We start from the raw sequence: 72,089 nt of genomic DNA on the forward strand, positions 1-72,089 counted from the left end.
GTGTTCAACCCAGACAGGCTTAATTAAATAGCTGTTGTGCACAAATGAATGGAAACCCCAGGGAAGAGGAACTGTTCACACAAGGGAGCCCTGGAACGTTGGGAAAAGGTGGATTGCACATGCCCCAAACATGAAAAGACGGGGTTTCAGTTACAGGCACCACACAAACTGCTTTTACACGAAATCTTTATGCCAGGGTTTTGCCAGCTGCAGGAGATGTTTCTGACTGAAATATTTGTCCTGACCAGACGTATGGCTGCCCCTAACTCATAGGGCATTGTTGAAAATTAGACAGTATGCTGGCAGACTTTTTAAAGAGATGATGAAAGGAGTTAAGCAACCGACTATTTATCAAGCACCTCTTTGGAATCTGGAACCATGTTATATATATGGTGGATAATTAAAAATACACATGGCACCCCCTCCATGATCTCAAGTTTACTGCCTAATTGGTAAATTGAAACCAACTCAGGATAGAATAACACCAAGAAGTTACTAAATATTGACCTGAGGCTAAGGGCATGTGTAAGTACTTTGAGGGTTAGGAGAGGAAGAATTCACTATGGGTGAAGAAATTTGATTCTGGGGAAGCTGAAGACAGGATTGAACAGATTGGAATCAGCCCTTACTTTTTTCAGGGCAAGAGCCTGGGAGTGAGGGAAAGAGATGTGAGACAGCTGCTTTGTGTGCCTCCTTAAGGTTTCAGCAGGCATCTCAGGCCAGTGCAGAACCAAGCACACGTGGACGTAAATGTTCTGATGATGGGTCCATAAAGGTGGCTGGGACTTTTGGGGATTGAAGTTGCCTTCTTTAAGTACAAAGCAGGGATTTTCAGGGTATGGGGTTATAATTCAATATTCACCTCTCAACTGTAGAGTGTCATTCTCAAGGATCCAAAGTTTAAACAGCAGAGAAAAGCATTTTAAAATTGACATCTTATGCAGCACTGCCATCTGCTGGAATTAGCAAGAACACTTCCCAGGAGTAGGGGATCTCCAATTGTTCAACTCCCCAAGGCCTGCCTTAGCACAAACATTAAACTTTGTTATTGTTTCCTCCTCTTCCAACTCCCCCTTGCTGGTTACCCATCCCACATTTATCCTGTTCCTCTTGCAAGTATAAATACGAGGATAAAGATGCTGTGTTGCAGTTTTCAGCTTTTGGTTACCTATATCAGTTCTGCAACATGGAGTATCAAAGTTAATATGAATGACAATTTTGACTGGCTTGACTAGGGATAGCCATTGGTAAAACATAATGTTAAAAAAGTTTGGAGTCCTTTGCCTTTCTCAGGAACCCAGATTGTCAGCCTTCTCCCATTCTTGTTCCCACTGTGACCCCTACTAATGTGTTAATTAATTTGTTGTGAGTTGATAAAGGAGTTAAAGTGTGAGACACAGAATCTCAAACATATATCAGAAGCCAAATGTTAGAAAATGTTGAAACCAAATGATATAGAAGGATGGATTCCATGTGGATTTGAAAACATCAAATATCAGATTATACTGTACAGCAATAATGACAAAGTTAGTGATTAAATTTACTTTAAATGTGTAGTGCATGTGAAATTATGTGGGGATGCTATTTATTTATAAGTGAAATTGCTTTCAAAGGAGAACGGATTATGTTACAATGAAAGTTCTTATGTAGAACTAAGCAACTCAATGAATTTGGTTACTCCTCGGTGGATTTGTGACTGAGTATTGAGGATAAGAGGACAGAGCTGCTCTGTTTAAGCAAAATGGAAGAAAGGTTTTGAACGGAAAAGAGGAGACACAGGGAAAGAGGCAAAGCTCAGAATAATGGAAAGAGGCAGGAATATCAATAAATGGTTGGGGATCTTTCCTTCTTTTCTTCTTTCTTTGCTCTCTCCATTCTTTTTTGTTTCCTTTCTCTCTCCCCTCTCCCAATATCCCACCCTCTCACTTCTCTTCCTTTTTCTTCCTGAAAAATAGAGATTACCTAATATTAACTTTAAAGTTGTAGATTTTTCTGTCTCCTCAGATCTTCTCAATAAAGGATTTTTATATAGAAATGACCTGTAAGTGATTTGAGTTTTGGTGTTTGTTCAGTTTTTATATTTGTTGTTTGTTTGCTTTGGTGAGATTTGCTGGAGTTGATGGGGTATAGAAAGGAAAAGCATGTGAAGAGAGATGAAGTTACTCTTGAACCAAATTAATATTTAATAGAATTAGGGACTCACAGCCACGTTCCAAAGTCCATGGCCTGGAGGCTCAAGGCAAACTCAGGGGATGTTAAAGCGCAGGTGACTCTAGCCCTAGTTGTTACATGTGTTCCAGCACCCTCCACCCCTCCTGATCCCCCACCCCTTCCCTTTCCTTTTTAAACTGATAAATAAAAATTGTATATATTTATCATGTACAACATGTTTTAAAATATGTATACATTGTGGAATGGCCAAATCCAACTATCTCCTTGCCTTCTTACTTTGCTCTCCACACTGGGTGAGGGTCTGATGCTGATTGGTCTTTGCACAAGGGATATATCTTTCCTTCCAAGGATGAAGGACTGGGTACGTATTCTGGCTTCTGATTGTTTACTGGTTCTTCAATCTTCCAAAATACATGGCTTCTCTTTGTGAGGAATTTATTCCAAATCTTTGAATTCCAAAATCCAGTTCTGGAAACAAAACATCGCTTAGATCTGTATCTTTTCAGTCTCTATTCTTCTGCTATGGTTTGAATGTTTTTGTTTCCTCCCAATTCATGGATTGGAAGCTTCATCTCCAATGCAACAGTATTGAGAGGTGAGGCCTGAGGAGAGATGTTCCTGAGGGCTCGGCCCACATGACTAGACTAATGCCCTTATCAAAAGGGCTTGCAGGAGTGGGTTCTTGCTCTCTTCGGCTTTTCTGCCATGTGAGGAACAGAGTTCCTCCCTTCCAGAGGATGCAGCATTCAAGGTGACATCTTGGAAGCAGAGACCAGGCCCTCACCAGACACCAAACCTGCCAGCTCCTTGATCTTGAACTTCCAGTCTCCAGAACTGTGAGAAATAAATTTCTGATTGTTAAAATTACTCAGACTCAGGTATTCTATTATAGCAGCAGAACAGAAACTAAGACCATTTCCCTTACCTCTCTTCCCCCTTCTCTTTTCCAAATCAAATATTATAACATTGGAAAGATACATTTATCTATCTATCTATTTATTTATTTATTTATTTATTTGACAGAGTCTCACTCTGTCACCCAGGCTGGAGGAGTGCAGTGATGTGATCTTGGCTCACTGCAACCTCTGCCTCTTGGGTTCAAATGATTCTTGTGCCTCAGCCTCCCAAGTAGCTGGGGTTACAGGTATGTGCCACCATGCCCAGCTAATTTTTGTAATTTTAGTAGAGATGGGGTTTTGCCATGTTGGCCAGACTGGTCTTGAACTCCTGGCCTCAAGCAACCTGTCTGCCTTAGCCTCACAAAGTGCTGGGATTATAGGCATGAGTCACCACACCCAGCCATGTTTTGTTCTTTAGTCATAATTACTGATCCAAAAAGTTGAAGAACAATAAATGACATTTATATTATGTAAACATTATTTACCTACAGCCAATTAGAGTCCTCTAATTACATTTCTTTCACTAGATGTGTCAGTTTGATCTAATATGGGATGTTGAACGTGCAAGAAATGTATTCGGGGAAACACCTCTGAGAAAAAACAGGAAGAGAGCAGACAGAGGCTGGGAGAGCCATCCAACTGTAAGGCAGGTCTGACCCCATATGTAGGAGACACAGAAGGAAGAAAAGTTGGGTAAAAACATCTTAGATTACAGTATTGTTTTAAGGAACATTTGGCAAGGCTGGTGGGGAGTCCTTGAGCTGAAATTGCTCATCAGAGAAGTACTGCATCTCTCAGGAGAGGGCATGACTTAGTATCCTTGCCACACTGGGAAGCATGGCCTCAGTGTAAATGTAGTGATAGATTTCAATGTGTAGAGATGGGACCTTCAGACAATTATAATCCCTGTAGCTAGAGATCTGAGAGCTGCTTCTCATTGCTACCACATTAGGGTTACAATGTTATTACACTTGAACTACTCAAAGGAGACTGTTCTAATTGTCAAGGCCAAATGGATTTTCACTTCTTGTAATTTGTCAATTATATAAAAACTTGCCACATTGTTTTATAGTTCCATCATGTTCTTTAATCTCAGTAATGAACATATTCCATAAAAGGACTCTCCTTGGGCCTGCCTGTGTTATAGTTGATGTCACGTAAGCATAGTCATATCATGGCCAGATAAACTCTGTCAATTGATGTTTAGCCTACAACCAATGATTCCCAGTAGAAACTATAAAATGGGCGTAAGTGCTACTGAACCAGCAGCCAGGAGAAAGAAATTATGGTCCACAAATTAGTTGTGAAACCTTAAGTCATATCACCAGTCCTGGTCTCAATTTTCATATCAATAAAGTTGGTTGGAGTAGGGATTTTCTCAAGGTTCTCCTGATTTTAAGGTTCTGTGTTGTCTACAAGGTTGTTCCTGAACTGAAGTAATCTGCATCGTTGACTCAATCTAGAAAGGAATAGTGACAGTTTATGTTGCTTTTGAAACTCTGGCTGATAGCACGTGATCAACTGCTAAGACTATTTGTGCACCCAGAGAGGAGAGCAAATATCTTTAAGAGCTCCATGACTAGGAAGTCAGTTTTTCTGCCAGCTGATTTGTCATTTGTTGAAAGGGCTTTTCTCAGCTTTTATGAGTCAGGGAGCGTACCTTTAGTGCTGAATGAAATAGTTTCCAAGAGCACCTTCAAGATTTGGAGAGGAGGCACTTCTTTTCCGGAAGGGCCAAATTACCCTGAAGAGCAATCACAGCCACTTTTCTGGGCATATTTATAAGTTTGTCTAATAGGCAAGAAAATAACTTGGGCCTGGAATTATAGGATTCTTATCAGGCTTGACAGGATGAGTTCATCTAACTAAGTAGAATTTGGACCCATTTCAGAGACTTTGAGTCAGTTGGTAAGGGCAGCTTTCAGAGGTAGGTGTAGGACAATATACAATTCAACTCAGGCAGCTTTTATTAGAGTATTATATACCAAGTACAAGATAAGGAGTCCAAATGCAAACTGGATATTCAAGGAACTTAGGATTTCCTGGTTTAAGCCTATTAGCCTAATTAATTTTATTCCATTTATACTTACTTTTCACATTGTAGATCAGTAGCTCCCAAACTTTGCTGTACAAGTTCCAACTGGGAAATCTAAAAATCATGATGCCTGGACTGCACCCCATGCCAAGTAAGTCATTCTCTATGGGGTGGGACCCAGACATCCATGTTTTGTTTTAACTTTTTAGGTGATTCCAATATGTAGCCAAGTTTGAGGAACAATGTTGTAGACATTACTACTCAAAATGTAATTAGAAAAACAGCAGCAGCATCCTCACCTGGTAGTTTGTTTAAAGGGCAGAAATCTCAGGCCCCTTCTGTGTATGAACACAGCTCTGATTTATAAAAACAAGTTAAATGATGAAGCAAATAATCTTTTCTATGATTAACTGTCTGAGTAACCCCTGAATGTGAGTTTTTTGAATTATGTGGCAAGCGATGGAAGTTATGTACTTTCAGGTGGGAGAAATGCCCTGCTTTGCTAGAATATCCTAATATATTTCCAAGGGACAAATGTGTCTACTGATAGGTCAGGACTTCAGTGCTGACTTTCTGAAATTCTTGAGAAAAGATCATTCCCTTCCTTGTTCTTCCTTAATAGCTCAAACATAATAATACACAGAATTAAGTAAAACAAAAGATTAAAAAAATTAATACATGAGATACACTGTAGTATATATGTATGTCTGACTACGTATAGAAAAAAGATCTGGAAGGATACATATCAAATTGTTGTAAGTTTACCTTGAGGGTGTGAAACCGTGGTAGGGTAAGGGGACTGCTCTCATTTTTAAATTCACATATTTTTGTAAATTTTTTTTTTGAAATTTACAATGAGAATTCATTATTTTTATAATAATCAAACCATAATAGAAATTTTAAAGATAATAAAAAACAAAAAGTAAAACACACACTTATATAATAATTCTTTTTTTTTTTTTTTGAGACGGAGTCTCGCTCTGTCACCCAAGCTGGAGTGCAGTGGCCGGATCTCAGCTCACTGCAAGCTCCGCCTCCCGGGTTTACGCCATTCTCCTGCCTCAGCCTCCCGAGTAGCTGGGACTACAGGCACGCGCCACCTCGCCTGGCTAGTTTTTTGTATTTTTTAGTAGAGACGGGGTTTCACCGGGTTAGCCAGGATAGTCTTGATCTCCTGACCTCGTGATCGTTTCACCGGGTTAGCCAGGATAGTCTTGATCTCCTGACCTCGTGATCTGCCCGTCTCGGCCTCCCAAAGTGCTGGGATTACAGGCTTGAGCCACCGCGCCCGGCCCCTCACTTACATAATAATTTTAAGAGTTACATTGGAGGAATGGAGAATTAAATCACATGGTACGTTTCCACTAATACTGTGATGGTACATAATTGTGTAGTCTATAATCAAAGAAACTACATTAGATAAGCCACATTAAGTAACATCCGAATTAAAAAGTCTCCTGGGATAAAAGCCCTCAAGCAGTAACCCCTCAAGGTGGATATTAAAACTGAAAGCCTCGCTTAACTCTTCCTGGAGTAACTACATGAAAAAAACAACACTCTGAAAATTTCACATTAAAAAAAAAAAAGCTTCATAGAAGTCACTTTGAAATGCTACAATAGCCAAAGGCCAGAAATTGAGGGTATAAAAACGCTATTCAGAACAGATTCAAAACTAGTACAGTGAAATATTGGTAATCTATGGGGGTAGGTTAGGGACATCTTCTTTTTCCATTTGTTTATCATTTCTCCCAATTTCCCAATGGCTGCTTTATATCTCAGTAATTTTAACCTAAAAATATTGTAATTTTAGCTGGAAGTAATAAAATTAATTGCATATAGATTCATTGTAGATTTTTTTTTTATTTAAAAAAACAATTTGAGACTCACTATTTTCCATTATTTATTGTTTTCCCACATAATTATTTCTAACTACTTAATAGACATTTGGGGATTGAATTCCTGAAGTTACATATTTAAAATTTGAGGAAATCTTTTTTCTTCTCTTCTAGTGTTTTCATTTTATTGAAGTCACTAGAGATGACAAACTTTTTTATTATAAACTTTTTTCCAACAAAAAAGATATTTTAGGTGACTATTAGATTGATAGCTAAATATCCTCATCAAAGTCAAAACATCTAACTAAAAAGTGTAACTTTTAACTAACATGTAACTAAAAAGTGCTGTCTTTTGCAAACTACATAGTTAAGAGCTTAACTATTAATAATGTAATTTTGTACTCCTGGAAGAGTATTCCTGATCTAGGTATCAAAGGTTTACATAGGAATATATTTACTACATAATATGAGAAATTTGCCAAAATGTAATCTGCAAAGTGTTATAAAGAGCAGAGATAAAAAGCTCAGATCTAATGGCCATACGATTTTTAAAAGTTACAATAGCTAGAATATTGCTATTTCTCAACGGATTATAGTATTTTAATTAAAAAGAAAAAAGAAAGAAAACTACACAAGATTCATCATAATGCCATAATGCATATAAAGTATTTAGCACAATGCTTGGTACACAATAACTATTCAATAAATATTAGTTCTATAATAAACAATGGATTAAAACAAAACAAAACAAAACAAAAAAAAAACAGAAGAACCCAAAATGGAGGGAAAAACTTAGAGCTAATTTCCTAGAGTGTGTATTTAAATGGCAAGTCGGAGATCACAGAGCGCAGTAAGGAATTCTGCATTTTCTGGATCTATCTTTTGTGCCTTCTCATAGTACTCAGCAGCTTGCCTCTTTTCTCCTTCCAGCTTGTAAACAAATCCTAGGGCACTTAAACTCTGCACATCCAAAGCATTGTGACAAAGCCTCTTGGTAGCCAATTTCTTCAGAGCACTTGTCAGTTTGGTGCGAAGGGGTGATCTGTCTTTGACCTTTAAGGCTTCTAAATAATGATGGATGGCAGTATTTTCTGATTTACGGTGAAATTCCTGAAAGCGGCCATAGTGGTAATGGATCTGATGTTTGTGATCATCGGTTATGTTCTCCAGATGAAGAGCTTTCTGGAAAATGTCCTCAGCATTGCTATACTGGCCTCCTTCAGCATACATGTTGGCCAGGTCTGTGTAGGCAAATGCAAACATAGAGTCTCGTTCCATGGCTGCTTTGAAATGAAATATAGCAGATGAAATCAGCTCATCAACCTTTAGTTTATCCTTTCCTTTAGGTCTGTTGTGTGTGGCCTTCTTGATTTGGATCATTTGTGCCCTGTAGCAAAGTCCCATCTGGTGATGCAGGAAAGAAGAAGTTGGTGTCACCTCCAAGGCCTTTTTTAAAAGTTCGAGAGCTTTGTTCCAGGAATTTTTTCTCCTGTAGAATTTGGCTGCATAACGAAGGACATAAGGCTGGGATGATATCTGGTCCAGGATTTCTTCAATATACTTTTCCCCTTCAGCTTCTGCATGTACATCTTGAAGCTTCAGTGCCAGAAAAACCTTAATGTAGCTGTTATCTGGGTTCAGGGTAACAGCCTTTCTCAAAGGCCCCAGAGAAAAGCTCTTTACAGATCCCTCTCTATCAGAATCATCCAGCCGATACACTGTGATAGCATAGCCGATGTTAAATTCTGGATTGTCAGGTTCCACTTCCAGAGCCTTCTCAAAAGCCGCTTTAGCCTTTTGATAATACTTTCCTCCAAATTTCAAGAGTGCCCACCCTTTCTCACAGTCAATCTCAGGACACTCCAACTTGTAGTCAGAAGGACTGGACAATTTCTTGCAGACGTTCCCTATCTTACCTGTATACTTCTGAGCTTCCTCAAGCTGGTTCATGTGATAATAGACCCAGGCATAGTTTCCCCAAGTGACCAGGCTTCGTACTTCTTCTTTGTCTGAGTGTTCTCGCTGGATTATTTCTTCTGCTTCTTCCAAGCACTCAAGGGCGTCTTTATTTTGGCCTTTTAGGTGTTTCACATAGGCCAATAGGTTATAAAGTGCAAGTCTAGATTTTGTGGTAAGAAATTCAAGCTGTTGTCCAATTGTATCTTCCACCTCAAACAGATCAATGTCTTCCTTAAGTAAATTCCATGTAAAATGACATTCTAACTCCAACAGAATGGCCTTCAAGGGGTCCTTAGGAATTTCACTGTCAAAGATAAAATACTTTTTAATTTTTGAAGAAATACAAGAAATAATTTTCTAAACCTTAAATATTGTTCTTTGCATAACAACTAATTTTATCCCTATTTGATCTTACAGTTAAAGCATTAGGTTCCCATAACTTTATACTAGAGTTTCTTCTATGTACAGTTATGTCCTAGAAATATTTCATTTAAATTCTCACTATTTATTGCAAAAACAGTTCTGGAGAGATGACAGAGCTTTCTGTATTACATGCATCTATTTCCTTTTGGCAATCACTAAACCGCTGAAAATTAGGAATAAAGATATACATATTCAATAATTAATATGAAAATTCCATTTCTGTATTGAGTACTGATTCTGACTAGGAAACCTGGTAAAATTGTTCCTTGGCAATTGTTCCTTTCTCTAGTGTAACTGTACCAAAAACATGGGCAAGACATGCCATGTCCTTACAGCCTGCTCAAATCCACAACAATATTGCTTTACCAGCCCTCTGCCTAAAACAAACGCTTGTTTTGAAGGTCTCTACCAGCCCAGTCCAAGGAGGATGAGGAGGGCTGCTCAGGTATTATGAATGTGGTTGTAAGATCTCAAAGGGACATTCAATCAGGTACTGAAGTGGTTTGTCCAGGCTCTGGAATTTATGCACAACTGGACACCATGAGAATTTTTACTGTTTAAACTTTGTCTACTTAATTTTGTAACTCTGTCTCTGGGAAGCTGATAAGAGAGAAGCTATTGCATCAGAAGAGGGTATCTTTCAGTAATTCTGTTCTTCTGCTAGGAAGAAGCAGTCTTTCATTGTCCTTGGGAGACAGTCTCCAATGGGGCCGAGCCCTTTTCCTCCCCATCCTGCGTATGTACGGTGCACACCACCCTCTTTTTTTTTTAAAGCCCCTTCCTGATAGCACTCTCTTTTCTTAAAAATGTTGGATGTGGCCAGGCACAGTGGCTCACGCCTATAATCCCAACACTTTGGGAGGCTGAGACCGGCAGATCACGAGGTCAGGAATTCCAGACCAGCCTGGTCAACATGGTGAAACCCCCGTGTCTACTAAAGATACAAAAAATTAGCCATGAGTGGTGGCGCACGCCTGTAATCCCAGCTACAAGGGAAACTGAGGCAGGAGGCTTGCTTGAACCCGGGAGGCGGAGGTTGCAGTGAATCCGAGATTGAGCCACTGCACTCCAGCCTGGGTGACAGGGCGAGACTCCGTCTCAAAAAAAAGTTAGATGTGTGGGTGGCACTTAAAATTTTTTTTAACTTATAATAATGAGAATAGTTAACATTTATTGTGCAAGTATTATGTGCTAAGCAGTCAATTGCTAGGATTTATTATTGTCCTTTTCCACAGCCCCAAGAGATGGTCACCATTAATTTTTACAGATAAGGAACAGACTCACAGAGTTTGAGAAACTTTGGGGTCACTCAACTAGTAGGAGCTCCAGTCAGGATTTAGAACAAGGGACTATCTGCTTTTAGAGTCCAAGACCTTAACCTTAACCTCTTATTCCTCAACTCATTAAATGCGGAAGGTTCACTAACTACGTGCAGGGCAGGGTACTAGCCCCTGGGGATACAAAATGATTAAGAAAAGGACGCCATCATACTGAATCAGTAAACGAGTCAGATAAAGAAATCCTCCGCCGGGCGTGGTGGCTCAAGCCTGTAATCCCAGCACTTTGGGAGGCCGAGACGGGGGGATCACGCGGTCAGGAGATCGAGACCATCCTGGCTAACACGGTGAAACCCCGTCTCTACTAACAATACAAAAAACTAGCCGGGCGAGGTGGCGGGCGCCTGTGGTCCCAGCTACTCGGGAGGCTGAGGCAGGAGAATGGCGTGAACCCGGGAGGCGGAGCTTGCAGTGAGCTGAGATCCGGCCACTGCACTCCAGCCTGGGTAACAGAGCGAGACTCCGTCTCAAAAACAAAAACAAACAAAAAAAAAAGAAATCCTCATAAAATAGCTGATTGGGTGGGATGATAACAATCTGTGCTTGGTACAGAGGTAGCTCCCCGAAGGGAAGAACTCAGACCCAGAAATCGGAAAGGCAAAATGGCAGTGGCAGGCGAATGTGACGCCTGGAGGGCTGCGGCGAAACCGCGTATGCCACACCGAGGGAATGGCAGCTGGAAAGAGAGGCACGTGACAGGCCTAAGGAGACCCTGCATGTAGCAGCTGCCCCCGGAACGGCCCCGGGGGGCTCTGCAGGCTCTGACCAGTTTCCCGGAGGCGGCGTCCGCGTGCCCAGCACGGTCACCGTCGCCGCTTCCGAGAAAAGCCGTCGGGTCGCGCGGGGTGGACAGGCCTCCTGGGGGAGCGTCGCCCGGCACACGCCCTGACAGTCCCGACGTAGACGCCAGGGATGGGGCAGGCTGCCGGGGAGCATCTCCTGTTCCTCCTCCCTGACCGGCCTCCTCAGGCGCTCGGGAGGGACCGGACTCCGGAGAAGCGTCCACTCGGCCACCCTCCCCGATAGGCCCGACTTCAGACGCCGCGCGCCGGGACAGAGCGCCTGGGGAGGGTCCCCAACGCAGACGCCTGGCTGCCGGGCGCGAGGGGCTTGGCCCCTGAAAAGGCCGCAGAATTGCGCTGGAAATGAATAAAAGATGCCCGGTTTGAAACAAAGGCCAACCCGGGGCTTGGGAGGAGAGGCAGAGGAAAACCCTTACCTCATGATGGCAACGCTCTGCAGGCCGTCAGGGCGGCGCAGGCCCTCACGCGCTCTCTCCTCAGCACCTGGGACCGAGGGCAGCCGCGCAGTGGGCCGGCGGATGCGCGTGCGCGCGCGCCCGCCACGCCGCTGCAACCCTGGGACTCGGCCGCGCGGCGCGTCTTTGTTGAAGGAGGGACCCCAGCCCCAGCTAGAACATGAAACTGGAAATTGAATCTGATGCCCGAGCTCTCAGAAACCGAAACTTAAGAAATGGAAACGTAACCAAGCCTCAGAAACCGAAACTTAATAGAAGAGCTCAAGAGCCGCGGCCAGACGTTTGCGGAGTCCAGGGATTTTCGGAGTTGAATTTGCAGCTGGGCTCCTGCACTTTGGTCTCGGCTCTTATCTGCCTCTCTGAGTCCGCTGAGTTCGCGTGCTGTCCGTTTAACTGTTTGTTTATTTGAGACAGGGTCTCACTGTGTCACTCAGTCGTGATCTCAAGCGATGCGCCCGCCTTTGCCTCCCAAGGTGCTGGGATTACAGGCGGAAACTGAAGTCCCTACTTCCACTCCAGTCTTTTGATTCAACAAGCAACACGGCAATGCTATACATCTATGCTGTTATTTCTGTTGGGTGTAAACTAGAGACATTTGGAGCTAAAATCTATATATACATTTTAAGTTTTGACGGATATTGCCAAATAGCTTTAAAAATCCACTCCTACCCGCAATTGTAGGAGAGTGCTTCTCTTCCATACCTTCACCAATGGTGCTTTGTGTAATGAGTACCCAATAAAGACGAGAGTGGTATTGGGATCTAGGCAGAAAATGTCAAACACCCACCCATTCCTTAAACATTTTGTCCCCTCTGAATTCATTCGGCAGATATTGACAAACAACTGTAAGAGCCAGACTTTGTTCAAAGTACTGTCAATATAACAATAAAGAAAACAGACACAGGCCTTACCCTTACTGAGTTAATGTCTGTATTCAAAACCTCAATATCCTGTCCATAATTCACCTTTTGCATTGATTTTGATTTTTTTTTTTTTTTTTTTTTGAAACAGTATCTCACTCTGTCGCTCAGGTTGGAGTGCAATGGTGAGATCACAGCTCACTGCCGCCTCAACCTTCAGGGCTTATGCGATCCTCCCACCTCAGCCTCCTGAGTGGCTGGGACTGCAGGTGTCCACCACCATGTCGGGCTCATTATTTTATTTTTTGTAGAGGTGGGGTTTTGCCATGTTGCCCACGCTGGTCTCCACCACCTGGGCTTGAACATTTTTCTAATCCTTAAACATTGTTCCACCCACCTTGGCCTCCCAAAGTGCTGGGATTACAGGCATGAGCCACCATCCCTGGCCTGATTTTGAATTTTTAAAAACATATTGCATTGAAATATTGTCTACCTTGATCACCGAGCTTCTGGCACCCCACTCCCTAAGACTTAGTGCCTGAAGCTAGTGCCTCATTTAAGGCAATCGCTTCTAACAGTTGTACTGTCTTATACAGAAACTGCTGGTCACATGTGGCTATTAAAGACCTGATTTTTAATTTAATATAAATTTAAAAACTGATAATCAAGTTAATAGAAAACTTTAAAGAATATTTGGAAAAACTTAGGTACACAAATCTACTTTTTTTAAGTTGCAAATTTTATGAAATCTAAATACACAGCAAGTATTTCCGATGATTATCCTCAGCAAACTAATGCAGGAACAGAAAACCAAACATTGCATGTTCTCACTTATAAGTGGGAGCTGAATGATGAGAACACATGGACACGGGGGGAACAACACACACTGGGGCCTGTTGGAGGTGGGGTTGGTGGGAGGGAGAGCTTCAGGAAGTACAGCTAAGGGATGCTGGGCTTAATATCTAGGTGATGGGATGATATGTTGGTGATGGGATGATCTGTTCAGCAAACCACCATGACACACGTTTACCTATGTAACAAACCTGAACCTCCTGAACATATACCTCTGAATTTAAAATAAAAGTTGAAGCAAAAAATGTACTTCCAGTGAAAATTTAGCATTTAATTTGAGATGTGCCATAATCTCTGTCAGGACAATGGATGAAATCAGTATCTACTGGAAGGAGTAACAATATTAAATAATTGAAGCAAAATGGATTGGAAGCCCAAAATTTGGAGATTTTCTTGGGGTGCTCTGTGAACCAAATCTCCAGAACCTGTGAACATGTTACTTTACATAGCAAAAGGGAATTTGCAGATGTTATTAAATCAAGGATTTGGGGATGGGGCGATGATCCTGGATTATCCAGGTGGACCTGGTGGGTCCTTAGAAGAAAGAGGCAAAAGAGTCAGAGGAGAGAAGGAGATGTGAAGAAGGAAGCAGAGAGAGAGAGATGTGAAGCTACTACAGTGTAGGTTTTGAAGATGGGTGAAATAATTCAGGCAGCCTCTGGAAGCTGGAAAAGGCCTAGAGCCTCTGGAGGAGTTTGGCTGTGTCAATACCTTGACTTTGGCTCATTGAAACCCATTTCAGGCTTCTGACCTCCAGAACTGTAAGATAATAAATCTGTGAAATTTTAAGTCACCAAATTTGTGGTAATTTGTTACAGCCACTACAGGAAACTAATATATTCTCCCCTAAAACATATACAAGAATGAAAGCTCAAAAACATTGCTTCTTTATTTTTTCCTTCTTATAATATTATGTGTTGTGCATTGCCTTTCAATAAAATGTGATTATTCATAATCAAAGGTGATTGTTACCAATGATCTCTGATTATTTAGCAACCTTTCTTGTAATATTTCTTGATTTAACTAGATTAATGTCAGCAAATGACTTAGTAAATAGTGCTTCAAATAAAATGGCATAAAACAAGATAAACTCCTTGAAACACTTTCACATTGAATTAAACCTAAAACATCTTCATGGAGAAAGCTAACCTTTAATTGACTGTGTACTGCTATCTGTGTTTCTCACTAGATTGTAAACAGCATGAGGTTTGGGAAGAATATTTGCCTGTTTATTACAGTACTTTTGGTTTCTTGCACTGAAAGCTATTTGTTGATGATGTTGACATAAAATCACAAGCAGTATACTTTTGGAGAAAACTTTTTTTTTTTTTTTTTTTTTTTGAGACACAGTCTCGTTCTATCACCCAGAATGGATTGCAGTGGCAAGACTCACTGCAGCCTCAAACTCCCCGGCTCCAGCAATCCGCTCACCTCAGCCTCCTGAGTAGCTGGAACTGGAGTTACAGTTGCACGCCACCACACCCAGCTAAGTTTTTGCATTTTTTTGTAGAGATGGTTGGTTTTGCCGTTGCCCAGGCTGCTCCTGAATTCCTGGGTTCGTGTGATCTCCTGCCTTATCCCCTCAAAGTGCTGGGATTACAGGCATGAGCCACTGCAGCCTCCTCTCTCACAACCTGCAGCCTGGGAAACAGAGCCTACGACAGCAACCAGAAGCAGGCTCTTGGAGTGAGGGAGGGTATTACAGAAGTTTTATGCTTGGTAGATTGGCTAGACACACATATTTAACAGGTTATGGGGGGCTATGAATATTCATGAGGAGCAGTCATAGAAGAGTGGTACACAAACATGTATGTTACAAGCATTCTGTGTTCACTTTGTGGTGGAGACTTAACATTAAAATGCAGCAAAATTAGGCTTCATATGTCAAAAGGTGAAACAAAGGACATTGAGGCACCCTGTGTGCAGCCTCCATGGACTGGCCAGAACCAGTCTGTGGGCGGTGGTCACTTATCAGGAGGGAAGGCTGATCAGTTGTCATGTGGAACCCGCAAGAGGGGAAGGGAGACTGGCCGTGGTGCTAGGTGGAGTGAGCTAGGTGAAGTCAGCCAAGGAGTGAGTCTTCTATTTGTTTTCCATGGGTTTCTGTTTAACTCAGTGGAAAAAGTCCAATGGCAGTTAGCAAGGGAGGGGATATAATGAAGTGTGAATGATCTCTCATCTTGCCATGGTTGGGAAACTTAGTTTTTAAGGTTTCTGGGGTCTCCTTGGCCAAAAGGGTCGGTTCAGTTGGTGGAGGAGCTAAGGATTTTATTTTTATTTCACAAGAAAATGAATGAATTAAACATTTAGTGTAAGTCCAATATTTTATTTCCTACAAAGTTACCTAACATTTTTTTCTCAACTACATAGCACTCATACAAATGATTTCTCTTTCTTACATGCACACACACATTGTTTCACTAATTGTTGACTGCAACTAATATTTTAGCAGATGTAATTATTCAAGAATGACATCATTACAGTGAATTATAATGTTTCTGAAAACAGTAAGCAGAAAAGATGATTAGTACATGTTAGCATAAAATGAAATGAAATGTGAAAGTGGCTGACATCTGGGTGCCTAAGGACCTTGTCTCACAGAGTTCTCAAAGTCAGCAGCCAGTCTCAGGGCCTGCTCATAGTACTCCAGAGCTTCATTCATATTTCCTTTCAATTTGTAGACAAACCCAAGGAGGCTCAAGCTTTCCAGATCTAATGAATTTCTCTGAAGTTTCCTTAAAACCAATTTCTTCAAAGAATCGATACTTTTATCCCTTATGAATGATGCCTGTTCTATTTTTATGGCTTTTAAATAATGGATAATTGCATTGATTTCTGATTTCTTTTGGAATTCCTGAAACCGACCATACTGGAAATGTATGTCTTGCATTGTTTCTTCTACCACTGGTTTCATGCATAACAGTTTTTGAAAAGTTTCTTCAGCTTTTCTGTGATTGCCTGCTTCTATATACATTCTTGCCAGGTCTAGATGAGCCACCTCAAATGTGGGCTTTTTTTCCACTGCAGATTCAAAATGAAATATGGCTGATCTTACCATTTTGTCTATCTTTTCTCTATTCTGCCATCTAGGCTGCCCTTTTGTAGCCTCCTTGATTTGAATCATTTGTGCCTTATAGCAAAGCCCTATCTGGTGATGCAGTAAGACAGAAGTGGGTGTTTCCTGCAAGGCCTTTTTTAGTAACTCAAGAGCTTTATCCACAGAGCCTTTTCTTCGGTAAAACTTGGCTGCATATCGAAAGACGTAGGTCTGTGAGGACATGTTGGCCAGAGCTTCTTCAAGGTACTTTTCTCCTTCAGCTTCCTGTCCATTATCCTGAAGCTTCAGGGCAAGGAGAACCTTCATATATCCATTGTCTGGATTTAGACTGACAGCCTGCCTTAGGGGAAGCAAAGAAAACGGCCTGTAACCCTTTGCGGCTAATTTAAAGCCGTCCAGACGATAGGCAGAGATCGCATACCCAGCGCTGAATTCAGGGTTTTCAGGGTCCACTTCAAGCGCCTTTTCAAAGCAGGCCTTGGCCCGTTCATAATTCTTTCCTCCACACTTCAGCAAGGCCCATCCTTCTTCACAGTCTATTTCTGGACACTCCATTCTATAGCGGAAAGGATTTGAAGGCTTCTTACAAATGTTCTCCACCTTGTCCAGGTAAGCCTGGGCTTCTGCCAGTCTGCCCATGTGGTAATACACCCAGGCAAAGTTGCTCCAAGTCACCAGACTCCTCACACTTGCTTGGTAGGCATGTTCTTTCTGCATTAAGTCTTCAGCTTCTTTTAAGCTCTTCAGGGCTTCCTCATTCTGGCCTTTCAGGTGTTTCACATAGGCTAGTAGGTTGTGTATTCCCACATTGTATTTGGTGTCTAGGAATTCAATCTGGTCCAAGACTCTATTTTCTAAATCAAGCATTTCACTATCTTCAATGAATAACTCCCATGTAAAGTGACATCTCAATTGCTCCAGACTATCCTTGAGCTGATGATTATCACCATTTGTACTGTAAAAACAAAAACAGATTTTCTTTGTTAGGTGAGGAACTGCCAGAAGAAAAACATCAGATAAGACACCTTGTATTTTAGTGCTTATCCTTGAAAGGATCTCACTTACTTAGATTTCATTAAAGTTAATGTATTTTTAAGTTATTCATGGACTGTTGATAGTGATATTGTTTGCTTGGCTTCATATGCTAGCTAGAGCAATTTCCAGCCAAGTAACTATTCTGTACTTAAGAGTCCTATTTGTAGAATGGAGATAATGATGGTATTTATCACACTCGGTTTGGTGAGGATTAATAAACTTACACATGTAAAACACTGAGAGCATATGATATGCCATATAAGAGTTTCTTATCTTAATATTAAGATAACTAGGACAGAGGTCAGTTAGAAATGCAGAACCTTAGGAAACATTGACTTTAGGACCTTACTCTGCATGGAATGCAACAAATTAAGACCACATGAAAGAGAGAATATTTGACCAGGGTTTTAATTTTTTTTTTCATTTTTTTTACTTGGAAATAATTATAGATTCACAGAAAGTTGCAAAGACAGTACAGAGATCCAGTGTATCCTTCACCCAATTTCTCCAATGATTCTATCTTACACAACTATAATACAATAGTTCAAAACTAGAAAATTGACATTGGTACAACAATGCTTTTGTATAGTGCTATGTCATTTTTTTCACGTGAGTAAACCTATGAGACCACCACTTTGACAAAGAAATGAAACTACTCTTCACTACCACATCTCCCTCATATTACCCCTTTATGGTCACATCTGTCACCTCCTCACCTTTACTCCCCTAATCCTTGGTAACCACTAATTTGTTCTTCGTCTCTGTAATTTTGTCATTTCAAGAATGTCATATAGACTGGTTGCGGTGGCTCATGCCTGTAATCTCAACACTTTGGGAGGCCGAGGCAGGCAGATCACTTGAGGTCAGGAGTTTGAGACCAGCTGACCAGCATGGTGAAACCCCGTCTCTACTCAAAATACAAAAAAAAAAAAAAAAGTCATCTAAATGGAGACTTTCATATAAAAGGATAGTTCAATATACAAAAATTAATCAATGTAATATATCACATTAACAGAATGAAGGGAAAAAATACATGACCATCTCAATTGATGCAGAAAAAGCATCTGACAAAATTCAACACCCTTTGTGAAAAAAACACTCAACAGACTACAGACTACTAATAGAGGAGAATGATCTCAGCACAATTAAAGCCATATATGAAAAACCCACAGTTAGTATCATATTCAATGGTGAAAAAACGAAAGCTTTTCCTCCACTATCAGGAATGAGGGAAGATGCTGCTTTCACCACTTCTATTCAACATAGTACTGGAAGTTCTAGTCAGAGCAATTAGGAATGAAAAGGAAACACAAGACATCCAAGTTTGGAAAGGAAGGAAGAAGTAAGATTATCTCTGTTCACAAATGGCATAATTTTATATAGAGAAAATTCTAAGGATTCTACATATTAACAAATAAATTCAGCAAAACTGCAGGGTACAAAATCTACATGAAAAATCAGTCATATTTCTCTACAGTAACAATTAAAAAATCCCAGAAGGAAATTAAGAAAACAATCCCATTTACAATGGCATCAAAAATAAGATAATACTTAGCAATAAACTTAACCAAGGAGGCAAAAGACTTGTACACTGGAAACTATAAGACTGCTGAAAGAAATTAAAGAAGCTATGAATAAATGGAAAGACATCCTCTGTTCTTTAGAAGATTAGAAGACATTTAGTGGATTAGAAGACATAATATTAAGGTGTCAATACTACCCAATACTACCCAAAGTGATCTACAAATTCAATGCAATCTTTATAAAAATCCCAATGATGTTTTTTGCAGAAATAGAAAAATTCAACATGAAATTCATATGAAATCTCAGGGGATCTCAAATAGCCAAAGCAATCTTGAAAAAGAACAAAGTTGGATGTCTCACACTTTCTGATTTCAAAACTTACTACAAAGCTACAGTAATCAGAACATTACAGCATTGACATAAAGACAGATATATAGACCAGTGAAATAGAATAGAAAGCCCTGAAAAAAACCCTTACTTATCTGGCTGTATTAGTTAGCTCAGACTGTCATAACTCAATATAACAGAGTGGATGTCTTAAACAACAGAAATTTATTTTCTTATAGTTCTGGAGGCTAGAAGTCCTAGACGAAGGTGACAACCAGTTTGGTTGCTGGCAAGGAATATCTTCCTGGATTGCAGATGGCTACTTCTTGCTGCATCCTAAAGTGGCCTTTCCTCGGTGGCAGAGAGAGAGAGAGAGTGAGCTTTGGTGTCTAAGGACACCAGCTCTGTTGGATTAAGGCCTTGCTCTTGCGATTTTATTTGACCTTTATTACCTCTTTTTAGATTCTATCTCCAAATAACAGTTCAACATAAGGGTTAAGGCTTCAACGTAAGAATTTGGGGTAGGGGTGGGTTGGGAGTGCACAATTCAGTCCATAACAATGGCGGAATGATTTTCAGTAAGAATGTCAAGACCTTCTAATGGGAAAAGGTCAGTTTTTTCAATAAACAATGTGGGAAAGCTGGATATACAGATGTAAAAGGGTAAAGATGGACCCTTACTTTATGCCATATATAACAATTAACTCAAAATGGATGAAAGACCTAAATGTAAGACCTAAAATTATAAAACTCAGAAGAAAACTTAAGGAAAAATCTTCACAACATTGTATTTGGCAATTGGCAATGATTCGTTAGATATGATACCAAAATCACAAGCAATAACAGTAAAAATAGTTAAGCTGGACTTCACCAAAATTAAAAACTTTTATGCATGGAAGGATACTATCAACAGAGTGGTAAGACAAATCACAGAATGAAAAAAAATATTTGCAAATCGTGTATCTGATAAGGAATTAATATACAGAATAGATAAAGAAACTCTACAACTTAGCAACAAAAAACAACGATAAAAAAATGTGCAAAGGACTTAAATAGACATTTCCCCAAAGAAAATATAGAAATGGCCAATAAGCATATGCAAAGATGCTCAATATCACTAATCATTAGTGAAATGCAAATAAAAACCACAATGAGATACCACTTCATGTCTGTTAGGTTAGCTATTATTTAAAAAAAAAAAAAAAAAACAGGAAATAACAAATATCGGTGAGAATCTAGAGAAATGGAAACACTTGTGCACTGCTAGTAGGAATGTAAAAGGGGGCAAGTGCTGTGAAAAATGGTATGGTAATTCCTCAAAAAAATTAGCCATATAATTACCATTTGATCCAGCAATTCCACTTTTGGTTTTATAACCAAAAAGAAGTGAAAGCAGGGACTCAAGCAGATATTTATTTGTCCATATTCATAGCAGCATTATTCACACAGCAAAAGGTAGGAGCAACTTAAGTGTCCATTGATGGATGAATGGATAAACAAAATGTGGTATATACATACAATGGAATATTCAGCCTTGAAAAAGAAAAGACATTCTGATACATGTTACAACATGGATAAACTTTGAAGGTGTTATGTTAAGTGAAATAAGCCAGTCACAAAAGGACAATATTATGTGATTCAATTTATATAAGGTACCTACAGTGGTCACATTCATAAAGACAGAAAGTAGAACAGTGATTAACAGGGTCTGTCCCGCAGACCCTGACTGACGGATGAAATGAGTACTCAGACACAGGTATGCAGTGTAAAAGCAGTGAGGTGACTGCCTGGCTCTAATGGCCAGAGAACATCTCCGGGCAGCTGGAGATGCTTACTTTTATTCAGAGCAGGCACAATGCCAAAAACTTGGGGCCAACACAACCTGTAGGTAATTAACATCTATAAGTAAACAAGCCTGTTTAAGATAAATTCCCCCACACTCCCTTGTACCTACTCCTTGCCCTCTGCCTCAGGGTTATAGAACAGCTGCCTTCAGCTCTTCTCCTCCAGGGCTCTGCAGAACCTTCTGAACTTTCAGAAGGTTTGCATTCTTTCCCATCACTCTGACTGATCCTCCACACTGCGGGAGGAGGGAATAGGAAATTATTGTTTAATGAGTACAGAGTTTCAGTTTAGGAAGATGAAAATTTTCTGGAGATGGATGGTGGTCATGGCTGCACAATAAAGTGAATGTATTTAATGTCATAGAACTGTACACTTAAAAATGGTTAAAATTATGAATTTTATGTTATATATGTTTTACCATAATGAAACAATTTATGATTTATTTATGGCAAAGGTGCTCTAAACAAAGTAAAGAGAAAAACAATAAAAATATGGAAAATGTTTTTAATATGGAGAAGATTCTCATTTGTAATATATAAAGTGTTTTGCAAATTGGTATTGTTCAACAGACCACTGGAAATCTATATGAATAGAAAATTTGTAGAAGAGCAAATATAAATGGCCAATAAATACGAAAAAAAAAAATGCTCTGGATCAGGACAATGACTCATGCCTATAATCCTAGCACTTTGGGAGGCCAAGGCAGGAGATTTGCATGAGGTCAGAAGTTTAAGATCAGTCCGGGCAACACAGTAAGACCCTGTCTCTATAAAAAGAAAAAAGATGCCCTAAGCCTCTAGTCATTAGAGAAATGCAAATTAAAGAAGCCATAATTTATAACTTTATTCCACTCAGATTGGCAAGAGTTTAAATGGATGAGGACACAATTTCTGAAGCCATGAATTATTATGGCCTTCAAGATCAATCTGATGATAGTCATGAAAATTTAAAGTAATTAAAATTAAAATTTTAATATTAAAATCAAAATTTTAATATTAAAATCAAAATTTTAATATTAAAATCAAAATTTTAATTTTAAAATCAAAATTAAAATTAATGATGGTCATTAAAATTACATTTCCTTCAACAAAGTAATTCCACTCCTCAGAATCTATCTCCCAGAAAAAAATCACTAGTACATAAGGATGTATGCTCAAGAATATTCATTACCAACACTGTATATATTAGCAACAAAATGGATATATTAATAGGGAATGGTTAAATTAATTAAGTATATCTATACCATAGAATATTAAGTAGCCACTAGACTACATGAATTAGATCAAAACTAGTTGAGTTTGATGGACTTTCATAATATACAGTTAATCAAGAAAAGTGAATTGTAAAGAAGTGTCCAAAACACTACCCTATTTTTTGTTTTATAAAGAACCAAATCCTTTTATATTTGTTTGTGTGTCATCACTCATGTATGGAGAAATATATGTAAGTATACTTACAGCTCATCAACAAGAAGACAAGCAACCCAATTTAAAAATGAGCAAAGGACTTCAGTAGACAATTCTCCAAAGAATAATCACAAAGGACTAGCAAACACATGAAAAGACTCTCAACATCATTAGCCACTAGAAAAATGCTAACCAAAACCATGAGGTATCACTTCTCACCCAGTAAGTTGGCTACAATAATAATTTTAAAAAAGGAGAATAGGTGAACAAGTATTGACAAGTGCTATGGTTTTGGTATAGTTTGACTGTCCCCACCAAATCTCCTACTGACATTTGATCTCTAGTGTCACAATTTTGGAGGTAGGGCCTAGTGGGATGTGTTTGGATCATAGAGGTAGGTCTCTCATGAATGACCTGGTGCCATTCTAGTAGCAGTGAGTGAATTCTCATTCTCATGAGACTGGATTGGTTCTTGGGGGAATGAATTAATCCTTTGAGAATGGGTTGTTATAATGTCAGGATGCTCCCTGGGTTTAGACCCTCTTTGTATGTGCTTCCCCTTTGACCTTCTCCAGTGTGTTTTGACACAGCACCAAAGCCCTCAACAGAAGCTGAGAAGATGCCAGCACCATACTTCTTGTACAACCTGTGGAACTATAAGCTAAATAAACCTTTTTTCTTTAGAAATTGCCCAGCTTCAGGTATTCTTCTATAGCAACACAAAAAGGACTAAGACAATAAGGATGTGGAGAAATTGAAACCCTCATACATTGCTGGTGGAAATGTAAAATGATGCAGCTGCTGTGGAAAACAATGTGGTGGTACCTCAATAAGTTAAACATAATATTTACCATATGACACATTCCTGGATGTTCCACATCTGGATATATACTTAAGATAATTAAAAACAGGTGTTCAAATAAAAACTTGCACACAGATGTTCATAGCAGTATTATTCATAATGGCGAAAAAATGGAAACAACCCACATGTTCACCAACCCATGGATAGAAAAATGTTAATATATCCCTAAAGTGGAATATTATGTAGCCACAAAAAGGAATGAAGTACTGATGCATGACACAACAGGGATAAACCTTGACAGCACTACACTAAATGAAAAAAACTGATCCAAAAGGTCACTGTTGTATTTTTTTTTTTTTTTCCTAATTTGGTCTTGAGGTCTCTCTCATGAGAGTGGCTACAATCTATAGCCCTGCCTTGAAAGAGCTCCAGGGTATTTGGTCATGGATATTTACAATGTGCCTTTCTTGGGGTATTTCTTTATTTTGATGAATAGCCTAATGTCTAAAGGCACATTTACAATGTGTCTTTCCTGGGATGTTTCTTTATTTTGATGAACAGCCTAATGCCTAAGTGTCTGATCTATGTGTAGGTGTCCCCTTTTATAGGAAACTTGTTCATACTGGGCAGATGCCCTTGTGGTTCTTGCCTGACATGTGTTTAGTTTATTTCTGCCGAGATAGCCACTCTCTCGGAAAGCCATGATCAGTGAAGAAGTTGGGTTTGAGTGTGTTGGTCAGGTGAGATACAAAGGAGGCAACTGAAAAAAAAAAGTATGTGAAATAACACAAGCAGCTTATTACTTACAGATCCAGAAAGAAGAGGGCAATATGCCTTGCAGGGCCAATGGGAGAGGGGGAACCATTGAGGACATGCATGCTCAACCAGCGAGTGGGGAATGTAGGCCCAAGCCTTTATGGGAGGCCAGGGTGTTACCTAGGTGGGTTTCCTGCGGAGAGTTCTATTTGGTGGGTTTAGAGTAAGCAGGTGCAAGTTTTGCCAAGGGGTCATGCTGTGACCGAGAGGTGGTCACTGCAGCGCATCTACCTGGTCCATATGGGGGGGTGAGGTCAGTTGGGGCAAGTCCAATAGGTCATACCCTGCTATGCTATAGGAAAGTGGTCACCAGGAGGTAGTTATATAAAGCAGATATCTGGATCGATCACATTGAGGAACTGGAAAAAGGTGAAGAACTAGAAACTGTGTCAAGGGTGACTGAGCCCCGCTTCTGGAATGAGAAAGTCCAACTTAATATTCAAAAAGGGACGCTTAGGAAATATAAAATTATAAAAATCCAGTATAACCACATAGCATGTGTTTCCATTTATATGAAACATCCACAATAGGCAAATCCATAGAGACAGAAAGCAGATTAACAGTTGCTGGCGCCTGGGGAAAGGGGCAAGTAGGGAGTGACTGCTTAATGGCTATGGAGTTTCTCCACATAGTGAGAAAAATGTTCTTGAACTAGATAGTGATGATGACTGAACAGTAGTATCATGAATATACTAAATACTACTAAATTGTATACTTCAAAGTAATTAAAATGATAAATTTTATTTTACATGTATGTTATCACAATAAAAAATTACATTGCTAAACTGAATAAAATTCAACAAAGTATATATACATATATATACATTTTTTTTCTGTAGTACATGTTGACATAAACATAAAAGCAGGAAAACATAAAAGCAAACGAGTTTGCCATCTGAAAAAAATCTCATGAGCCCCCACTGGCGCCCTTTGAGAAACATTGATTTAAAGGTTTAATGAAATATCATTGAATGTAGAGATCCTGGTCCATATCTCAAAGCTACCACTTATTGTCTATGTGATCTTAACATTTCTAAATCTAACATTCTTTATTGTAAAATCAGGATGATACAGCCATGCACTGCATAATGATATTTTAGTCCACAAAGAACCACATATTTGGTGGTGGTCCTATAAGATTTTAATGCCACACTTTTGCTGTACCATTTCTATGTTTAAATATGTTTAGATAAACAAATACTTGCCATTGTGTTGCAGTTGCCTACAGTATTCAGTACAGTAACATGCTGCACAGGTTTATAGCCTAGGTGTGTAGTAGGCTATACCATCTAGGTTTGATGTTTGCACAATGATGAAATTGCCTAACAGCTAAATTTCTCAGCGTGTATCCTCATTGTTACATGATGCATGACTGTGTAAGTACCTGCCTCGTAAGTATCTTTTGAGAATTAAATGGAATAATTTACATAACACTTTTAGAAGCCAGGCTGGCACTTAATAAGAATTCAGAAAGTGATAACTACCTTTAGAACATTTAATATTATTATGATTTAATTATCAGCACCCACTCCATCTGTTTACAGAGGAGGGTTCATCATAGGCCTGTAATGTGCATTTTCTGGAATTTTTACCCCTTCAAAATTTTGACCACTGGAGCACTGAGGGGAAAATTTACAAATCAGTATTAACTAATGGTGTTTTGTTTTGTTTTGTTTTGTTGAGACGGAGTCTCACTGTTGCCCAGGCTGGAGTGCAGTGGTGCAATCTCAGCTCACTGCAACTTCTGCCTCCCGGGTTCAAGCGATTCTCAGCCTCCTGAGTACCACCATGCCTAAATTTTTGTATTTTTAGTAGAGACAGGGTTTCACCATGTTGGCCAGGTTGGTCTCGAACTCCTGACCTCAGGTGATCTGCTCACCTTGGCCTCCCAAAGTGCTGGAATTACAGGCGTGAGTCACCTCGCCTGGCCTAAGTAACAGTTTTTAAATCAGCTGAGGAATTCCTACATGAAGCCCTTTAGGTAAGGAAGATATGGATCTTCCCAAGCAGATGTGGATCATCTTCAGTCAAGGATATACCAAGAGCCTGGATTTTCCAGGGAAGAGGCAATCTGTTTATCTTAAGCTCAGTCTGATTAAGAAAACCTGTTGTAAGAGGCCAGAAGTGCAGAAAGTGAGACCAGAAGCCTACGGAGGAAGGCTGTGAGCTTTTCCTACCACATCTCCTCTGTATTACCCACAAGACATCAGAGAGGCTGCAAGACTGAGGCTTTCACAGTCTTGTGGGTCCTGCTTTTTCTCTGTGATAAGAAACCAGCAGAAAGCAATGCCTCTACCCAGACAAGCTAACCATTCCTTCCCCAGATCAGACAGAATTGAATCTGATGGGAAGGAATCTCTCAGATTGGGATCATTTTCTCCCTTCCTGCAAAAACTCTTTTCCCATTTCCCTCCCCTTCTTTGGGCTACAGCATGAGGTAAACTTCCTCAAGTTCACACTAACAAACTAAAAATGCATTAATTAAACAATTTATGTATGTGCGAACGTGCACACACATGCATGCACACATTCAGTCCATAAGCAGATACTCAAATTGAGGAATTAGAAAACCTGACCTCACTGAGATCTAACCTGTTGAAATAGTATTTAATTACCATTTTTTCAAAAATATTAGATATTATGGCAGAGAAGCAAAGAAGTCCTTACCTCATGGTTGCTGTGAATTAGGCAGCTGTTCTGCAGGGTTTTGCTTAGACAGGCTCCTCTGAGATCTGGCTGTTTTGTCTTGTGGATTTTCAGTTACATTTAAACCCCAAGACAGGGTTATATAAGGGAGCTAAACAACAGCCAATGGTGTAAGCTGTGGGTGTGTCCTTGCAAGTTGGAAACCTGGGAAACCGAAACGAGAAAGTGAAAGTAAAGCTAGCTGAATTCCTGCTTGGGGGAAAATGAAACTTTGTTTCTATTTTGATAAAACAGATAAACTGCAGACCTGCAACCATAGATGTTTCTAGTGCTGCAGAAACCCAATCACTGGCCAGCATTTGGATCCAGATTCGCATCCTCCCTAAAGAACATCAGTCCGTTGTTGCCTATTGTGGCAGTTGGTGGCTGGATTCTGGATGACTACACAGAAAAATGGGAATTGAAGGAGGTAGCTCTATTTTCAGTTTCTATATTTAGAAGGAATCTACTATCAAATATAAAAATCTACTCTTAATTGAGGAATAAGGCTTTTGGTTGCTACTTTTGGTTTCAGCTTGATGGAAATAAGTAACCAATCTGGTTTAGGAATGAAGGAAAGAGGGCAATACCTAGAGAGCCTTCTAACCCCTGATGACTTAGGCAGGAGGTAAAGGCAAGGAGCTATGGTTTGGAATAGAGAGCCCTCTATTCCTGCAGCATGGACACTGTCTTCTGAATCAAATTCCAGTACAACCTCAACTACAGTTCATGGAATTTGAGTTTAAATAGTTAGCAACTACTTGGCACATGGAAGCATGCAAGTAAGTGGTGATTATTATTATCCTTATTTTCAGTCATCAAGTTAAAAATAATGATTCTTGGCTGGGCACGTTGGCTAATGCCTGTAATCCCAGCACTTTGGGAGGCCAAGGTGAGCAGATGACCAGGTCAGGAGATGGAGACCATCTTGGTCAACATGGTGAAACCCTGTCTCTACTAAAATACAAAAAATTAGCCCTGCATGGTGGTGCACGCCTATAGTCCCACCTACTTGGGAGGCTGAGGAAGGGGAATTGCTTGAACCCCCCAGGAGGTGGAGGTTGCAATGAGCCGAGATCACACCACCGCACCCCTGTCTGGTGACAGAGCAAGACTCCATCTCAAAAGAAAAAAAAAAAAAAAAGATTCTTGTCCAGGTGCATTGGCTCAGGCCTGTAAGTCCCAGCATTTTGGAAGACAAGGTGGGAGGATCACTTGAGCCCAGGAATTGTAGACCAGCCTGGACAACATAGTGAGACCCCCAACTCTACAAAAAACAAACAAACAAACAAAAAAGCTGGGTGTGGTGGTGTGTGTCTGTGGTCCCAGCTACCCAGGAAGCTGAGGTGGGAGGCTCACTTGAGCCCAGGAGGCAGAGGCTGCAGTGAGCCATGGTCACACCCTGCACTCCAGCCTGGGCAACAGAGTGAGCCCCTGTCTCAAATAATCATAACAACAACAACAACAATAAATAAAAACAATGCTTCCTTAAAATAAAGCTACCTACTTTGTCTTTTAAAATAAGAAGCAGAAGAGGAGCAGGTACAGAGTGTTTTCCTTTTGGAAACACTTAACTGGGCACACTGCCAGATCTAAACAATTTCTGCTCAGCTCCCTGCCAGACTCATCTCCCACGTCAGCTCTCACCAGTTCTGTAAGCTTCCACAGAGAGTTCAACAACTAGTTAGAAAGTTCTACACAAATAAGAATTTCTGAACTAATAGGACAGGTTTTGTCATGCACTCAGATACATGATCAGGCCACAAGCAAATGTTGAAATAGATGAATTAGAAAACATCTCCTCTTGGGGAGCAAGATGTCTTTGGAATTCTTACGGAAAAAAAAATGGGTTTTCAATTTGCCAATGCACTAGACAGCAAGCAGAGATACGAGCAAAAAGTTTATCTTGCCATTGCTGTGAATTTGGCAGCAGTCTTGGTTCTATGGGACTCTGGCCCAGGCTGATTAGGTATTCAGAATCTTGCTTAGTGTCTCTTTGGGACAAACAAACCCAAGAGGGAAACAGGATAGAACAATAATAAAGAAAGAAAAGCTAATCGTGTGTGTGTGTGTGTGTGTGTGTGTGTGTGTGTACAGATAAACAAGAAAATGGGAACCAGAGAGAACAAAACTTTTAGAAAATGAAATTTCAGCACTAGGTTGTGTGTTCATTGCCAGGAGTCTAAGCTGGGCCCTGCAAGGGACTGACCAGTTATGATAAACTGCTTCACCTCTATGAATCTCAATTTCCTCAGCTGATAAGTCATTTGGAATAGGTTGACAGATCTCAACCCTCACTGCACATTAGAATCAGTCAGGTAAATTTCAAAAATAATGCTAACTACGCCCCATCCCAGACCAATCTGAACATATCCTTAGGTACAGGCCCCCAGCTCAGTATTAAAAAGAAATCTTCAGCCTGGGCACAGTGGCTCACACCTGTAATCCCAGCACTCTGGGGGGCCAAGACGGGCGGATCACTTGAGGTCGGGAGTTGGAGACCAGCCTGACTAACATGGAGAAACCCGTCTCTACTAAAAATACATAATTAGCCGGGCATGGTGGCACAAGCCTGTAATCCCAGCTACTTGGGAGGCTGAGGCAGGAGAATCGCTTGAACCTGGGAGGCGGAGGTTGTGGTGAGCCGAGATCGTGCCATTTCACTGCACTCCTAGCCTGGGCAACAAGAGCAAAACTCCGTCTCAAAAAGAAAGAGAAAGAAATCTTCAGGTGATTTTGATGCAGACCTGCGCTGGGAACCAGGGCCTCGATTATCCCTAATGTCTATCTATGTCTGAAATTCTGACTGAGAGAGATGGGACTCAATCCCTGAACCCACTTCCTGTTCTGTGAGGCCCAGATTCAGTATTTTACTACTCCATGCCTTGTTTCCTCACCTACACAATGGGTAGTCAGCTCCTCAGTCTCCTCTTCATTCACAGGATGATATGGAAAAAGAATGTTATTCTGAGTATATATTTTTTAAATTATAATATGGACAGATGCTAAGCCATGTCTGTTGAAGGGTCTGAAATATCCAATCACAGCTTATTAAGGAATGGGCTCCATAGAAGTTGACCCTGTCTTTTCTAAGGTCATCTCTTATAGTCTACAATCTCTTGTCAGCTTGCTAATGACCAGGTAGAATAGTATCTAGTGACCTGGTTACCTAATGAAAAGCTGATTTCTTGTTAGAAACCAATTCAGCCCCTAGGTGGTACTACTTCCTTGGGCTTCTCTGTCCCCTCAGTAGTGCTTTCCATCAGTTTGTACTGCAGAAGTTGCTACTGTACTTGTTTTTTGGTAATCATAGTTAAATGAAGGCACTGTAGTGACATGAAAGACATACAAGATGCTTTCATGCTAGGATCATAAAAACCAAAGGCTTAACTGAAGTCATCAATCCATTTCCATTTTCCTGCATCTTTGATTTTCCTTAGATTTTTTCAGATAATCATAAAAGTCAAGTTTCTAGATATTTCTTTTTTTAATGTATAATTTAACATTTAACAATGGGAATATCTCTGCTAATTACATGTTATATACTCTTTTGAATGTATTCAATCAGAAAGATATTTTTAGCTATAGCCTATTTTCTGAGGAATGTAATTCTCAGTGTTCTGACCACTGCATGAAAACTATTTTGTTGGCTTCTGAGATTTTTCCTAAACTGGAGAGAGGACTCGGACTCCAGAAATTCTTCGTTGTATCGTTGTAAATGATTTGATGACTTACATATCTTCTCATGAAACTTCAAGAGACCTCTCAGCCCACGATAGCACTCAGCCCACCTTGACCCACAGTTGGGTTTACTGCGACCTATTCAAGTACTACTAGAATTTTTATCAGCTTTTTGTGTGTGTGTGTGTGTGTGTGTTTTTTTTTTTTTTTTTTTTTTTTTTTTTTTTTTTTTTTTTTTTTTTTACATTTCAGGCATATTTTGAAACAACTATAGACACAAGAAGTTTCAGAAAAGATCCTGTGTACTTTTCATCCAACTTCCCCAAATAGTGACATATTATATAACTGTAGTACAATATTAAAACCAGGAAAATGACATGGATGCTGTGTATATGTTTTGAAAATAAAATATGTCATGAATCTTACAAACTCAGGTACACTGGATTTTTTTACTTAACATAAAAAATCTTACATACGTATTTTTCCTCCCAAACTGAACATTCCTTTTCTAAGTGATATCAACTTAATTTTTCATGTGATCTATTACATAATACACCAACAACCATCTCTGAATAACAAATTTAACAAAACACCTCCAGAATGGTGCTAAGTAGAGTTTAAGAATTTTTTTTTTGGCCAGGTGCGGTGACTCACACCTGTAATCCCAGCACTGTGGGAGGCCAAGACGGGTGGATTACCTGAGGTCAGGGGTTCGAGACCAGGCTGGCCAACATGGCGAAACCCGTCTCTACCAAAAATAGAAAAATTAGCTGGGGTGGTGGCACCCACCTGTAATCCCAACTACTCAGGAGGCAGAGGCAGGAGAATCACTTGAACCCAGGAGGCAGAGATTGCAGTGAGCTGAGATCACGCCACTGCACTCTAGCCTGGGTGACAGAGTGAGACGCTGTCTCAAAAAAAAAAAAAAAAAAAGGAATTTTTTTTGCATTTTTTAATAAGCTATATCCTATTAAACATGTAGAGTCAAATTATAGTGCATTTTAAAATCACTTGGAATCCTTCCTCCCTATGTGATTTTATCCACCATTCCCTGTATATTTTAGATCCTTTGTGTCAGTTTGCTGAGATATTGCTATTTGCCCTTTTTATCCAAACATTTTATTATTATACATGGTCAAGGAGAGAAAAGTTGAGAGCATTTTACAATGAACGCTTGTATAACTAGATTATACAGTTAACATTTTACTATATTTACTTTATTACATATCTATTCATCCACTCATTTCTCTATCCACGCATCCTTTTATTTTATATTTTCTTTTGCATAAAAGGGCCTTCAGTATAATTAATTGATAAAACATTTAGCATACATATGTGAATTGCTTTTCTAAATATAAATTTGGTTTTATAATTAGGCAAAATACTGACATGGTTGCAAAAACAAACACAGAGAAGTCTGGCTCCTACTGCTGTCCCTTTCCTTTTTCCTCTTTTTCTTATTGGTAACCATTACAAAATTTCATTTATCCATCCACTGTTTTCATTTTAATATAAGCTGGTAGATATAAGTTTTATATACCCTCCAATTTTTTCTCTCTTCTTCGCTAGCCCATATTGCATGTAGAAGCCACTGATAAAAGCAGCACTTTAGATGATATTCAGCCAACCAATCCATAATTGTTTATTGAGTCCCTCTTACGTTCACAGGGTATGGTGAATTGATGTTGTTAAAATAGTTTATTTTTATTTATTTGTTTTATTTATTTATTTTTTGAGACAGAGTCTCCCTCTGTTGCCCAGACTGGAGTACAGTGGCACGGTCTCGGCTCACTGCAAGCTCCACCTCTGGGTTCATGCCATTCTCCTGCCTCAGCCTCCCTGGTAGATGGGACTACAGGCGCCTGCCACCATGCCCGGCTAATTTTTTGTATTTTTAGTAGAGATGGGGTTTCACTGTGTTAGCCAGGATGGTCTTGATCTCCTGATCTCATGATCCGCCTGCCTTGGCCTCCCAAAGAGCTGGGATTACAGGCGTGAGCCACTGCACCCAACCTAAAATAGTTTTAAGACTTACCTGGTGCTCATCCAAACACATACACCACCCCCCCACACACACTCTCTCTCTCATACACACACACACAAACACACTCATATACCCACAGACTCATAAACTCTATTAAGTAGACTCAGTTGCTAAGGGAAAAGGTTTTGGCTCCAGTACCTGGAGTGGTGGGAAGGTTTCAATATTAATTAATGAGTGAATTTGATTCAATACAACCTAATTTCCTGACAACTTACTAACTAGCTGAGTAATTTTACTTCAGTTGTGATGAATTCAGCCAAGAGGAATATAACTCTCTTGTTACTTCTTTTTGCCAAGAGTAACCAGTAGCTAAGGAGCAAATAGCTCTCAGTTTACTAACAATTACACAACTGAGCCAAACGAAAGCTTAAAGTTGTCCAGTTAGAAGAACATTGTCTCTGTGTTTTCTAATTAGTAGAGATATGTCCTCAGATTTCACACTTAGATTAATTCCATGAATGGAGGCAAATCTCCCCTACAAGAAGCTCTGTGGCAGTTACGGGTAAGGAATTCAGAGGCCAGGTGAGCCTGAATCACACCTTGTTTACGGGAAAAAGTCAATAGTAGTTTCCTCTGGTTAAATTTAATAAGTATGTTCTTTGTTCACTATCAACAAAGGTGAAAAAAGTGTTACTCCTGTGCTTTCCAGGTGTCATCCAAATGACTCCACTCCCCTGCCATGTCTCCCCACACTCCCAAGTCTCCATCATTGGTCAATCCCAGCTCTCAAGGATCTAAGTAACGTAAGTCAATCTTCCAATCCCATGGCCTATAGTAGTAAATGCCTCCTTAGTATTTTTTAAAATTCTTGGTAGGAAGTGGTACATGGTGGCATGCACCTATGGTTTTGGCTACTCAGGTGGCTGAGGAGGGAAGCTTGAGGTCAGGAATTTAAGGCTACAGCGTGCTATGACTGTGCTTGTAAACAGCCACTGCACTCTAGCCTGAGCAACATCACAAGACCCTGACTCTAATAAATAAATAAAAATTATAAAAATTCTTGGTCAGGTTTCTATTCCCATCACTTCCTCTGCTTCAGGCCTTCTAATGCTGTGTAAGTTGGTTCTGCATTTTTCTATTTGAAACCAAACATAAAATACACATATTTGAATATCACCAATAAAATACACTCCAAGAATTTGTGATCTTAGCAAAGCTCTCAAGTGTGATCTTAGATGTGTGATTTTAGGTGTGATCTCAGGTGTGAATAAATGTCCAGCAATGTGTTTGGGTTGCGTAGATCCCTTGTGATTACCAGCAGCTGGACACATGTAAGCAAAAATTTGAGTTTATTTTAAGGTTTTAGGCCTGGCTCACTGACCAGCAGGTCTTGGCTACAGTAGGGCCTTGGGAAATAGAAGTCCAGCTAGAATGCTGTAGAACTCCTGAAATTCCCTCCTTTCTAACTCTTGTCTTTGCTCATTTGTTTTGCTCTTAGGTTTTGTTGCAGGTCAGTGACCCTGGCCACATGGAATAGAAACCTTCCATGTTTAGGTCTCCTTTGTTTGGGAGACTGAGGATGAAAACTGCTCATTCCAAAGGCAAAATTTTAAGGAAAATGATTCTCATTGTCTCAGCAGATGTAGTTGCCTAAAACAGCATTAATAACCCTTGGTCAATGAATGCAGGGATGTGTTGTGGAAGAATAGATGCTCCTGCCACAGACACATGGATTGAAGAGAAAAGAATGAGGGGGGTGGCCAGGCAATAGAGTATGTGTTGTACCAAAGTATTTTGTATTTCATCAGGTTATACATTTTTGAAGGCAGCAATTGGGAAAGACTGTTGTCTGAATCTCAAATAATGGGATTAAGAAACTATGATTAAGTATAGAGTTTATTTGAGCACAAAGCTTGAGGGTAAGCACTCAGGAAACACAGACACCTAATGATTGGAGTTAGCATACCAAAGTGGGGAAGTTAAGGTTCAACTTACACAGGCAGTAAACAGGGTTGCAGCATTTTCCGTATAAGCAATTTGATCGGTTATTACTTGCTACATTCCAAGAAAGATTGCTTTACCATTCCATCAGGAAGGATGATACTTTCAGGGGGTCTTGTGTCTGGTGCCACAAGGCCTTTCTTGATCATTTACAGGAAAAAGCAGAAGTTGCAGTTGCATGCTACATAACTCAGGCCACACAGCCACATTCCTCTCAAGGCTCAAAATAAGGTAAAGTTCCAACAGCTTTAAGTTTGCATTATTTAATTTCATAGTTGTTCTATTTAGTTATAAGACCATTAAACGGATAATGGTGACCTCTATGTTAAAACATAGGGTTCGGGTCAGCAGCCAGCCTCAGAGCCCTCTCATAGCACAGCAAGGCATCACTTACTTCTCCTTTCAATTTGTGGATGAGCCCAAGGAGGCTGACACTTTCCACAACCCGTATATTCTGGTGAATACATTTTTTGGCCAATTTCTCTAAAGCATTGAGAAGTCTTTCCCTGGAATGGGACATTTTTTCTATTTTCAAACCTTTTAAATAGTGGGTGATTGCTTTATCTTCAGATTTCCCATGGTGTTCTTGGAAAGAGCCGTAGTGGTAATGAATCTCTTGCTTTAGCTGATCTTCAAAGATCTTCATGCGTAACACTTTCTGAAAATGTTCCTCAGCCTTTCTGTGGTGGCCTATTTCTGCATACATTTCAGCCAGGTCAACATAGGCCATCTCAAATGTGGGCTTTAACATTATAGTCTTTTCAAATTTGCATATAGCCAGTTGAACCAATCTGTTCACACTTTCCCTATCTTGCTCTCTAGACTGCCAGTTTGTCAAAATCAAGATTCCTTGATTTTGATCATTTGTGCCTTGTAGCAAAGCCCCATTTGGTGATGCAGGAAGGCAGAAGTGGGTGTTGCCTCCAAGGCCATTTTTAAGAGCTCAAGAGCTTTATCCACAGACCCTTTTCTTCGATAAAACTTGGCTGCATATCGAAAGACGTAGGTCTGAGAAGACATACCGGTCAGAGCTTCTTCAATGTACTTTTCTCCTTCAGCTTCTTGTCCTCCATCCCGAAGCTTCAGGGCAAGGAGAACCCTAATATATACATCATCTGGATTTAGCCTGATAGCTCGTTTTAGGACGTGCAGAGAAAACGTCTCATTCCTCTCTGCTGCTATGTTAAAGTTATCCAGGCGATAGACAGTGATCGCATACCCGGTATTGAATTCAGGGTTTTCAGGGTCCCCTTCCAGAGCCTTTTCAAAGCAGGCCTTGGCCCGTCCATAATTCTTCCCTCCACACTTCGCCAAGGCCCATCCTTCCTCACAGTCCATCTCTGGACACTCCATTCTATAGCAGGAAGGATCTGCAAACTTCTTGCAAGTGTTCTCCACCTTGTCCAGGTAAGTCTGGGCTTCTGCCAGTCTGCCCATATGGTAATACACCCAGGCAAAGTTGCCCCAGGTCAGCAGACTTCTCATATCTGCTTGGTTGGCATGTTCTTTCTGGATTAAGTCTTCAGCCTTTTTCAAGGTCACCAGGGCTTCCTCATTCTGGCCTTTCAGGTGTTTCACATAGGCTAGTAGGTTGTGTATTCCCACATTGTATTTGGTATCCAGGAACTGAATCTCTTCCCAGATCCTGTTTTCTAAATCAGGAATTTCAGGGGCTTCAATTAACAACTTCCATGTAAAGTGACATCTCAGCTGGATCAGGCTGTCTTTGATAAGCTTTCCATCAGATTCCTCACTGTAAAAATATGCAGGAATTAATTACATTTTGGGAAAGTGTTCAGTCCACTGAAAATGAAGCCAGCACTTCAAATAGTCAAATATTCTCTGTCCTAGTATCCCTGCCTCCATTATCTGCTGCCTCTCTGGGTTCTACGGTCATGTCACTAGGAAAGAGAACAGGTTGCCATAAAAACCATGAGGAAATGCTAATCATCTCGTAGTGCCAACAGATAGGTTACGTGAAGTCTAAAAGTCAACTCAAGAGAAGTTAATTCTGCTAACATCAAAATAATCTCAGCACCACTCTCAACATTGCAAAACCCATCTTCTTTCTGCTTCCTCCCGACTTTGCAGTGCGTGACTAATGGTGTCAGAAGAAATGTGGAGAGAAGGTTCACAGAAAGGTGGGTTCCTTACTCATCTTTTTCATGTTCTCAACACGTAAACACATTTTGGTTTTCTCTCCTCCCATGAAGGGTTCTGAGTAAAATATGAGAGCTGAATACGGTTTCAAATGCTGGACTTCATGAATGCTCAAGCCAGGTTGGAGAACGTGGTAGTGTTTCCTATCTCCTTGGCCTGTGTGAACTTACTCAACCAATCCTAAATGGAGGGGTTCCAAATGGGTGGAATCACCTCACAATGGCAGCCTTACTAATGGGGACAAAAGGAGAGGTATGAATGAACATTACATAGGGAAGATGTGTCTCTTTGAAGAAGTGGCACGTCTCACTTTTGTAAGTCATTGTTCCTGATGTCAGGTAACCCTGAAGCCTAGTGGAGTACAGGCTATTAAAATCTCAGCAATTAGAGTAATCCATCAGCCACCCATGAGGAAGAGAGAATAATATGAGGTCAGTGGCACCAGAAGGGTTTTTTCCCCCAATAGTTCACGCTCCTCTGAAGTGGAACTGAAGTCCTAGTCTCCCTATAAGAACATGAATGAAGAAAGAGACATTTGTCCTTAATAGTTGAAAAAGTGGTCCTCACATCCTGTGTAAGTATATTTGCTTCTGTGTTCTCAACTAATTACCTACCTTATAGTCTACATTTGACATGTTTTCTATCCATTAGGCCCAAGGAATGATCCCAGAGAGGACCATTATGAAATTTTCTTTTACTCTCTATATAGCAATGTATAGCAAAAATAATTTTTATATGAATCCTGACTCAATATAACCATAATATAATATAACCACAATCTAATCACAAATAAACAGACTATGAAACATTCTTTTTTGAAAATAAAGGGAAAGAAGAAGTTCATGGCCAGGTGTGGTGGCTCACACCTGTAATCCTAGCATTTTGGGAGGCAGAGGTAGGTGCATTGCCTGAGCTCAGGAGTTCAAAACTAGCCTGGGCAACATGGTGAAAACCCATCTCTACTAAAAGTACAAAAAATTAGCCAGCGTTGTGGCACACGTCTGTAGTCCCAGCTACTCTGGAGACCAAGGCACAAGAATCGCTTGAATCTGGAAAGTGGAGGTTACAGTGAGCCGAGATCATGCCACTGCACTCCAGGCTGGGCAATAGAGCCAGACTCTGTCTCAGAAAAATAATTAATAATAAAGAAAAGAAAGGAAGAAAGGAAAGAATTCACAAGATAATGAATAGCACCACAAAGTTGGGCAGAGGATACTCAGGCTTATGACTGCCGCTTTGAGCATAGCTGGCAGCTCAATACAGCCCTTACTTTTCCCTCAGAGTCTCCCCCTAAAAAACTCCCTACTATGCTTAGACCTTCCTTGAGAGCATCCCTGCCCACAATCCCAAGCCATCTTCTCCATCCTTGAGTCTATGGAATATGAGAGTCCTGGCACTGTCTGTTCTTGCTTTAGGATAGCACTGTGTAGTTGACTGCTGAGATGAGGAGTTCCAGAAATCTTCCTTCCAACTGTGGCCCAGGAAGATTACCCAATGAAAACTGTGTGTGGAGGTGTGTGTGGGGGACATATGCTGGGTGAGGTGGGGTCAGGAGTAAGTAAAATCAATATTCTGCTTAAGAACCCTCACTGAAACTAGTCACCACCCATAAAGAAGATGGAATCAGCAAGAGTTTTTGACCCAAATCCTCCCCTCATGCCCACTATAGCCTGTGCTATGATAAGAACAGGCACTACCCAGGGAAAATAATCCACACACGCTTCCATTACTCTAGAGCTGCTGGAATATTTGAAGATAAGCCATTCCAAGTTTTCTAAATATGTACCCAATCTCAGCGTCTCAGCTGCTGGCCCACCGAGCACATTTGTGAGCAGTAGAAAGAGATCAGTCTTCCTCTGAGTGATCTAATGATGGCCATGCATTGATAGAGGGAAAAAAGTATACTAGATTTTGTCTTTCACTGAGATTGTAGAATTTCAAGTGCACAGCTTACACAACCTTATAAGGCTGCTCTGCCAAATTCCAGAAGAGAATTATAGCTCTTTCTTCTAGGTGGTTGTTCATCAACATGTATTTTCTTGACTTGGGCCCTGGGAAGACTACAGAGTAGACATTCACCCTAGAAGTGTCCTCACTCTCTAAAATAGAAATGCTGAGAGCCTAAAGTCCTCCTTTTACCTGGTGAGCATACAGAAAGTGCTGTTATTAGTAGTATACATATTATCATCAAATTAGGCCCCAGTGTGGTGGCTAATGCCTATAATCCCAACACTTTGAGAGTTCAAGGGAGGTGAATTGCTTAAGCCCAGAAGTTCATGACCAGCATGGGCAGCACAGCGAAACCTTGTCTCTTAAGAAAGTACGAAAATTAGCCAGGCCTGGCGATTCACACCAGTAGTCCCAGCGACTTGGGCTGAGGTGGGAGGATCACCTGAGCCTGGGGAGGTGGAGGTTGCAGTGAGCTGTGATCATGCCACTGCACTCCAGACTGGGTGACAGAGGGAGGCCCTATCTGAAAAAAAAAAAAAAAAAAAAATAAGTTTGTGCATGTATGTAGTGACCTAATTCCTGTATGCATGTGGCGGACAGGGACTCATCACCATATTTTGTCAGGCATTTCCTTGGATCTTGTCCACTTAAACTCCACTTAAGCTGTCTTGATGCATAAGAATGAATGGAAGGAGGAGCTCAATCTGCTCCTTTATCCCTGAACCAGTGGGATCAGGAGTATTCTGATGTGGGCATTATTCAGTCTGGGATAGTCTAGATTCCCCTTAGGCCACCTCAGGTCAGTGGCTTCTAGAAACATAGGCACAGGCCATTGCAAAACCTTTCACACAGACTAGCTACCAAGGCAGTGGTGAATGAAAGGCTTGCTTTCTGTCAACTCCACAGATGCAGACGCAACTAACATGTTGTGTTGTGTCCTTTTTTTTTTTTTTGAGACAGAGTCTCACTCTGTTGCCCAGGCTGGAGTGCAGTGGCGCAATCTTGGCTCACTTCAAACTCTGCCTCCCAGGTTCACACCATTCTCCCGCCTTAGCCTCCCGAGTAACTGGGACTATAGGCGCCCACCACCATACCCGGCTAATTTTTTGTATTTTTCAGTAGAGGTGAGGTTTCACCATGTTAGTCAAGATGGTCTTGATCTCCTGACTTCGTGATCTGCCCGCCTCGGCCTCCCAAAGTACTGGGATTACAGGTGTGAGCCACCATGCCCAGCCACAATTAGCATCTTATGACCAGGGGCCCATTATATTAAAAAGAGAGACTTGGGTACTCTTGTGGTGAATTTTTTTGCAATCCTTCACTTGTAATTTCTTCTCAAGACTGGTCTATGTGTTTGCTAGAAAGGGATCTCAAAAGAGGAGTCCCTTTTTCTGTAAATTCTTCCTCTCCCACTGACTGCAGCATCAGATGGGAGAACTCTAGCAGGTCAGAATACTTTTGAGTGAAAACATTTTCTGCAGGTCACTAGTTCTAAATACACCAGGAAAAAAAGAAATATACATTTTGTGGAACAAACATGTCACAACGCCTACAAAATTTCTTATTTTCTAACATCTAGTATAGTGGTTTTTCAAATTTTAGCAGGCAACATGATCACCTGGAAAACTTAGAACACACAGATTGATGGGCCCCACCCTAGAGTTTTTGAGTCAGCAGGTTTAGGGTAGGGCCTGAGAATTTGCATTTCTACTACCTTCTCAGGTGATGCTGATGCTGCTAGTCAGGGGACCACACTTTGAGAATAGTTAATTCAGTGAAAAGTAAATTTCATAGTAATCACAGTTTCATAGTTTCACTGTAATCACAAAATTTGACTTGGTATCAAAAACAAACAACAGAAAAACAGCCATCTCTGAAAGTAGCTTCTTTTTCCCACCTGAATTTAACCAAATTATCAAATAAAAAGAAAAATAGCTGCTTCTTCTCACCTGGATGCTTAAAAGGATCTCAATGCTCTTGCCCTGACTGGTCCCCATGCCAGTCTCCTCTCTAGGCTCAGGCCTCTGTTCCCTGGTGAACAGTCTTTAAGTGTTGCCTGGGTAATTGTCCCTCTATTAGAAAGTGCTACAGAAATATCTTATTTGGAAATAAGATATCCAAACTCTTTCTAGTTTATTTCCTTAAGAACGTTGCTGCTCTTATTAAGTCAGTTGCCCTTACTAAGCGAGCTCTGTAACAGGAGTTAGGAAACTTGCCTCTGTACGTATATTCTCATCTTGCCCCTCTGGTTCTACTTTCCTACATTCTTTGCCATGCTCTGTGCTTGGGAAGCTGGCTCTGGATTTTATTAACTCCAAAACTCTTTTATTTTTTACTTTCTTCTGGGGTTGACCCACTGGGGAGCACCAGCCAGATATTCAATTGCAGGAGGAGGTGAAGGTTGTGGTATTAATTCTTAAGCTTCCACTGTGCTCTGCTTGAGGTTGTCAGTGATTTTTTCACCAAAGGCCTCTTGAGAAGCCCCTCCCCTACAGCTATAGCTTAGAGTCTCCTTGGGTCTGGTTCTCTGCTCTTGCTCCTGTAGGCCCAGGATTATCATGTTACCACTGTTGTAAAACAACATGCCTCCGCCCTCTGTCCTGCAACCAACAAGCACCATCTCCTGTTGATTTCCCTAAACTTTGCCCATATCGTCTTAAATAGCCCCCTTATTAAGCTCTTTTCAGTTATCATGTTCAGGGTCAGAACCACCAGTGGGACAACTCCCTTAGGAGAAGGCCTGTTAAAAAACTGGCCCTTAAGGAAAGTTTTAGAATTTCAAAGTGTGCAGAAATAAGGTCAGTGAAGCAGAGAAAGCCTTTACCTCATGATGCTGTGAAGATAGTAGTGCTTTGGTTCAGGCTTGGAGGCTCCTTCAAGGTTTGTCCACAGCGTTGCTCACTGTTTATATATGGGAGGTATATCCAGGCAGTTTTTTACACCCTTGATGCCCAGTGAATTGGCAGGGTGAAAATGACACAGAGAGAGAGGGGTGTCTCTGCTTTGATTACAAAATACATGCTGAGTTTTGGCAGCTAAGAGGATGTGTGTGTGAGAAGCAGTTTTGATATGCAAATTCCCTTGCTGGGGTCAATGTGGTGTAGGAGATAGAGGATAATTATGATGACATTCAGTGTTGTGGAAAAACCAGTGGCAGACAGGAACATATACTTTTATGAATCATGTCAGACTCTGTTGTCAAACTTGTTATTATCACATGTATCCAGCCAGGTGGTTCCAGGGACTTCTACAATGGAAGCTCCTTAGACCAGAGTCAGTGGTTTGTGCCTAAAAGAATACTGTAGAAAGTCATTGTCAATTTGTGGAAGAATGAGGTTGCAGATGGTTAGGTCTTCTTCTGTGGGGCTGTGTTAGGCAAAACAACTCCTTCTCAATTTTGAGATATTGGTCTGTAAGAAAGGTCCCATACTGGTTACATCCTCCAGCGGCATTTGCATTACTGCCAACCCTGACTATAGTGGAGGCTACTCAAGTGTATTGACTGTTTTGATGATCTTTACTGTTCGCCATCAGTGGTTTAAACAATGTTTTAGCTGGTCAGTAGAGAAACATACGCAATGTAGTCAGAGAATGTGATTGGGTCATGGGGGTTAAAAATCTAAATCCAAATTCACATAGTTCTTCTGAGTTGTCGTTATGTTTCTTCTGTTTCTACTGCTTTGAAGATTATCTGTTACAAAGCAACAACCATCAGAGAGTCAATCAAACAATATTCACAAGTTTAATGAAAAATTTATATGATACCAAGGCTGATGTAATTGCCCACACAATTAGCAGGGAAAAAGGAAAATTTTGAAAGCTGCTATTCTGCATTTCTCTTGTGAATTGTTACAATATCATCCTGTAAGTTTCTGGATCTTGGTTTTGTAAGGGGTAGTGCACCAAGATAAGCAAAAGTGCAAAGACTGAGAGCGATTTCCCATTAAGTGAATATTTCAAGGTAGGGTTATTAACTTCATTACTGTCTTCTCATAATTGCCAAATGAAACTGTACCCTGGCTGTGCTGTTTCTTCTTTGTCTTGGGCCTGTAACTAGACTATATTTCCCAGGATCCCATGTGGTAAGGTGTGGTCATGGGCATGGGACGGGAGGCTGTCAAGAAGCAGAAATGATTCTATAATTGGGTATCTTAAATTGTATCTGGAAAAAGAAAAGACTAGACCAAGGCTACAGATGTAATTTGAAAGGAAGCAGCAGTTTAAGGGGCTGCTTGATTATTTTTGAATCCAGTTGGAAAATATTCATATTTTTGTCTGCACTCAGACATGATTACAGAATGACCTTGTATTTTGTCTTGACCCATCCTGGTCACAGGGCGACCTTGTTTGATGTTGATAATGTTCTTTGAAATAGTTTACATGCACAGAACACCAGGCCAGCTCTCAGATGTCTGGGGCAGCTCTTCTCTTTCTTTTCAGGGAACTTCTGAGTTACTGCTCCAGCATCTTATGAGTTACTGCTCCAGTTACTGTTTCTGACCTTTCTAAAGCCAAAAATTATATAGACAAGAAGGACTGCCCAGAAAAGGAGCATCAAATAAGATTTTATGTATTCACAATTCAAATGAGAGCAGATATCTTAGGAAAATAATATGCTTAAGAAAGAGTATAGTATATAATCTGTCTCTCTATGTGAATTAAAAACCCTTCTCCATGTCTATTCAAGTAAGGATTTAGGCAACTTGAGAGAGAGACCACATCTCCCCATTCACATGAGACAAGTTCCTAGAAAAATGTGCTGGACCTCTTGACATCTTTTTTTTTTTTTTTTTTTTTTTAAAGATAGAGTCTCGCTGTATCACCCAGGCTGGAGTACAGTGGCGCTATCTCTGCTCACTGCAACCTCCGCCTCCCAGGTTCAAGTGATTCTTGTGCCTCAGCCTCCAGAGTAGCTGGCATTACAGGCATGCACCACCACACCCAGCTAATTTTTTGTATTTTTAGTAAAGACGGGGTTTCACCATGTTGTCCATCCTGGTTTCGAACTCCTGACCTCAGGTGACGCACCTGTGTTGGCCTCCAAAAGTGCTGGGATTACAGGTGTGAGCCACTGCACCTGGTCCGTCTTGACATCTTACAAGCACAGGATATTGTTTAGATCCATGTATTCTTCCATAAACCCACCAAATCTCAACATTACTTAAGTAGTGAGAATCCCCATTTTATTCCTTAAGTATACTGTAATAAGAAAAGTAGGAAGAGAATTACTCTAAGCATAATGACAGCACAGAAATGGAGGTTAGAACCACTCAGGGGAACGAGGGAAAGGCCCACATAGCCCTGCTGTGGAAGACCAAGTTTGCTGAAAGGCAAGAATGATTGTTAGTTAAATATTGTTTCATCTCGGGTTCAGCAAACCTAGGGCATTACATTCTACACCTGTCAGGTGACAGAATCACCTGATGGAGGGAGTTCCTCACAGGTATTTGCCATCGTGTTTATTTTGGGGCTGTGTGCTCTGAGTACAAAACAATAGCGCCCCATGATAGAACCACCATTATTCTATATTTGGGGCCAATGGGATGTTTTCTTCTGAGGTTTCCTTTCTTGCTCTGCAGCTTGGGCATAATGAGAAATATTAAAACCCTTTACCTTTACTTGTCCTTGTGCACACAAGATGGTATTGTTCAGTAGTGAAGGCCACCTGGAATCAGACCACCTGGGGTCTTTAATGGACTTTGCTGCTTGCTGGATGTGTGATCTTGGGATAGTTGGTTCACATTTCTAAGCCACATTTACTTACCCATATAATCAGAACAGCACTAGGACTTTTGTCATGGGGTTATGTTGAGATGAAGTGGGATATTGCATGGAAAGCATGTCTCATTTAATAGCATTCAGTAATTGTGAGTGTTGCTTTCACAGTGTGGGACAAGTCCCTTTATCTGTGCAGTCTGTGCTGACCATTAGCTGGAGCCCTTACCCCACTACAGTTTTTCCCAGTGGGCACTGAGAGAGAGATGTCTCATGTCGTGTCTGACTGTGCAGCTGCTGAGACAGGGGTGTCCTGTTCTGAGCTTCAGGCCAGGACAATCTAGATAGTCCCATCTCAGGCTCAGGTCAGGGAGCCCTGGCCATATCTACACATAGAGCCCAGCAGTACCTTTTGGGCAGCAGGCATTCAACCCCTCCCTAGTGAGGATGGACCTGTGTAGGGGGAGAATAGATTTTGGAATGGAACTTATTTCCTCTCAGCGCTCTCTCTCTCCAGTTCTGTATCATATGGGAAGCTTCTAGGAGGCCAATCGTGTTTTCAAATACAAATATCTTCTGTAAGGCACTAGCCCTGACTCAACTCTAAAAGGGATAGAAACATAAGCAAATACTGAAATGAACATTAGGAGAGCTGCTTACACTGAGAACAGTATGACTTTGGAATTTTCATGCATAAAATTATTGCTTAGTAACAGCGTGTCAGAGAAACAGAGTGAGTGTTTGTCATGTGGTCCCTGAATTTGGCAGCAGTCCTGGTTCTGTGAGGCTCTGGCTCAACTGATTAGGTATTGAGGATCTGGCCCAGTGTGTCCTTGGATAAACACAGCCATGAACCACACAGGACAGAGCAACAATAAGGAAACAGCCAACACATTGTGTAAGAGAGAGAGAGAGAGTCTACAAATAGGAAAAAAACAATAGAAACTAGAGAGGGAAATTCATTTCTCATGGGCAGGATGCCTACTTGTAGAAGTGAAACTTAAGCATTGGAGAAATGAAACTTAACCACTATCAACATTCCAGGACCAGTTCTGTGTTCGACTAACTAGCTGAGTGAACTTGATTTCACTTAAACACTGAGTTTCCTCATCAGGTATAGAAAAAGGTTGGCCTTGAACAGTGTTTTACAACCTTGGCTGCAAACTAGAAAATTCCTTGGAAATCTTTTAAAAATGCAGATGCCTGAGCCAGTCTCCAGCCCAATCAATCAGAATCTCTGGAAGTGAAGCCCAGGTATGAGTATTATCAGTAAGTTTTCTGAAAAAAGTAATCCCAAAGTGATTTTTTTGTGCATGGTTTAAAACAACTAGACTAGATTTTTGCCACTCAGGATATGGTCTGTTACAGTGGCATCATCATCTACTAAAAGCCTAGAAATGCAGAACATCAGGCCCCTCCACAGATCTCCTGAATGAGAACTTGCCTTTTAACACGGCCAGATGATTTGCTGGTACATTAAAGTTTGATAGATACTTTTCCAAATGATCCCTGGATCCCTTTCAGGTCCAAATGCTTTGGATCAGGGACTCATTCCTAATAAATACCTATCTTTCTATGAGGCTCTGAGTCTAGAACTTTATTCTTCTATGCTTTGGTTTCCCCATATGTACCTTGATAATACATGCAATACCAGAAAGGATGTAGGTCAAAGTGCATTGACCTCTACATTCTCGTCTGATGTTTGCTTTTGAGACTCCTCATGTTTGCAAACTTGCACCAATCGTGTCCACTGAGAAAATGCTCAGCTACTAGGAACTTCTCTGCTCTGAAAGTCCTGGTAATCTTCATACCACCTCAGGGGTCTTGATGGCTATCTTTGGGCTACTCTGATTTGCTTTTCTGGCTGACTCCCACGTGTTCCAGTTCTAACCGAATTTCTGTGGTTTCATTGTTTTACATGTCAAACATTCATTCACTTGGAGTTGTCTATATAAATTGTAGGAAGCATTTACATCACTGAACTAGACTCAAGATATTTCATAGATCCTATAATGTCTGTTGGAGAAGTCCTCAGGTTCCTGGAAAGCAAGTTGTTTTTAGACTGTCTAAAGTATCTTGGGATTTGAAAAGTCCATGCCTATAAAGGAAATGAGAAGAGGTGAAGATGTTTTCTAGATGCAACTGAAATTTAGGATTATAAATTGAGCTGAAAAAACAAGTTGTAACAGTTGTGCCATTCCCGTGGTTCTGGGAAAACCATAAAGGTTTAAGGAACCTGTGATCCAAACATATTGTTAGCATGGTCAAGGCAGCCTTCATTGCTCTAAGCTCCCTGTCGATTTTCAAAATCAGCAAGCTATGAATTATCATTAGGTACAGGCCAGGTACTCTGTTGGGACCCATAGGACATCTTTCCTCTTCTCAAGTGACCTGTCATGTAGCAGGAGACAGATTGATAAGCACTTAATTTGCTTTTAATAAAAGCAATACACATTGGTTGCTTTGAAATAACAGAGAATTGGAAATTTATCTCCTCCTGCGGTTCATGAAAAACTTCCTTGGTTAACTTTTGGTCTTTAACCTGAAGTGTTTGGCAAAATCATAATCCTGTTGTCTCCCCTACTGGGAGAATAATCCCAAGACTGTCTAGTCCGTGAGCAGGCCTGACCCCAAAGGGGCCGCATGGCTACTCTTACAGTGTGCAACGATGCTGGCTGCACACACTAGGGGAAAGGCTTTGGTCCAGGACCATAAAACTGTTCTGGTATGTCAAGTCATGGTACTCCTGCAAAAGCAGATAAGAAGGAACGTGCAACAGTGAAACTGCCCGCTGACTACACAAATTGGTACACTGAAGACAGGAAGTTTTATGTGATAGGGGCCTCTTAGAGGGGCTTCCTCCTACCATCTACCCTCAAGTAGGTCCCATATTTGTGTTGTTCCCTTCTTTGTGTCCATATGTACTCAGTGTTTAGCTCCCACTGGTGAGTGAGAACATGCAGTATTTTGTTTTCTGTTCCTGTGTTAGTTCGCTTAGGATAATGGCCTCCAGCTCCATCCATGTTGCTGCAAAGGACATGATCTTGTTCTTTGGCTGCGTAGCACGCCGTGCAACCAAAATTTAGAATCTTAAATTAGAAGAACATAGATCAACACCCATGTTATTCTTATAGCTCTGAGAATTCCAAAGATATTTAAGGTTCCAACAGTAAAAATAATTGGTCAGATGGTAGGCGACCTTCACAAGTAGTACTCACAAGCCTCCAAAGCAGCATCCATTGTCAGGGGCTTCTTGTCAGTTCAAATGTTCAGCAAACCAGTAATGCTTACCTGTGGTGTTCCTGGCATTCTGAGAACACCAGTTGGGAAAATGATGGAGATGCCCCTTCTTCCCCTCCATCGCTAGTGGTTTGCTATCTTGTGGGAGACAGAGACAGATTAGAACATATTTGATTTTATTGTACTGAAACATGTACAGTTCTGATGCTGTGTAAGCACAGAGAAAAGAAACACTACTTTGTGAGACTCGTAGAAGACATTTTGGATCATGTTATTGATCTCCAGCCTTAAGGTAAATAAAGAGTCATAGTTCTGATGTGAACTAACATGGAGAGTCATGGAATTATCAAGATTCCCCATCTGTAAGCAGGCCACAAGCTTAGCCTTATTAACCCATATGTCTTAAGCTGTATGCATTAAGATCGTGAAGCGGCAGTGCAACATGATGTAGGAGTGCCTGGTCTTTCGTTAGATACTCTTACCCACCAACTTAACCAGGCTGTCTGTGTAAGTTCTGTGATACCTCCTTTTGGTGGGATCTGGCCACTCCCTACTTGGACTGATTATTGCTTTAAATGAACAGTTCTCAAATGGGGGCAATTTTGCCCCTGGGGGCATTGGTAATACCTGGAGACACTTTTTTTTTTTTTTGAAATGGAGTCTCGCTCTGTCACCCAGGCTGGAGTGCAGTGGTACGATCTCGGCTCCCTGCAGTCTCTGCCTCCTGGATTCAAGCAATTCTCCTGTCTCAGTCTCCCAAGTAGCTGGGAGTACAGATGCCCACCAGCATGCCCAGCTAATTTTTGTACTTTTTGCATAGAAATGGGGTTTCACCATATTGGCCAGGCTGGTTTTGAACTCCTGACCTCAGGTGACCTGCCTGCCTCAGCCGCCCAAAGTGCTGGATTACAGGCATGAGCCACCACACCTGGCCCCTGGAGACACTTTGGATTATCACAACTGGAGATGTGGGTGCTACTGACATCCACTGGGTAGAGGTCATTGCTGATGCCAAACATCCTATAATATACAGAACAGCCCCTCACAGCAAAGAGTTATCTGGCCCCAAATGACAATAGTGCTTAGACTGAAAAACCCTACGTTAGTTCCAAAAAGACTTTCTGCAATGTTAAAAATGTTCTAGGCCAGGTTGGGTGGCTCACACCTGTAATCCCAGCACTTTGCAAGGCCACATTGGGAAGATCACTTGAGCGTGGGAGTTTGAGACCAGCCTGGGTAACATGGAGAGACCCTGTCTCTACAGAAAATAATAATAATAAAAAAAAAACTTAGCCCGATGTGGTGGTGTGAGCCTGTAGTCCTAGTTAGTTGAAAGGCTGAGGCAGGAGGATTGCTTGAGCTCAGGAGTTTGAGGTTGCAGTGAGCCATGACTGTGTTGCAGCACTCCAGTCTGGGCAACAGAGACAGATCCTATCTCAAAAAAAAAAAAAAAAAAGAAAAGAAAAGAAAAGAAAACATTCTAAATCTGTGCCACCACTAGCTGTACGTTACTATTGAGCACTGCAAGTGTAACTAGTGCATCTGAAGAACTGAGTTTTAGATTTTATTTTAATTAATTTAAATATAAATTGAAATAGCTGCATAGTGGCTTCATATCAGACCTCCTAGCGCTATGTAAAAGCCCGCAGTATCAGATGCTTGATACAACACCTGATGGAAGCAGCACATGCCTTAGGTAGCACATACCAGTTTCTTGAGCTGCAGCTTTTACAGCTGTAATGTAGTTCATTAAGAAACTTCCTACATTTTCTGGGCACAGTGATCTTTGGCTATATGTGGGGAATATAGTAGGCATCCCTGCTTCAGAGGAGACTAGAAATGCCATTCTCTCTGCCTTTCCTTCCATCCATATATCCTGATGAATCTCCTTTCTAAAAAACTCAAAAGATTTGTGTGCTAGTATCTAAGGAAGACTTTATATTCACGGGATAATTTGCTGAGAAGTAGCAGCTGAAGGTAGTAGAGGGTGCAAATACCTCTATATAGGAAACAGTTCTATTTAGGAAAAACTCATTGAAAAATATTATCTGTTGTCCATAGAATATTCCTTTATGACGCTCTTCATTAATCTCCCCCCTTCAGCTTTTTCATGAACTTTTTGAAGTTTCTTGATAAAGATAACTCCAACATACCAGTTTTCAGAACTTAGCTCAATGGCTTGGTTCCCAGGGTTGAGAGAAACCACTTCTTGGCTGCTCACTGCCATCCCCTCCTCAGCTACCTTGAAATGAAAGGGCACAGAGATGACTCTTAATCATTGTCCAGTAGAATAGGCACAGTCCAGGAGCCCATCCTGGCAATTGAATCTAGAAGTTTGCAGAGGGAAGACGTGGCCTATGGTTAGTGGTTTCCTCAGCCCAGTGTTCTGTTTACCAAGCACTAGTTGGAAGGGCACTTAAGAGACATTCCGGCGCCCCAGAAAGGCAGGAGATGAGTTTCTCTTCCCTGAGCTTGGAGTGAATGCTTCTTTTGCATGTACAAGAAGAATGTACAAGTAAAATGCTTCTGTTGTTGTACATGTCATTCTAAGTAGTTATTTCCTTTGCCGTAGGCTGTGGAGAAGGTTGTGGAGTCAGCACTGCCCATGGAAAAAGATGGACATTGAGCTTAAGGAATATAATCCAATCCCTGTGGTAGACACCTGGCAGCTCCAAAGAATTCCAGAGCCGGGGAGAACAGATTCAGATGCCTTCTAACCATGTGTGTGTGTGTGTGTGTGTGAGTTTTGTTTGTGTTTGTGAGTGTGTGAGTTTGTATGTGTGTGTAAGTTTATATGTGTGTGGATAGTTAAAGTGATGCTCTGGGGGCATATCTTTCTCTATCTACTTTGGATTCCTCCAAATTTTTTTCTCCATCCTTAGCAACTTGAACCTAAGTTATAATTAGCACCAAGCCAGGGCCAGAGCAGGAAAAGTGTACAACTTACCTGATGTGTTAGACCTGGCTATTCCTTTTTTCTCTCACCATCTTAATTTTAATTTTCTTTTTTCCACCATGCTTGTATCTTACATACATTGAGAGCTCAATAAGTACATTTTAAAACAAATATTAAATATGTGTATATTTTCTATAACCCACTTAAGACAATGGTCCCAAGAGAGCAGTAAGCCCATGAAATCCATCAGTAGAACAGAGAGTGGAGTTGGTGTCCAGAGGGGCTGGAGAGGAAGAAGGTGATGAATATCTGCTGAGTATGTTTGTGGAAGTCCTCTTTGGAGTGTTTGAGAGAGCTGGGGACCCTTTCTGGTATTCTGATCTGTTTGGGCTAAAGCTATCATAATTTAGGCCTAACACACAAATGGAATGTAACCAAAGGCTTGTGAGATGTGGTGCATATGGATTATACATAGAAGTGTAGCCAGAGTTTGCAATAGGATCACTGGGGAAGATTTCTTAATAGTTCTGTGCTAGTGAAATATGAGTTCACAAGTTCACCACACTATTTTCATTCTTCCCTCCTTTCCTCCAGGTCGTGTGCCCCATAGAAAGCACTCATATGCAGCCCAACATCAAGAGAGTCAGTTGACGACACTTCAAAATCAACTTTGTTTAATAGTTTCTTCCCAGAGCTTTGACAGGCCAAGGCAGGAGGATTGCTTAAGGCCAGGAGTTTGAGACTAACCTGGGCAACATAGTGAGATCTAACTCTACAAAAAATAAAAGAAAAATCATCCAGGCATGGTGGTGCACACCTGTAGTCCTAGCTAATTGGAAGGCTGGGGTGGAACGATTGCTTGAGCCGAAGAGTTTGAGGCTGCATTGAGCTATGATCATGCCACTGCAGTCCAGCTTTGGTGACAGAGCAAGGCCCTGTCTCTGAAAAAAAAAAAAAGTTTCTGTTTCTGGCACAAGTAAAATTCATGCTGTATTGAAAACCTCAGTCAGCAGTAATTACCCAAATACACACACAAACACTCAAAACTCACATTCACAGTTCTCTCACACATAATACATGCTGATTACTAGGGAAACCAGCTTTGGTTTCCCCACCAAAGGAAGGTGTGAAGGAACACAATGAGATTCAAACTCTCCCCATCAGATTTATGCAAATGAACTTGCCTATTAGTCAACTTCTGTAAATAATGCAATCTAACTTGTAGTAAATTTTCTATGTAACTTTTAACCAAGAAGGAACAATATGTCCTTTGGTTTCTATATGCCTAGATGAGCCAATAGTGGAAAACTATAGCCATCTTGTTTACAAGAATAAGAAGTAGGTTGTGTTCTTCTTATTCTTGTAACAGGTTATTCCCACGCTGTATTTGTGTCCAGGAACTGAATATCTTCCAAGACCCTGTCTTCTAAATCAGGAATTTCAGGGGCTTCAGTTAGCAACCCCCATGTAAAGTGACATCTCAACTGCTCAAGCCTATTCTTGACTCCATGATAATCAGCATTTCTACTGTGAAAATAAGCAGGAAGTATTTGCGTGATTTTCTGATGGAAATGGAATGCTATCTAATGAAAAGATAGGTAGAAACATTGTTAAATAGTTGGACACAGTGGCTCATACCTGTAATCCTAGTACTTTGGGAGGCCAAGGTGGTGGATAGCTTGAGCTTAGGAGTTCAAGATCTGCCTGGGCAACATGGCAAAACTCTAGCTCTACAAAAAATGAAAAAAAAGTTATCTGGGCATGGTGGCACACACCTGTAGCCCCAGCTACCCAGGGTGGCTGAGGTGGGAGGATTGCTTGAGCCCAGGAGGTTGAGGCTGCAGTGTGAGCTGTGATCATATCACTGCCCTCCAGCCAGAGTGACACAGTGAGATCCTGTCTCAAAAAAAAGAAAAAAAAAAAAAAAAAAAAGGCAGGTGCAGGGTGGGGGGTGGATTTTTTCCCCCCATAGTTATTTTCCAGGAGCACAGGGCTTAGATAAAGTTTAACATTGTCAACGTCATTCCATATTGCCAGGTGTTTGGTGTTGCCCCTACAACATCCTAAGGAGAAGCCATACTAGGCTGGGAAGCCTTAGTTAAAAATTATCAACATTGTGATATCAGCAAATGCATTTTGTCTGCTTGAATACCAGCTGAAAGGGATTAAATCTGCCAGTGACTTAGATTAGTTTGAAAACTAATGCAGTTAGATAGGTTTTGAATTCCTCAATGCTATATGACACTTTCGTTTCTCAGGATGCCATAGCAGATGACGTGTATCAAAAATCAATAATGCTGTCAGGAGAAATGAACTGGGGCAAAGAGAAGCTCTTTCTCACTTTTCTCTAGGTTTCCAACTTGGTCCATTAAGATATGAAAACAACTGCTTCTTTCCCCAAGGCTGAAATAGTGAAATAAATATTTCTAGTTTTATTCTTCCCCCTAAAACAAGACGGTGGGATGGGGTAAAGTGACTTTTCTGAATAAACTCAGTATCAGGCATAGTCTTCTCCTTTTTCTTACAAAGAATTATTTCTTAGAGTCTTCAATATGCCAAAAGAGAATTGGTTAGGAGCAGCTTTTGAGCCAACTACTCCTTTATGCCCAGTTCTATCTATGACATTTTGGAGGGTCTTGTGGGTTGAATTGTGTCCACCAAAAAGATGCTCTGAAGTCCTGGCCCTCAGTAGCTGTGAATGTGACCTTATTTGGAAACAGGGTCTTTGCAGATATAATCAAGTTAAGATGAGCACATTGGGAGGAGGCTAACCCAATGTGACCGATGTCCTTATAAGGAGAGGAAATGAGACACAGAGGCAGACACACACAGAGGGAAGATATAAAAACACAAGGAAGGATGCCATGTTAAGAGAGAGCATGGCACGTAAGATGAGGCAAGGAAGGATTCTTTGGGGAGTTTCAAACAAAGTGTGGCTCTGCTGATACCTTGATTTTAGACTTCTGGGCTCCAAAACCGAGAGAGAACAAATTTCTGTTGTTTTAAGCCACTCAATTTGTGGTACTATGTTATGGCAGCCCTAGGGAATTAATACACAGAGAAAACATTGAAGTAGGAAAGATCATTTGGATTGACTGCTGTGACCTTAGGGAAGCCCCATGTTTGATTGGGAACGAGCCAGGTGTGGTGGCTCATGCCTGTAATCCTAGCGCTTTGGGAGGCCAAGGCGGGTGGATCACCTGAGGTTGGGAGTTTGAGACCAGCCTGACCAACATGGAGAAAACTGGTCTCTACTAAAAATCCAATTATTTTTAAACCATCACTCTTAGCCTCACATGCACCACCTCTAGTCTCTGTGGTGCTTGTGCAAATTAGAAAAGAGTGCCCTTTTCTGTGAGTATATGTGTCCCTTGCCAGGACGCTTATCTTGGTGAGCCAAATGTAGACTCAGTTTCATTCTCCTCCCTTGTCCCTTTGGCTAATGAATAATCTGAACAATAATGCCTTGCTGACAAGCAGGAGAGATTTTTCTTTTGTGTTGATTATGGGTTTGTCCTCCCTGACAGGGCCATCTTTTCCTCTCTAGATTGTAAGCCACAGGCACATTCTGGGGTGAAATGTTATTAAACAGTAGTTGTTACTCTCTCAATAGATGCTAGGCACATAAAATCCTCCAAGTTCCCATTTCTTTTAAAAACTGAGCAAATAAAGGGCAGTAAGACAGTTCATTCTCATATGTTTTATGATTAGGAAGCAGAGAGTCAGGGAACCTGGTTAACAACACAATTCTGCCCCAATTAGTACATGTGTGATTTGAAGTAATTAACTTTAATTTCCAAATACTTCATTTTCAAAATGATCCAGTGATAGTTATAATCATTCCTAGTCATAGAACTATAGTGAGAATGCTGAAGTAGCACAATAAGAGATCAAGGCAGAGTGAGCTAATTACCAAGCAGAATATAGAAATTAGTCAATAGCATTAGGGTTGACATTATCATTGTGTGTGTGTGTGTGTGAGAGAGAGAGAGAGAGAGAGAGAGAGAGGAGATCCAGGCCCTCGGTGGTGATGGGTCAGAGGAAGATGCCCATCAACAAGTAAGTGACAGGTGATTTCCCATGTGAGCTCCCCTTTTGTCAATTTTTGGCATTTCTGGGAGGAGCAGCCCACCTTGCCATGGTCTTGAGCCTCTGGGAATAGGGGCAGCTTGATGAGGGCTTCAGTCCAGCATAACCTAGAAGTTCTCCCTGAGGCCCTTCAGGTCAGAGAGCTCTGGACACACTCAAGCATTTTGCTCACAAGCCTCTTGCGCAGGCTGGCTGTTAAGGCCCTGGGCAGGTCAACCTGGTTTCCTGGTCAACCCCATGTGTAGCACTAGGATTAACATGATTTCATGACCAGGAAGCCTCTTAGTACTGAATCTCTCTCACCAATATCCTATTCCTCAAATACTGCCCTGCAAGGCATTTATTTTTATTTTTAATTAACGAATTCATCAATTTACTTATTTTATTGAGGCATAATAGTTTTATATATTTTGGGGTACAAAAATATAAAACATATGTGCCCCAAAATGTGTCCTCCATCTCTAAAATATGCCTAAGGCAAACTCTCCAGATTATGTTGGACTGAAGCCCACATCAAGCTTCCTCTATTCTCAGAGGCCCAAGACCATGGACAGGTTGGGCTGCTCCTCCCTAGCAGTGCCAAAAACGGACAAAAGGGCAGCTCACCTGAGAAAATCCCTGGCACCTGCTGGCTGAGGGGCATCCTCCCCTGCCCCATTCACTGAAAGAACTGATATTTTGATACATGTATACAGTGCATAATGATCAAATCAGGGTTATTGGGATGTCCATCATCTCAATAATTTATTTTTTCTTTGAGAAAATCCAATTCTTCTATTTTGAAATATACAATAACTTATAGCCATCCTACTGTACTATCAAACACTAGAAATTATTCCTTCTATTTAACGATATTTTTGTGCCCATTAACAAACTCCTCTTTATCTTCCCTCCCCTGTACCCTTCCCAGCCTTTGGTAAACAACATTCCACGCTCTATGTACATGAAATCCACTTTGTTCTTAGTTCCCACATATGATCGAGAATGTGCAATATTTGCCTTTCTGTGCCTAGCTTATTTCACTTAACATAATGACCTCCAATTCTATCCATGTTGTTGCAAATGACAGGATTTCATTTTTTTGTGGTTGAATAATATTCCACTGTGTATATAAGCCACATTTTCTTTGTTCATCCACTGATGGACACTTAGGTTGTTTTTATATCTTGCCTATTGTGAATAGTGCTCCCATGAACGTGAGAATACAGGTATCTCTTTGATAACTTGATATCAATTTTTAAAAATATATATCCAGCAGTGGGATTGCTGGATCATATAATAAATCCATTTTCAGTTTTGAGGGGAAACGTCATACTGTTTTCCATAGTGGTTGTACTAATTCACATTCCCACCAACAGTATATGACATTTGCTAGTCGCTGCATCCTCACCAGCATTCGTTATGTTTGTTTTTTTGATAGTAGCCATTCTAACTAGGATGAGATGCTATCTCACTGTGGTTTTGATTGTGCAGGGCATTTAATGGGAACTCCTGGGACTTGTGGTTTAGGTGGCCAGATTTTCTTCTCACCATGTGGAGGAGCTAATAGGAAGTGGTCTCTGTCCTTCCTGCAGAACTCTTCGCAGCAGGCAGTTACAGGCATTTAAATGGTGGAAAATGCATCTGAGAATAGGGCCCTCTTTTTTTTTTTTTTTTTCTCAGTTCTCCTTCTCCTGACACTATATCAGATGGAAAGATTCTAGCAAGCCAGTCAGTATAATGTTGAGAAGAAAATACTTTCTGCAATTTACCAGCAAAAAATCAAACAGGAAAGAGAGGAATATGTACCTTTTGAATCAGATATACCTTAATTTTGGTTAGGTTTTAATTTTCCTAACATTCATTGAAAAGATAAATCTTATTTTAACGGTTATCATCACAATAAAACCCCAAGCATTGATGCTTTCAAATAAAAACCGAACATAGCTACCTTTAAAATTCTTGTATTTTACTACCTACCTTTGAGTGATCCATGTTAGCCTGAATAGATTAAAACTCACTCCTCCCATCATCCTGTCCCACTCAACTCCTCTCATACCTCAGGTCAGTTTTGTCTGGTTTGCAATTCTATGAACATCTCTTATATCTCTTGTGATGTCTTCATTCAGTCAGAATTATGACACAAATGCAATGACTTTTACTGTTAACACAACTTTATTTTCTTTCTGGGTCTGTGTCTGTTAACTAATAAGAAAGCATAATAGAAGAGTTAGAAAATTTGCCTTTCTTAGGAGGAGTCTGCAGGGAAATTTGCCTTCAAGAAAAATACGGGAATTTAAAAATATGCTAGAAACAAAAGTCCAGGAGCACCAAGAGGTTGCTCTCATGGTTTCTGTGACAGATGCAGTTACTACGTAGTGCTTGGTTCCAGCTGAGAGGCTCCTTGGGTTTGTGCTGTGTCTTTTGGTGCTTCTTAGGCAATTGAGGGGTTTACATTCAAGGAGGACTGCCTGGTGATCTTGTTTCCCATGTAAATATGACTGCTATGGTATAATACAAAATACTCTTTAGCCTTTGCCCCTGGTTCCTGTCACAGAGCTTCTAAAATCCTTGGAATTTCCAAGAGTGATATGAAGCATGTTTTCTTATTCATAACAGGCCCCTTTCAACCATGCCTGAGTTTCTGTTAACGAAGTCACACTTTTGGGGGCCCCTAGATAGTTCATTATGGGGGTTGGTTGCCAAAAAGACCAAGGCATGATTAGACCATTAGAACATTCAGCCCCATCCCCCAACCTCTGGGGAGGGAAGAAGGGCTGGAAATTGAGCTCGATCACTAGTTGCCAAGGATTCAATCAGTCATCAAATTCTTACCTATATATTGTGAACCTCCATAAAAACCCCTCAAGCAGCAATCCCCAACCTTTTTGGCAGCAGGGACTGGTTTCATGGAAGTCAGTTTTTCCACAGACAGGGGCAGGGATGGTTTTGGGATGATTCAAGCACATTACATTTATTGTGCACTTTATTTCTATTATCATTACATTGTAATATAAATGAAATAATTATACAACTCACCATAATGTAGAATCAGTGGGAGTCCTGAGCTTGTTTTCCTGTAACTAGACAGTCCCATCTGGGGGTGATGGGAGACAGTGACAGATCATCAGGCATTAGATTTTCATAAGGAGTGCGCAATCTAGATTCCTCACAAGCACAGTTCACAAGAGGGTTCACACTCTTATGAGAATCTAATGCCACTGCTAATCTGACAGGAGGCAGAGCTCAGGCAGTAATGCGAGCAATGGGGAGCAATTGTTAATACAGACGAAGCTTTAATTGCTCGCCTGCTACTCATCTCCTGCTGTACAGCCCAGTTCCTAACAGGCCTCAGACCGGTACCAGTCTGTTGCCCAGGGATTGGGGACACCTGCTCTAAAGGATGGAGTTCTGAGAGCTTTTGAGTTGGTGAACACATTGAGGTGCTGGAAGAGTAGCATCCCAAGCAAAAGCAAGGAAGCTCCATGCCCACCCTTCCTCCCGCTACTCACCCCATACCTTGCTCTATGCAACTCTTCCAGTTGGTTGTTCCTTAGTTGTGTTACAGGAAAGTAGTCTCAATCCAGAGTCTAAAAGGGGGTTCTTGGATCTCACACAAGAAAGAATTCAGGGCAAGTCCACAGAGTAAAGTGAAAGCAAGTTTATTAAGAAAGTAAAGGAATAAAAGAATGGCTACTCCATAGGCAGAGCAGCAGCATGGGCTGTTCAACTGTGTACACTTAAAGTTATTTCTTGATCATATGCTAAACAAGGGATGGATTATTCATGAATGTTCTGGGAAAAGGGCAGGCAATTCCTGGAACCGAGGATTCCTCCCACTTTTAGACCATATAGGGTAACTTCTGAATGCTGCCATAGCATTTATAAACTGCCACGGTGCTGATGGGAGTGTCTTTTAGCATGCTAATACTAAATTATAAAGCTAAATTTAGCATTATAATTAGCATATAATGAGCAGTGAGGATGACCACAGGTCACTTTCATTGCCATCATGGTTTTGGCTGGCTTCTTTACTGCATCCTGTTTCATCAGCTGGGACTAGAATGCCTAAGCTCTTGGGAGTGTAGCCCAGTAGGTCTCAGCCTTTTTTCACTCAGCCCCTATTCAAGATGGAGTTTCTCTGGTTCAAATGTCTCTAATAGTTGTATCCTTTACAATTTCAACTGAAGAATAACACAGTTCATAAATTTTGAAAGGAGAGCTTTATTTCTCATAAGGGGATTGCAGCCTTCAAGCTGAAACCATCTTCGCAAAAATTGTATCAGTGAGAAAATTATGACAGGGAATGAGATCTGAGCTAACTCACCCCCCATCTTGCCTATCCCATAATTATTTCTGGGTTATTCGGTTGACCTAACTTCAGAAGACATAGTTTTAAATGGTAATAGGCTGTCCTCCAAACTCAACCACTTTTGTAAAGCTAAGGAGAGTCCCGCAGGCTGCAGAGAGGAGCGGAACCTGAATCCTACTAGGGGGCAGACATAAATGATTGACAACCATTATTCCTGAGGTTAAACAATACACAACTTCCCCAATTACTATTGCAAATAACACCACTATTGTAGGACCCTAAGATTGGCCTTTTGACACATCTTTTCAGGTTTTTTGCATGTCTGACACCCATGGCTTCACCTGGACCCACCTGAACCCACCAATCCTCCTCCTGTGGCCCCACCCAGAAGCAATTCAGCATGCAGTAGGACAGCTTCAACAGTCTATGATTTTGTCTTGCCCCACCAGTCAGCAGCAAACCTAGCCACCTCCATGTTTTGAAAAACTTCTAACTTATGCTGGGCATGGTGGTGCACACCTGTAATCCAGCACTCTGGGAGGCCAAGGCGGGTGGATCATGAGGTCAGGAGTTCAAGAGCAGCCTGGCCAAGATGGCGAAACCCCATCTCTACTAAAAATACAAAAATTAGCTGGGCATGGTGGTGGGCGCCTGTAATCCCAGCCACTTGGGAGGCTGAGGCAGTAGAATCGCTTGAACCCAAGAGGCAGAAGTTGCAGTGAGTCAAGATTGCACCATTGCACTCCAGCTTGGACGACAGAGAGAGACTCCATCTCAGAAAAAACAAAAACAAAACTTCTAACTTATGAGCTTTGAAGGAGAATGACTTGAATACGAACTCCATCTCCTACATGGCATGACTAGTCTTGTGTCTGTCAATGAAGAGAGTCAAACTCTAAAATATTTGAAGAGATTTATTCTGAGCCAAATATGAGTGACCAATGGCCCATGTCATTGCCCTTAGGAGATCCTGAGGACATGTGCCCAAGGTAATCAGGGCACAGCTTGGTTTTATACATTTTAGGAAGACATGAGACATCAATCAATGCATGTAAGATGTACATTGATTTGGTTCAGAAAGGTGGCACAACTCAAAGTGGGAGCTTCCAGGTCATAGGTGGGTAAGAGAAAAAAGGTTGCATTCTTTTGGGTCTTTGATCAGCCTTTCGCTGAATACATAATTTATATATGGTGGTGGGGTAGAGGAATAGTCATTTGGTTAGCAGTAGCAAATCCATACAGATTTGCAGCAACCTTAATTTTTGCCTCCTTAGAAGAAATAATTCAACTGAGGGGAAAAGGCAAATAGAGAGATTGAGGCAAGTTTCAGACCAGGAGAGAAAGTTTATTAAAAAGTTTTAGAACAGGAACAAGGGGAAGTGGAGTACTTGAATGTACTTTATATTCTTTTTTTTTTTTTTTTTTTTTGAGACCGAGTCTTGCTCTGTCACCTAGGCTGGAGTGCTGCGGCGTGATCTCAGCTCACTGCAAACTCTGCCTCCCTGGTTCACACCATTCTCCTGCCTCAGCCTCCCCAGCAGCTGGGACTACAGGTGCATGCCGTCACACCCAGCTAATTTTTTTGTATTTTTAGTAGAGATGGGGTTTCACCGTGTTAGCCAGAATGTTCTTGATCTCTTGACCTTGTGATCTGCCCACCTCGGCCTCCCAATGTACTTTATATTTTTGACCTTGAAAGAGGGCCAACAGGGTAACTTAAGAGATTCAAGTGCATGGTTTAACCTTTGACTTGGGGTTTGCAAGTTGGCATGCTTCTGGGGTCTTTTGTTATTTCTCCCCTGTTTCTTCCCTTGGATTGGGCAGTCCATGTGTGTAGCAGTCTGCCAGCACTTGGGAGGGGCTGCATGCTCAGCGTGTTTACTGAAATTGTGCACATGCTCACTTGAGGCATTGTTTCCCTACCAGTTGAGTGTTCCTAGAGGAAGTTCATATACCAGTTCAACTCTGCCATTTTGCCTCTTAGTGCACATGCTTGATCCCACTTGCCCAGCTCCTGAGATCTTACTTGGAAATTGCTGATTACCAATTTCAGGTATTTCTACTGGGAGATGGCCCTTGCCTGGCATTGGCTTCAACCAATGATCATTTTAGGGACAATTTAACAACTGCCTGACCATCACCTGATGGTTGCCTGGTAGGAGAGGGGGCTCCTCTCCTGCCCTGTTCATGTCTGACTAACTACCTACTCTAACAATTTATGCCTTAGTCTGTCTCAGTGAATCTGCAGTTTTACGTGAACGATAGGGCAGAGGAAGCAACCAGATAGGCATTTGTCTCAGGCAAGCAGAGTTATGACTTTCTGTCCCGTGCTGGTGAAGACAAGCTATCAGTTTATGTTGCTAGGGTAAAATTCAGCAGAACTGTTTTTAGGGTAAAGATCTTGAGGCCCACAAGGAATTTCCTTGTGGGCAAATTGTGAAGGAGGTATGTAGCTTTTTCTTTTTTCTTTTTTAATCTTTGTAGCTATCTTATTTAGGAATAAAATGTGAGCAGGTTTGCCTGATGCAGTTCCCAGCCTGACTTTTCCCTTTGGCTTAGTGATTTAGGGGTCCTGAGATTTATTTTCCTTTCACGTATCTATTAAAATTTTCTCTACCACAAAGCCGTGGTCTTTGTGCAGTGGGCAGGAAAAAACCCTCGGGCAGTTACAAAGCTAGCTATTCTGAGGAGCTGGAAAGCATAGCCTCCAACCAGAAGCCACAGGCACTTTGTGGGAGGGAACACTAAGACAAAAATTTTTGCTGAATGAGGTGTCCAAATATACTGATTTGATAAGCTATAGCAGGAGTCATGAATATTCATGAAAGGGAAAATATGCACATCTGCAATTGAGCATGAATCGTATGTACAAAAGACGGTGGTGTTAGCGTGATCCATGGGTGGAGTTTTTGGCCTTCTCGTATCAAAAGCTGAAGTACAGGACATGAAAACCCACACTGCCCTTCCTCTGTGATTGGGCCAAAACTGGTCTGGGGATTGAGGTCAGTTTTTAAAAAGGGTTGCATTGTGAAACTGGCCAGCTGTCACGTTGAAACTGCAAAGAGGGAGGGGGAGTCGAGCTGTGGCCTCAGATGATTGGCTAAAGGCAATAAAGGAATGTGTCCTCTGTTTCTTGTTTTCCAGAGAAGCTTTCTGCTTACTCCTTAGGAAAGAATTCTGGTTAAAGATTAGTAAGGAAGGGGTGTGTCTGACTTTCCATCCCATCATGACCGGGCACTCAGTTCTTAAGGTTTCACTGGGATCCCCATGGCCAAGAGGGGATATGGAAAAAATCCTAAACCCTCATGGGGCTTAGGATTTTATTTTTATTTCTCAGAGGTTGTCTCCAGATGGAGACACACTGAGTTTGAAAAATTAATTTTTAGTTGCTAGAGAGACCTTGTAATGTCAGATGTTGGACTCTTTAAGGCTGATGATTTTCCAGGCTGATGTGCATATTTTTTGAGTAGGTCAATTAAAACTCTAAGCCTGACAAAATAAAAAGGGCCTGGGAAAGCATTTCTTGTCCCCTGGACTTGGACCATGGCTCTCTGACCCTAAAGTATCTCGGTTTTGTTGCTGTAGGAAGAAAAGCAGCTGGCTCCTTTGAAATCCAGAATTCACATATTCTAATTGCCTGTTCTGACTTCAAGCTGAAACCTGTGGCTGTCTGCTGTTAGGTCGTTTCAGCCTTAGTTTGTGCTGTGCTGAACTGAAAGCAGACATAGGCTCGGTGGACAGAACTCTGATTCTGCGATCCTTGCAAATCACTGCTCTGTGGAGCCCTAATTTATCAAATCATCATGGATACTTTTTGGATTTTTCTGGACTATTTGGATTTTTCTCTGATTAGGCCATCTGAAATCCAGTTGCTGATTGCATATTTGTGATTGTAGGAGAGGAAAAAACATTCTGTGCATTAAAGATTTTTATTGAGACAGGATTTCTGCTCTGTTCCCCAGGCTGGAGTGCAGTGGCACTATCACAGCTGACTGTAGCCTCCACCTCCTGGGCTCAAGCCATCTTCCTACCTCAGCCTCCTGAGTAGCTGGGACTATAGGCATGTGCCACCACACCTCGCTAATTTTTGTATTTTTTATAGAGACATGGTTTTGTCATGGTGCCCAGGCTGGTCTCAAACTCCTGGGCTCAAGTTATCCGCCCACCTCAGCCTCCCAAAGTTCTGGGATTACAGGCGTGAGCCACTGTGCCTGGCTCAGCAAACATTATTTCTTCTTTCCATCTTACATTCATAGGCTTGGGCCCTACTGAAACAGGAATTAAAAGAAGTTAAGGGGCCGGGCGCGGTGGCTCAAGCCTGTAATCCCAGCACTTTGGGAGGCCAAGACGGGCGGATCACGAGGTCAGGAGATCGAGACCACCCTGGCTAACACGGTGAAACCCCGTCTCTACTAAAAACTACAAAAAACTAGCCGGGCGAGGTGGCGGCGCCTGTAGTCCCAGCTACCCGGGAGGCTGAGGCAGGAGAATGGCATGAACCCGGGAGGCGGAGCTTGCAGTGAGCTGAGATCCGGCCACAGCACTCCAGCCTGGGTGACAGAACCAGACTCCGTCTCAAAAAAAAAAAAAAAAAAAAAGAAGTTAAGAGTGTGTAATCAACAACTCAGTTGTATGTAAGAAAATCTCCCTGAGAAACAGAAAGAACTGGAGTCCTTTAAAAAATTAACTGCCTGTTTTTCTGTGGCTAGTGAAGACCCTGTTTCCTTAGCTGCACAACAGCAAGGTCACTAGACAGATAAACTCAAGTCGCAAAACATGCTTTTCCTTAAAAAGTAAGAAATGATATAATGCATGTCTCAATTGAATAACTGCCTTTGTTTCTCTCTTCTGTAGTAGGCTTCCCCCTGCACAGATCTCCCGCCGACCCCAAGAAATGCTTAAAAGGTAACTTCACTCTTTGTTCGGGGCTCAGTCCTTTAGATGTTAATCTGACTGGGCCCGTGCACCAAATAATTAACAAATAGCATATCCTCCTGAACCCCATCGCTCTTTCTAATTCCTTAAAGATTCCACAACACTGCAAATTAGACTGACATGAGACAGATTAACAAGAGAAAAACAGGCAGATGTTTATTAACACATACATAGTGCATACACACTGGAGAACTCAGTGGTGAGCAAGTGAAAGAAGTGGCTAGAAATTGGGGTTTATTGAGCATCTTAACAAAAGAATCATACATTTTTAGAGAAGTGGCCAGATAAAAAAGAAGGAGCTTTGAGTTTGAGGGTGTCAAATTGTGCAAAGACAAATATTTGGGGAAACTAATGGTAGATGAGGGCTAGTTATTAAGATTTGTTTGTGTAGACTTTGTCCAGTGATAAGGTTGTTATCCCCTTTCTTGAATGGAAGTAGGGGTTGGGGATACCATTGCAAGAGACATTTATGTTCTGCTTTCAGGCAGGTAGAAGTAGGGCAGACAGCTCATCCTGTGTCTGCTTTTTTTCAATTCCCTTTAGCTCAAAATAATTCTTATGTCAAAATGGCATGTTTTGGGGTGGCATAATCTGAGCCCCTTCATGATACAGAGGCTAATTGCATTTCTGATTTATAATCCCCGTTGAAAGCTGTAAGTTGGAGGAGGACACATCACAGGGAGTGTGACCCCTCCACCCACTCCTGACAGATTGGATTCTTCCCATCTTGAGACTATCTCATTGCTGTTGACTTGCTGTTTTCAACTTTCCCAATTAGTTTCAATCTATGAAAATAGACTGACAGCCTGAATCTGCATCCCTCACCTTTGTTCTAACACACACACACCTTAGTAAGGTAGGGGAAGGACACATTTTCCCCTATATCTTTTGAGGGCTTGATAATTGAATCTATGAAATAAACTGAAAACTGGCAGATTAGGCCGGGCACGGTGGCTCAAGCCTGTAATCCCAGCACTTTGGGAGGCCGAGACGGGCGGATCACGAGGTCAGGAGATCGAGACCATCCTGGCTAATACGGTGAAACCCCGTCTCTACTAAAAAAATACAAAAAAAAAAAAGACTAGCCGGGCGAGGGGGCGGGCGCCTGTAGTCCCAGCTACTTGGGAGGCTGGGGCGGGAGAATGGTGTAAACCCGGTGGGCGGAGTTTGCAGTGAGCTGAGATCCGGCCACTGCACTCCAGCCTGGGCGACAGAGAGAGACTCCGTCTCAAAAAAAAAAAAAAAAAAAAAAAAAAAAAAAAAAAAAACTGGCAGATTAACAGGACAAAAGGTATATAAACGCATTATGTGCATGGGGCATGATGTGAAAGGAAAGTTAACGCCCCAAACCCAGTGAGATCTAGAAGTTATGTACCCTCTTCTTAAAGGAGAGGGGAGGGGAGATGTAGGCAACTTAGCGGGAGTAAATTGTTTTGGTGAAAAATGAATGAGCCCTCAGAATAATATGTGACAGCCTGTGACAAAGTCTGTCTGGACACGGGGTCAGCCTCCAGTGTCCTCTCTAGTGATCCGAATTTAATCTTCCCTGGTTGATAAGATTTCCTGGGAAGGGATTCATGACATCTGAGTTCCTTTTGGAGGGTCTATCTTTATGCAGATAAAGGGAGCTCAGAGAAAGTCCTGGCTTGCATTTGCTGTTTCTCAAGCACCTTCAGTTTTAAGTCCAAAGTGGTATATTTTGGGATGGCATTTCCTGACCTTCAGAAGTTTGATTATTAAATGCAATTGACCCCAGAAAAGGATTATTAATTTCTAGGCTCACTGTATAATTTGGATGAAAGACGTGGAAGTCTATGCTAGCCAATTTTTTAAGTTTTTGAAAATTCAGGATTTCATTCTGGACATAAGACGGAGCAGGGACTCCTTCTTAGTGGCCTGCCAGGACCCCCACGCAAGCATGGAAATAAAGGAAAATCTCAGGTTCCTTCAAGGGAAATTCCAGGCACTAGCTGGCCCTAAGAAGTAAGTTTGCAAGCTGATAAGCAAGAAGGTAATAATAGCTTAAAACAATAGCCAAGGAAGTTAGAGTCAGGTGATGTTTGGTTCTCTATAGAAACTAAAAATAGAGTCTTCAGTGTGAGTTGCATGGTTCTCCTTGTGTGGCAACCTGCAAACAAATGCCCTCCTTTCTCTTGTTGCAAAATCCCAGTGTGGGTGTTTAGCTTTGCTGGGCTGGGCAAGTGGACCCCAATTTGGTTCAGTAACAGACAATATGGGCATGATATCTCTTTATGCTTAAATTGCATGCAAATGTTTTTTGGTGAAAGTCCTTTTGTCCTTTTTGTATACACTTTTTCCAGTTGAAAGATCTGTGTGAGAATGAGATATGATTTTTTAAAATATGATATGATTGCTGAATAGGACCTCTGACTTTTTCATAGCAATGAAAAAAATAGAAACTCAGACCCCCAGGGAGGCATAAAGGAGAGGAAATCATTAACAATCTTTTTGTTTTTCACAACTGTTCCTGGAAGCTTTCCCTTCTGTCGGACAGAAATCTTTCCACGCTGTCTTTCCAAACTCCTACTTAAGGCTTTGAATTCAGACTGCTGAGTCTCTGAGCACACCAGACAACACTGGGGGTGGAGGTGGGGATCCACTCCGGAACTTCCCATCCAGAAAACCTCAGGTGTCATCCTCACTCCTGTGTTTGGAACTGATAGCTTGAAGGCAGTTCCTCTGAAACCAAGGACTTCAGTGAATTTTTTGGACTGGAATGGAAACCTTATGGTGGTAGGCCCCACTGTGGAAGGCCGCATGGAAGACCACTTGGTGGGGCTTGTTAACCTGTACTGCCTAAGGCATGTCCTGCTTGGGCTGCCGTGCATGTCCTCTGGGATTGTGCTTTGTGTCTGTGTGTACCTGATTATCATGACACTGTCTCAGCCCAGGAAGGTGTTCAGGTCCACTTTACTTTCCTGGCCTGAGTTGTGATGTGCTACCAGGTAAAAAGTTTAATATAGACATGTACAGAGGAAGCTACCTGGACTTCTAAGATAGACCTTTAAGATTAATCAGGTTTGTTTAAGCTGGCTAAATTCAGGATCCTTAAAAGAGGATAAGCTGAGTGTATTGGAAAAAACTGGGATCAATACTGACAGAGATCCCACAAATAATACTTTTACTATATTTTGCCTTGCTAAGGACTAAGGGGATGGACCATGCAGAGGTAGCAGGGTAAGTCTGAGACTGCTATCTTTAGAAACACTTGCTTGAAAGGCTGGCCCTTGGCTAACATCAGGGAACTTGGATTTTTGGAGTTTTCTAGCTATTCTATAGCTGATAGGGGTGGCTTACTATGCTAAGACTGTTTATGCAAATGATGGAGTTTATGCTAATACTTGCTTTCCTTCTGGAAGCCTGGAATTTTGTTACATGCTAGGCAGAGGGTGTGTACGTGATCAGTCCCCCATAAAACCCTTGGGCACACAGTCTAACTGGCTTCACATGTGTTGTCACAATTTGATGCTGGAGGAATTAAGCACAACTTGATGACTCTACCAGCACTCTTGGAAACCTATACTTGATTGTCTTTGAACTTGGCCACATACACTTTTTGTCTGTGCTAATTTTGCTCTGTATACTTTTGTTATAATAAGTCTTAGCTGTGAGTATGATCATATGTTGAATCCTGCTCATCTTTCTGGTGGATCATCAAATCTAGGGGTAGTCTTGGAGACCCTGATGTCAACTTCCTGGAATTCTCATTAGAAAAAAAACAAAATAGCAGGCTATTAGAAGATAACAGCTACCTCTGATTAGACCAAAGGAGAGAAAAGACAGGCTAAGGTTGACTGAGTGTGACTCTTTCTCCAACCTACGCAATTTCCTATGAGGATTTCCCTTAGTAAGACTTTCCTTCCATACAATAGCTGCCCCCAGATTCCTCAACCATCCTGCACGTGGCCGGGGATGTTGCATAATTCTTGGGCATACCTAGGACAACTGTCCATCCCCTGGTGGATCTTGGTTCAGCATTTTGTTGCCAGTATGTTCCACAGAAATCAGAAGAAAAGAGGTGCAGGGTCATAAAAAACTCTTCTGTTTATTACATCAGACTGGAGTCAATGTCTTTTCCTTTATAATCGTGAGGCAGCTCAGGAGGGTTGTGTAATGATATTTGTCAGGGAATCAAGGGAAGGGAATATTCTAACAGGAACCACCCCGACCTTTATGCTTTATGAGATATTCATATAAGGGGACACTGGCAAAGAGAAAATGATTTTATTCATCAAACTCTGGCTGAGCAGAGCTTGTGTTGCAAGGTGAATTATGACATTGTGAACAAAGGTCATTTTGGGGAAGATCCCAGGTTGGATGTTGAACTAGAAAAAAAATATTAGTGGTACAATTGGTAAAATTTGAACAAGACTTGTAGATTAGTTGATTATATATTGTCAATGTTAGTTTCCTGTCTAAAAGATTATTCTATGGTTATGTAAGGTGTTAACATGATGGGAAGCTGCATAAAGGGTATATGGGAACTCTGGGCACCATTTTTACAACTTTAAGTCTAAAATCATTTCAAATAAAAAGGGACAAAAAGTTAAATTCTAGGCTCACAATTATTTTCTCTTGGCCTTTTGAAACTGTTGCCCACTGTGTTTTGGTTGCTATTGAGAAGTCCGAGCTTAACCTAATACCAATTCCTTCACAGATATTTCTTTTGTTGTTTGTGGTTTTAAAAATCTTTCTGTCTCAAAGGCACTTGAAAGGTACTACTATGTTTTTAGATGACATCTGCTTGGGTGATCTTTTTGGAATTCATGTATTCGAGGATTAGCATTTTTCATTAATTTCGAAAATTTCGGTCATTATCTCTTCAACTATTGCCTTTCCTCCATTCTCTTTTATTTCGCCTTCTGCAACTCTGATCACATGCATTTTAACTTCCTCATTTTGTTCTCCACATCCCTGAATATCTCTGTCGATTTTCCATCTCATTGTTTTTCTGTGCTGCATTCTGAGTAGTTTCTTCAAATCTGTCTTCTAAATCAATAAATGTTTTTCAGCTATGTATAAACTACTTTTCAACAAATCCTTTGAGTTTTTAATTTCTATTATGTTAGTTTATTTCCCATTTTGTTTGGTTCTTCTGCAAATATGCCTAATCAAATTTAATACACTATTGTTTCTTTCTTTCTTTCTTTTTTTTTTTGAGACAGAGTCTTGACCTGTCACCCAGGCTGGAGTGCAGTGGCGCGATCTCAGCTCACTGCAACTTCTGTCTTCTGTGTTCAAGAGACTCTCCTGCCTCAGCCTCCCGAGTAGCTGGGATTACAGGCACCCATCACCATACCTGACTAATTTTGTATTTTTAGTAGAGATGGGTTTTCACCATGTTGGCCAGGCTGGTCTTGAACTCCTGAGCTCGGGCAATCTGCTCACCTTGGCTTCCCAAAGTGCTGGGATTACAGGCGTGAGCCACCGCGCCTGGCCTGTTCCTTTGTTAAAACTTAATTTTTTCTTTCTTTATCTTGAAATTTACTAAATACATGAATGCATTCTTTGTTTTTGTTTTTTGAAATAGAGTTACTCTGTTGCCCAGGCTGGAGTGCAGTGGTGTGATCTCAGCTCGCTGCAACCTCCACCTCCTAGGTTTAAGACATTCTCCTGCCTTAGCCTCTCAAGTGACTGGGATTACCGATGCATGCCACCACGCCTGGCTAATTTTTGTATTTTTAGTAGAAACCGGGTTCCACCATCTGGCCAGGCTGGTCTGTAACTCCTGACCTCAGTGGTACACCTGCCTCGGCCTCCCAAAATACATTCTAAATACATTCTTTTATATTCTATATTCAATTACAATATCTGTAGTTTTGTTGCTCTGGCTTATAGTTTACTATCTGGTAACTTTTGCACATTGTGGCTTATTTATTTGTGTGTATTCTTTGATTTTGTGTTATGACCTAATATTCCTTGGAACTTTATCAAACTTGGAAATTCTTTGGGAGATATGTAAAAAGTATTTCCTTTTGAGAGGTGTTTTTATTTGCTTTTTTAGGTGCATGGGAGCATTACCAAGCCAGAATTGCTTAAAATGATATTTTCTACTTGAGTGTTTGTTTTTTTAATTTTTTTTTGCCACGTAGTGAGAATTTGAGCCCGAAACAATCATGCTTCTCCACTTAAGATTAGAAATTATCAACGACTTTTTTCCTCCCTGCTTTCCTTAGGGCCAAAGCCAAAAATAGGCATGTGTAGCCCCATCATTTAGGTCTGCAAGGAGTTTGTTCTCCAGTTTAACCTCTGAATGGGTCCTGATTTTATGTGAGTTCTATGATACAATGTACCATGTGCAGGCCCCAGACTTTGTCTTCCATCTCCTTCACAATGTAAGGTAGGCCACCAGAAAGTGATTTAGATCACCAACACAAATGAACACATGCTTATTCTGGTGAATTTTCACTTTCCTGACATTTCTGGACTTCAGGGAATTCCTTACTCTCTTTTAAATGCAGTTATGCATTTAAAAAATATGTTTTGCAGATTATATAGCATTTTTCATTGTGATACACAGGCTTTTTGTTCTGTGTGTATCTGGTCTACCATAATGCTTGTAAGGAAACACATTTAATCTTCTGTGAGGTATAATTTATTATTTCCAGGTTTTCTATAAGAATATCTTAGGGTCACAGAGTTTAAGCGATTTTTCCCAACACTGTAGAGACACTAAGTGGTGATGAGGTTGAAATAGGTCTAAACCCAAAGCCAAGACACTTTCAAAAGATTAATAAAATTTGTCAAATGATACTTGGACTAACTCCAGCCTGAATTAAGCTAGAAATTGATATAAGTTCTTTAATTCAGTTAGGAAGATCCCAAATCAGAAACAAATCAAAATAAAAATTGAGATCAGGAAGTTTCCTGAGTGTAGCTCCTCATATCACTGTCCCACACATAAGTACTGCCCTATACGGCAATAGGGAAGCCCCAGAAATGCTTGCTAGGGTCAGGCCCTGCTCCTCTAAGTTAGTTGAAAACTCCCTCCCTCAGTGACTGCTCTCATACTTCTTCATTGTAGCTCTCAGAACATGATACCTGAAGTATAGTGCCTTGGTGTGCTGAGTACTTTGAACTGAAAGACATTGGAAGGGCCTCCGAAGAAAGATCTCTTTGACCTCCTCCTGCCCTCCTGTCTTTCATGCTTCTTTCTCCCCTGGAGTGAACCATGGAAACTAGAATTCCTCTTCCACAAGCCAGATCATAGGAACTAGAAGCCCTCTCCCCAAAGCAAGCCATAAAACTTAGGAAGGTCACTCTCTCCCTTCTCCCTTCTCATTTGAAGACCCTTATTCCAGAGGAATCCTGCTCCATACTTGCAAAGAAGAAATGCTACACAGAGAGTGCAAGAAGAATTTGAACACACTCCCTCCTTCACCCCCAGTCTATAACCATAAGATCATACTCTGGTCCAAACACATATCTACACAGCTGCCCTTAGGTTCTTCATGGAACCTAAGCACAAAAACAGTTTTCCCTGGATCTTTGGGTCTTCACTTCTGAAGGCTCTCATATCACATAAAACTTTGATTAAGTAAATTTGTTTCGCTTTTCTCTTGTTAACTTGTCTTTTGTTATAGGAGTGTCAGCCATGACTCTTACAATGAGTGAGGAGAGGTATTACCTCCTTTACCCCTACGTGCTCTTCGAGCTGATCATCACAGTTTGTAATTTTTCCACCTTCCATCCCTGCTTCTGTGTATTTTGATAAATTTTTGCAGGTCAGTAGACTTCCCATGGCAGAATACTTCCTGCTTCTCACCAACCCTTGAGCCAATCCAAGGAAAACAAAAGAACATCATAGTGTTTTGTCATATGACAAGATTACAAAAGCAGCATCCAGTGGCAGAATGCCTGACTGCTCCTGGACACAGCCAATAGCTGACTTCAGTGCTCCCCATCCCTGCTTGCCAGTGATTAGTCTAAATTGTTATCACAAGCCCAGTCTGACCAATGAGTGTGAGTGAGGAGCCATTTTGATTGTCAGCTCCTGAT

The 72,089-nt window shown here is 41.1% G+C and overlaps 3 protein-coding genes and 1 long non-coding RNA gene across 4 annotated transcripts; 1 reads left to right on the top strand and 3 right to left on the bottom strand.

The window, feature by feature from the left end:
• Positions 1–6,414: 6,414 nt before the first annotated feature.
• IFIT5 (interferon induced protein with tetratricopeptide repeats 5) lies at positions 6,415–12,210 on the bottom strand. Its single transcript, XM_023226311.1, has 2 exons — positions 11,880–12,210; positions 6,415–9,204 (listed from the first exon to the last, which is right to left on the bottom strand). The coding sequence occupies exons 1-2, from the start codon at positions 11,882–11,884 to the stop codon at positions 7,761–7,763; spliced, it is 1,449 nt and encodes a 482-aa protein (XP_023082079.1). The 5' UTR covers positions 11,885–12,210; the 3' UTR covers positions 6,415–7,760.
• A 3,725-nt stretch (positions 12,211–15,935) lies between these two features.
• On the bottom strand, positions 15,936–27,277 carry IFIT1 (interferon induced protein with tetratricopeptide repeats 1). Its single transcript, XM_023226265.1, has 2 exons — positions 27,111–27,277; positions 15,936–17,643 (listed from the first exon to the last, which is right to left on the bottom strand). The coding sequence occupies exons 1-2, from the start codon at positions 27,113–27,115 to the stop codon at positions 16,212–16,214; spliced, it is 1,437 nt and encodes a 478-aa protein (XP_023082033.1). The 5' UTR covers positions 27,116–27,277; the 3' UTR covers positions 15,936–16,211.
• A 110-nt stretch (positions 27,278–27,387) lies between these two features.
• Positions 27,388–36,935, top strand: LOC116418910. Its single transcript, XR_004229120.1, has 3 exons — positions 27,388–27,558; positions 33,503–33,596; positions 36,886–36,935. It is a non-coding gene; the product is annotated as an uncharacterized LOC116418910 (long non-coding RNA).
• Positions 34,672–41,943, bottom strand: IFIT1B (interferon induced protein with tetratricopeptide repeats 1B). The gene is given in 3 exon segments (XM_023226266.1): positions 34,672–35,629; positions 35,632–36,547; positions 41,729–41,943. Coding segments are annotated over 3 exon segments (1,431 nt in total). The 5' UTR covers positions 41,734–41,943; the 3' UTR covers positions 34,672–35,119.
• Between the last annotated feature and the right edge of the window lie 30,146 nt (positions 41,944–72,089).

This window comes from Piliocolobus tephrosceles, chromosome 9 (genome assembly GCF_002776525.5).
Source record: "Piliocolobus tephrosceles isolate RC106 chromosome 9, ASM277652v3, whole genome shotgun sequence".
Classification (NCBI taxonomy): domain Eukaryota; kingdom Metazoa; phylum Chordata; class Mammalia; order Primates; family Cercopithecidae; genus Piliocolobus; species Piliocolobus tephrosceles.